At 46.6% G+C, this 66,631-nt stretch overlaps 4 protein-coding genes and 1 pseudogene across 4 annotated transcripts; all 5 read left to right on the top strand.

Moving 5' to 3' along the window:
• The first annotated feature begins 6,864 nt into the window (after positions 1-6,864).
• On the top strand, positions 6,865-14,819 carry LOC114688396 (serine protease inhibitor A3N-like). Its single transcript, XM_028862986.2, has 5 exons — positions 6,865-7,016; positions 8,889-9,542; positions 11,322-11,595; positions 12,771-12,921; positions 13,867-14,819. The coding sequence occupies exons 1-5, from the start codon at positions 6,992-6,994 to the stop codon at positions 14,065-14,067; spliced, it is 1,305 nt and encodes a 434-aa protein (XP_028718819.1). The 5' UTR covers positions 6,865-6,991; the 3' UTR covers positions 14,068-14,819.
• Positions 14,820-23,010: 8,191 nt separating this feature from the next.
• Positions 23,011-34,234, top strand: LOC114688404 (annotated as a pseudogene).
• Positions 25,533-26,970, top strand: LOC114688395 (serine protease inhibitor A3N-like). The gene is made up of 2 exons (XM_037210806.1): positions 25,533-25,878; positions 26,826-26,970. Exons 1-2 carry the CDS (start codon positions 25,688-25,690, stop codon positions 26,929-26,931), a joined length of 297 nt encoding a protein of 98 aa, XP_037066701.1. The 5' UTR covers positions 25,533-25,687; the 3' UTR covers positions 26,932-26,970.
• An 8,842-nt stretch (positions 34,235-43,076) lies between the features above and the next one.
• On the top strand, positions 43,077-48,135 carry LOC114688401 (serine protease inhibitor A3N-like). The gene is made up of 4 exons (XM_028862991.2): positions 43,077-43,692; positions 45,585-45,858; positions 46,769-46,919; positions 47,842-48,135. The coding sequence occupies exons 1-4, from the start codon at positions 43,086-43,088 to the stop codon at positions 48,034-48,036; spliced, it is 1,227 nt and encodes a 408-aa protein (XP_028718824.2). The 5' UTR covers positions 43,077-43,085; the 3' UTR covers positions 48,037-48,135.
• An 8,745-nt stretch (positions 48,136-56,880) lies between these two features.
• LOC114688399 (serine protease inhibitor A3N-like) lies at positions 56,881-64,769 on the top strand. The gene is made up of 5 exons (XM_028862990.2): positions 56,881-56,976; positions 59,381-59,999; positions 61,846-62,119; positions 63,029-63,179; positions 64,358-64,769. Exons 2-5 carry the CDS (start codon positions 59,393-59,395, stop codon positions 64,550-64,552), a joined length of 1,227 nt encoding a protein of 408 aa, XP_028718823.1. The 5' UTR covers positions 56,881-56,976; positions 59,381-59,392; the 3' UTR covers positions 64,553-64,769.
• Positions 64,770-66,631: the final 1,862 nt, after the last annotated feature.

The raw sequence follows: 66,631 nt of genomic DNA, 5'->3' as shown, positions 1-66,631 counted from the left end.
CAACTTTTCCCGAAACGGCTATGGGAATTCCCCCACTGATGTGTATATACCTTATGAATATGTTCCATTTACCTGGCTCATTTATATCTGTAGATTTTCAGGAAGATGATTTCTCCTTAATCTGTATTCTTTTGATGAATAAAAATATGTTTCTTTTGAGATTTGCTTTGTGACCAAGTATGTGGTCAATTTTAGAGTAGGTTTTGTGGGGTGCTGAGAAGGTATATTCTTTTGTGTTTGGGTGGAATGTTCTGCAGATGTCTATTAAGTCCATTTGAGTCATAACATCTGTTAGTTCCCTTATTTCTCTGTTAAGTTTCTGACTGGCAATCCTGTCCATTGGTGAGAGTGGGCTGTTGAGTCTCCCACTCTTTTTTTTTTTTTTTTTTTTTTTTTTTTTTTTTTTTGGTTTTTTGAGACAGGGTGCTGGGATTAAAGGCATGCACTACCACCGCCTGGCGAAGTCTCCCACTCTTAGTGTTTTGGGTTTGATGTGAAATTTAAGTTTTAGTAATGTTTCTTTTACATATGTGGATGCCCTTGTATTTGGGGCATAAATGTTCAGAATTGAGACTTCATCTTGAGGATTTTTCCTGTGATTAATATATAATTTCCTTCTCAATCTCTTTTGATTGATTTTAGTTTGAAGTCTATTTTGTTTTAGGATAGCTACACAAACGTGCTTCTTAAGTCCAGTTGACTGAAAAGTCTTTTCCCAACCCTTTACTCTGAGGTAGTGTCTGTCTTTGAAGTTCAGGTTTGTTTTCTTGTGTGCAGCAGAAGGAAGAATCCTTATTTCAAATGCATTCTGTTAGCCTGTGTCTTTTTATATGCAAATTAATTCCATTGATATTTAGGGATGTGGTGATATTTTGTCCTCCAATATATGGTGCACCTTAATAAACTTATCTGGGGTCAAAGACCAGAACATTCGATAAATAGACATAGAAGCCAGAAAATTGTGACACACACATCTTTAATCCTAGCATTCTGGAGTTAGAGATCCATCCGGATCTCTGTGAAACAGCTAGGAATGGTGACACACACCTTTAATCCCAGGAAGTGATGGCAGGAAGCAGAAAGGTATATAAGGCATGAGGACCAGGAACTAGAGCCTGGTTAAGCTTTTAGGCTTTTAGCAGCAGTTCAGCTGAGATTCATTCCAGATGAGGGCTCAGAGGCTTCCAGTTTGAGGAAACAGGATCAGCTGAGAAGTTGGTGAGGTGAGGTTAGCTGTGGCCTCTTCTGTCTCTCTGATCTTTCAGTGTACACCCCAATACCTGGCTCCAGGTTTGTTTTTATTAATAAGACCTTCTAACAATTTGTGCTACAAAGGGATATTAATGAACAGTGATTACTAATTCCTGTTATTTTTGGTGTTAGTCTATGTATGTTTCCCTTCTTTGGGATTCGTTGGTGTGGGATTATCTATTGCCTGTGTTTTCATGGATGAATCTTACTTCCTCAGGTTGGATTTTTCCTTCTAATGCTTTCTGTAGGGTTGGATTTCTGGATAGGTGTTTTTAAATATGTTGTTGCCATGCAATATTTGTTTACTCCATCTATGTTGATTGAGAACTTTGCTGGGTATAATATTCTGGGCTTGCTTCCATGATCTCTTACTGTCTGTCCAAGATTGTCTGGCTTTCAGAGTCTCCATTAAGAAGTCGCGTGTTATTCTGATGGGACTGCCTTTATATGCTACTTGGCGTTTTTCCTCTGCAGCTCTTAATATTCTTTCTTTATTCTCTATGTTTAGTGGTTTGATTATTATGTGGCAAGGGAACTTTTGGGGGCTGGGGGTCCAGTCTATTTGATGTTTTGTAAGCATCTTGTATCTTCATAGGCATTTCCTTCTTTAGGTTGGGAAAGTTTTCTTCTATTATTTCATTGAATACATTTTCTGTGCCTTTGAGTTGGTCTTCTTCTTCTTCTTCTTCTTCTTCTTCTTCTTCTTCTTCTTCTCCTCCTCCTTCTTCTTCTTGTTCTTCTTCTTCTCCTTCTTCTTCACCTATTATTTTTAGGTTTTATTTTTTTCATGGTATCTCAGATTTCCTAGATATTTTGTATTATGGCTTTGTTGCCTTTCATATTTTTTTTGACTGACAAATATATTTTCTCTATCATATCTTCAACTTCTTTTCCAACTCTTGCATTCTGTTGGATATGCTTGCATCTGTAGCTCCTGTTTGTTTACTCAGATTTTGCATTTTCAGCATCCCCTTGGTTTGTGTCTTCTTTATTGCCTCTATTTCAATTTTCAAGTCTTGAACTGTTTTTTTTTTATTTTATTTTACAATACAATTCAGTTCTACATATCCGCCATGATTCCCTTGTTCTCTCCCCTCCCACCCCCTCCTCTTCCCCCACACCCCCCATCCCACCCTCCAGGCAAAGCCTCCCGAGGTCTGAGATCAACCTGCTAGACTCAGTGCAGGCAGGTCCAGTCCCCTCCTCCCAGGCTGAGCCAAGCATCCCTGCATAAGCCCCAGGTTTCAAACAGCCAACTCATGCAATGAGCACAGGTCCCACTGCCTGGATGTCTCCCAAACAGATCAAGCCAATCAACTGTCTCACCTATTCAGAGGGCCTGATCCAGTTGGGGGCCCCTCAGCCATTGGTTCATAGTTCATGTGTTTCCATTCATTTGGCTATTTGTCCCTGTGCTTTATCCAACCTTGGTCTCAACAATTCAAGCTCATATAAACTCTCTTCTTTCTAGCTAATTGGACTCCCAGAACTCCACCCGGGGCGTAGCCATGGATCTGTGCATCCAGATCCCTCAGTCATTGGATGGGGTTTCTAGCATGACAATTAGGGTGTTTGGCCATTCCATCACCAGAGTAGGTCAGTTCGGGCTGTCTCTCAGCCATTGACAGCAGTCTATTGTGGGGGTATCTTTGTGGATTTCTGTGGGCCTCTCTAGCACTTTGCTTCTTCCTATTCTCATGTGGTCTTCATTTACCATGGTCTCTTATTCCTTGTTCTCCCTCTCTGTTCTTGATCCAGCTGGGATCTCCCACTCCCCCAAGCTCTCTTTCCCTTGACCCTTGCCCTTCATTACCCCCACTCATGTCCATACTGTTCATGTCTTCAGCTGTTTGATTGCTTTTTCTTGACTTTCTTTAAGGTATTTATTGATTTCTTCCAAGTTTGTGTTTGACTTTTCCTTGACTTCTTTAAGGAATTTTTCAATTTTCTCTTTAAAGGCCTCTATCATCTTCATAAACTCATTTTTAAGGTCGTTGTCTTCTGCTTCTTCTACGATAGGATGTTCAGGTCTTGCTGTTGTAGGACCACTAGGTTCTGGTACTGCCATATTGCTCTTTATGTTGTTGAATGTATTCTTACTCTGGTGGTGTTTGTGTCTCAGGGAGCTCTTGGTCCAATCATAGCTCTTGTTCCATTTAGAACTGGAAGAGTCTGTGTCTCAGGGAGTAGCTGCAGTCTTGTGGGATGGGTAGGTTTGGGGGATGGAGTGGGGATTGTAGATTTCTGAATCTGACAGAGAAGGGGTGGTGGTCAGACCTGTCAGCACTTACCTGCTGGCCTGCAACTGGGGCAGCAATGGGTGGGGGTTTGGGGACATGGGTTGTGCCCCTGGGCCTAAGGCTTAGAGGCTGGATGACTGGCTGGGAAAACAGTGACTCACCTCTTGGTCCATCGGAACTGGCCCTAACTTGAATATTATATTCACTGGTATTCTCTGAATTGATGCTACATTTCATGATAAAGAAATTGAGGAAATAAAACACCAATATATGTACAAATACATTCTTAACCAAAAAAAAAAAAAAAGACAAAACCACTCCTGTCAATCATAATCCTTATTTCTGGATCTGGTCACACAGCCTTCACTGATATTTATAACTATGTTCCTCTGTTGGCCATTCTGAATTTCCTGCATACTCAGCAAGGACCTCACCTGATCTTTGCTCTTTCCTGGAGAAGTGACCCACACCTTCATTCCCTTTGTCACCTCACCTGGACTAGATTCTTGTAGTTTCTCATGCCTTTAATCTCAGGACATGGTAACAGAAAAAGACTCCCTAAAGGATCCCCCTAACCTCCTGATATATTCTTTCTTCTCTCCACTGTGGAGAAGCAATCCAATTCTGCTTGGTAATCTGAACCAACCTCTCCACCTAACAGAATTATTCCACTCATAGACTGTTGGATAAAAGGAATCAGAAGCCCAAAGTGGCCAGGAAGAAGTCTGAGTTTTCAGTTCAGTGGAATGTTTGTTGGTCTCCTGGCAAGAGCAATCCGACCCCTAGAAACAAAACTTCTAGGCCAGCAGAATTTAGGTCATGGGAATAGGGAGAGTAACAAACTTCAATTAGATCACTAGGGGTGATAGTGAGTGGTCCCTTCCCTGTATCTCTTAACTCCTGAACCTGGGTGGATCCTGGCTGTGGGAGAACCATACCATATACAGGACAATGATTTGAAGCATGTATCACTTCTGGAGAATGCTGCCATAGCCCTCTGGACTGTTGCCACATTATTGACACTGTAACTGTATCTTCAAATGACCATCCCATCTCTCTATCAGGCCAGACACAGTACAGCAGAGGAGCTGAGACTTCTACATCTTGATCTGCAGACAGCAGAAGTGAACTGAGACACACTTCCTCCAACAATGCCACACCGAATAGTGCCACTCCCGGTGGGCCAAGCATTCAGACACATGAGTCTATTGGGGCCAACCACCATATCCAGTACAGACAAACCATTTTCTTATTCAAGAAGGAAGTGGTCCAATGTAGTTACCTTGCCACCTGGACCTTGGCTGGTTATCCAGGAAAAATGGTACCATATCTGGGACTCAGTGTTGGAGTACGTTGCTGGCAGATCTGACACTCAGTGGCAGATGTAGCCAGGTTAGCCTTGCTGACTGGTGGTCCACATTGTCAAACTTATGCATAACCCTCCTCTCTATCACCACGACCACTTTGTTCATGGGCACCAGGCTGGCTGGTCTTATGTCACCTGGCACATGCACAGAAAAAAAGGAGTTAAATTAACGAATGGAACTTTAATTTAGAATATGCTTCCGTAAGATCTGGCTCTGAGGAATTTTCTTAATTAGTTATTGATGAAGGAGGGCCCAGCCTTCTGTGGCTGGTGGCATTCCTGGCCTGGTGGTTCTGTAAGAAAGCAAACTGAGCAAGCCAGGGAAGCAAGTCAGTAAGCAGCATCCTTCCAGGACCTCTGATTTAGCTCCTGCATCCATGTTCTTTCCCTTTTGAGTTTCTCTCCTAACTTTCTTCAATGATGAACAACAATATGGAGGTAAAAGCCAAATATACCTTTTCCTCCCCAACTTGCTTTTTGGTCATAGTGTTTCATCACAGCATCAGAAAACCCTAAATGAGAAAGATGGTCCCAGTGTAGCAGGGTATTGCTGTGACCGATCTACTATATTTGGGGAAGGATTGTAGAAGGACTTTGGAACTTTGGGCTAGAAAAGCCATCGAGTGTTGGGAGCTGAGTGGGATGTTCTGTGGGAGCTTGGGAGACAAGAATGCTAAGAGCTGTGCAGAGGATGTACATGTGATGTCTCAAAAGGAAGTTTGAAGACTTTATGGAGCCCACGAAGGGACAAAATGACAGAAAAGCAAACAGATTTTATATGACAGCAGGTTAGAGATCTTTGAATGAATTCAGCCTGTCTGAATTGAAGGGGACGTGGGGGCCCTTGCCTGATGTAGCTGACATTTGTGGTATGATTTGGGTGGCTCCTGGTAAAGAGGAATGAACCATGGGTGATCTGGTTCTCTGGTACACAGAGACCTGCCTTTGGGCTTCTGTTTGCTCAACCAAAATCCTTCTTGTTTGCACCAGCACCTCTATTTTGGGAACAGCGGCTTTGGACCTAATACCTCCCTGTTGAGTCTCTAACCACACTGTTGACACAAACACCACAGCTCTCATCCTATGGGGAATAACAGACACTTTATAAGAGACATCTTGAGCTAAGAACACAGATTTAAGAACAATGAGCTAAGAACACAGATTTAAGTTACCCAAATATCATGTTCCAATATGGAAACAATTACCCAAAAACTTGATAGTTTAAGCAAAGTCCCAAATCAAGGCAAGTTTAAAATGCAGGGGTGGGAACCTCAGAGAGTCAGGTGCATCAATATGGAGGAGCTTCTCTACAGGCTCAAGATGTTATCTGCTGGTATTCTTAGCTTTTGGATTGAAGCTGGTTGTCTGCTAAGTGAATAGACTCTGTTGTCACAAGGGTTAGTTCTGACACAGAAGGAGGAAATCATGGCTGTTCCAGAGAGTAGCACTTAGCCCATGAGAAGGTCATTAGCCTCTGACCTGCAGTGTTCCCATCTCTCTACAGTGCTGAAATTCAGATCAGCCAGCCAGGCTCTGCAGACACAGATTCAGTTAGGAGTTTTCCTTCACTTCCAGACAAGGCAGCTTCTCTCCAGAAGTCTGAAAGCCAAAGAGGGGAGAGTGAGTCTCTACTTAGAATATGCCCATTGCTGCCCAACAGGATGGACACTGATGAAGACAGGGTTCTGTCAGCATCAAGGTGTGTGTTTATTACTGTGTGAATTTCCCTAAAGAAACCAGAAATCATGGGCATAAAATTGTTGTGTTCTTTTGGAAGTGATTAGAAAGTACAGGATAAATGTTAGCTGCAGCCCTATCTGGTGACAAGTGGGACAGGGATTGTGCACACTCTGTTTGCTTCTGACATGCCCAGAATATCGGGTAGTCTTTTTAGAATACTTTGGGCAATTTCTCGTCAGAAGGATCTGCTACCAGAAGCCTCTAAATGCAACATTACAGAAATCATTCTGTCTGCCATTTCCAGACTGAGCACAGAGAACAGCTTGTCTGTGCTAGCATTTCCTAAGAAGAGGGAGGAGTTACCAGTGGGGATAAATAAGCATTAGTGTGCTAGGGAGAACAACACACCAGGCAAGCAGCAACCCAGAACATCGGAACGGAGCTGTCATAGACGATGGCAGCAGGCATCAGCTCTGCAGGTAATACCCAGGATTCCTACCTTCTGGGGACAGAGTTAGAACTTTCCTAGGACTGTGAGGTACTGCAATGACCTAAAGTGTTGGTTTGAAGGAGGATGATGATTATTCCTGGGCACTGGTTGGAATCAGGGAATATTTCTGGGTGCGTATGAATCTCCTTTCCAATCTGGGTCTTCATGTGTATGAAGATGTGGGTGCCATGGGCTATGCTCCTGGAGAGTTAATGGAGCCTGTTCCTTCTGACCCTCCACGGGGAGGAAGTAATGAGACCTGGTCTAGCCTGGATGCTGCTATCATAGCTGGGGGGAGACGGGAGGGCTGCAGAGTCCGTCTGGAGGAGGTGGCAGCCCTGCCATGCTTACAGCTGGCAGGAGTTGTCTGGGGGTCAGGGACCCCACTTCCCTCATAGATCCATGGCTGAGCAGATCTGCCTCACTCTCAACTAGGGAAGCAAAGAAGGCAATAGCTCAGCCCCTGAGCCAGGTCTCCTGCTGCACACACCTTACAGCCCCTTTCCACTGGAAACTAACCTGGCACAAAACATTGCTCAGTGCTTTGCCAAAGAAATGCTTGCATCAGTCTGAAAGTAAATACAGCAGCCAACTTTCTGAGGTCCTTGGCTCCTCTGCAGGCATGTCACATCCCTGGGGACATGTGGCTCAGCTCCAGCACCTCCCTCCCCTGCTCCCTCCAGTCTCCTCCCATACTCTTCTGGTCTTCTCTCCCCTCTGCCTCCCCCTTGGCTCCTCCTCCTTTCTCTAGCTCTCCCTCCTCCCATCTACCCTGCCTCTCCACTTCCACTTTCTAGCTCCTTCTTGACCCCTCCAAGCTCCTGCTGTCCCCTTCCTCCTCTCTCTCCCACTCATTTACCATCCACTTTCACCTTTGGACACCTGAACAAATGTTCAAAGCTAGTTGTGGGTGCCTGTGTTTACCATGATCACAATCCCTCAACTGTAGTCCTTTAGGATGCTTGTGGCCCCCACTCCAGGGATCGATGGAAGAGATAGCCCTCTAGACATTCCCTACAACTAACCCCATTGATCCATAATAAGCTAGACACCAATAATGTAACCTGGGTCACTCACCAGGCTTTCCAGAGAGGTCCACCCATTTCCCTGCTACCACACAGCCATCCCAAGAGCCAACACAAAATCTGGTCCAGGGGTCAGAGACTGAGGTCACTCACCTTTCTTCCCACCAGGAGGCCTCCCAAGCCTGAGTTGCAAACCATCATGTGGTTCCCTGGCAGGACTGAAAGAACCTCACTCTGTTTGTCCTGCCATGACCTGTTCTGGGGGTGCAAGGCTCTGGCATGACACCAGATGTCTCTGGTGCTGCCTCTCAATTATTCCTCCCCAGGTCCAGCTTCATGCACCAGATTCTGTCAAGGGCCTTGAGATTTCTCAGACTTGTCATCAAGAGGCAAATTTAGGGCCTGTGCTAGCAACTACTCCAAGGACCCTAAGTTCTGCCTACAGGGTGGTAGCGGGGTGAGAGCAAAGGAAGAGGGTCTCCAGCCTTCTAATGAATCCTTCTGCAGGAAAGAATAAGAGGAGACAATCTGATCAGACAGGGCTTGCCCCATCCCTCCACTCCTCTTCTGGCTTCTCTGTGGACCTGGCGTGTCCATTCCCCTCTCTGGGTCTTGGTTCTCTGTGAGGAGACTGGGCTACGGCAATGCTTCCTCCAGTGCTGATAACAGGAGCACATACTGTGGGACTGCCATCTGAGTGGTCAGAGCACCTCCCATGCAAGGTCCCAGAGGCAGCAAGGGGCAGCAGAGCAGGGACACAGTGCAGCCCTGTGGGAGGACAAGGAGGTCAGGAAACCACCTGGCCCTCCCAGACTCAAAGGATCTTTGCTTTTCAGCCTGGAGAGCAGAGAAGATGGCCCTCCGTGTAGCTCTGGGACTCTTGATAGCGGGGATCTGCCCTGTTGTCCTCTGTCAATCAGATGGCACATTGAGAAGGGACACTGAAGTCCATGAAGACCTAAACAATGGGACACAAATGGACAGTCTGACATTGGCCTCCATCAACACTGACTTTGCCTTCAGTCTCTACAAAGAGTTGGCTTTGAAGAATCCAAATAAAAATCTTGTCTTCTCCCCACTCAGCATCTCAGCTGCCTTGGCCATCCTGTCCCTGGGAGCAAGAAGCAAAACCCTGGAAGAGATTCTAGGAGGTCTCAAGTTCAGTCTCACAGAGACCCCCGAGGCAGACATCCACAGGGGCTTTGGGCACCTCCTCCACATGCTCACCCAGCCAGGAGACCAGGTGAATATCAGCATAGGCAGCATGATGTTTGTTGAAAAGCGCCTGCAGATCCTGGCAGAGTTCAAGGAGAAGGCAAGGGCACTGTACCAGGCTGAGGCCTCCACAGCTGACTTCCAGCAGCCTCATGAGGCCATAAAGAACATCAATGACTATGTGAGCAAACAGACCCAGGGGAAGATCAAGGAACTGATCTCAGACCTGGATAGCCAGACAGTAATGGTGCTGGTGAACTACATCTACTTTAAAGGTGAGACTGTTCACTGTTTGGGGAGTAGAGAGAAAGAATGGTGACTGGGAACCTTGTTTCCTTATGCTGACCACTGGAAAGGTGGTGCTCACAGGCCTGGAGACATGGGTGCCTCCTTTCTTTCTACGCACAAGCCCCACTTCTCCCCTAGGATTTTTTGGATATAGTTGTGGTTCCTGGCACATACTGCACAGGACTCCTGAGCTCTCAGTCTAAGAGGCCTCCTTTTGGCTATGACTTAAACTTATAAACTAGCAGAATGCATAGGTTGCATGTCCAGTCCTACCTGAGTTGGGAGAAGCCAGGGCTGCTCCCTGCAGAGAGGAGGTCCCATCATCTGCCTTCTCCAGCATTTCTAATCTGCTCCTGTAGAAGGTGTCCATCCCTACTGGAGAACCTCTGCCTCTAGGAGACTTCATGTGGGCTGGAGACCTCTTGATCTAAGGAGCCTGCTTACCCATCTTATGGTGGAAGTAGCATGTCCCATACCTACTGAAGAGCCCTGTGGGCAATTCCTGTTCAGGACTCTCTCTTGAGCCATTCTGGTAATGAGCTGGGCCTGGACATGGAAAAGCAGGGAGGGATGCAGGAGCAGACACTAAAAAGAGGGAGGTCTCAGCCAGGCAGTGTTCTGTGTTTAGGGTATGGCTGCCTCATGGAATTTTGCTTTTGTAAAATTGCTCGCCCAAACATCCTGAAGGTTAGAATGCCCAAGACACGTTCCAGGGCCATGGAGTCTATTGAAAGTTGTATGCAAGAGAGTTGGGAGACTCAGTTGGAAATGCAATCGGTAAAGGTAGTAGGGGACTTCCAGAGCCCACACCCACAACACCCTGCTTGACAGAGACCAGGGAGTTAGGAGACAGCCCAGAACTTGGTATCTGAGAGAAGTCATGATGTAATCAGATCTGGGCTGAATTAAGGATGGTGCAGGGCAGAGGGAAGGCAGGCTCTGAGACCATGGGCAAAATCTCAAGGTGGCCATGGACAGAAAAAGAGTCTAAGAGGACAGAGGACAGGAGGACAGGAGGACAGGAGGACAGGATGGCTGCAGAGCTGCTGTGGGCTGGGAATGGCAGAAGCAGAGTGATGGCCTGAAGGATGCCTGGGCATGGCTCTCTAGCCTCAGGACAGAAGCTCCAATGCTGCTTGCCTGTGAGGTAGGGGTGCATGTTTAGGCTGCTAGATTCCAAGCCCAAGAAATTGTTTCAGTACCAAGTTCTGTAGAGATCTGGGATAAGTCTGAATGGGATATCTATGATTTGTAGAGGTAGCCATAGACCATGTGTGAGTTGAGGACTTGTTACTCACATTTTAGTCTGCAATCTATGGGACCATGAACTGCTCACAGTGTACGAGAATTTAGTCTCTCTTGTCTTGTTTCCTTTAAAGCCTGCTCGACAAGACATTGTTTTTTAAACATGGCTGCTCCTGAGGAAGAAGGGATCCTCAACTCTCCCCAGGCTCCAGTCTCCCCACTTTCACTCTCATTTCTCTCTAATACACCCCACCCTCAGATCCCAGATTGTTTCTCAGGTAGATTGAGTAGCCAGGCTTTGTTTTGAGTTTCTCCTTTCCAAACCAAGCTTGGAGTCTCTTTTCATCTCTGGGAGCCTATCTACCTACAAGTTTTTTTCCCCCCAATCCAGCATTTTTCCACCTCTGTCTTGTTGAAGTTGGATTGATTGCTGTCACATCACAGGGGCTGGACAGAAATGGGACAGAGGTGGGGTCCCTCAAGTGATGTTACTTACAAACTCATGACCTGTTCATCTTTAGGAAAATGGAAGACGTCCTTTGACCCTGAAGACACTTTTGAGTCTGAGTTCCACTTGGGCAATAACAGGTCTGTGGAGGTGCCCATGATGAACATTGAGGATCTGACCACACCCTACTTCCGGGATGAGGATCTGTCGTGCTCTGTGGTGGAGCTGAAGTACAGAGGCAATGCCAGCGCCCTGTTCATCCTCCCTGATGAAGGCAGGATGCAGCAGGTGGAAGCCAGCTTGCAACCAGAGACCCTGAGGAAGTGGGGGGACTCTCTGAGGCCCAGGTGCGTGTCCACAGGAACCAGAGCTGGTCTGGCTCCCCATCCTGCTGTTGGCCTGAGGCCCTGTGTCCCTGTGACTCAGAGGCTCCACAGTATGCTAGTAACCGTTGATGAGTTACCAGGGACAAGTGAAGTGGAGGTGACTTTCCTCTGCTGACTTGGTAGTTTGGAACCTGATTTTATTGTCATTTTGTTGTTCACAAGATGAGAACAGCTAGAGCAGGAGCTGAGGATTGTTCTGTGTCTAACAGGCTGTAATTACAGGGAATCTTGAATGGGTTTTGGAATGCAGAGGGGAGTGAGGTTGAGATGAGATCAGCTCTGAGAATCAGCTCTGCCCTGTGAAGCCATCTCATCCCCTCATCACTCATTCATTCACCATTAGTGCAATGAAGACTTGAATACTTACTATGTGCCAAGCTGTGATTTAGACCAAGAGGGGCTATCCAAGGCTCAAGCATATTATTTCTTATCATTGGGCAATCATAATATGACAATGGAAGAGAGAGTAAGAGCATGAAAATACAATGGAGTACTATATGATTAATTAAAAAATGGGGTGGATGCGCGGTAGTGGTGGTGCATGCCTTTAATCCCAGCATGCAGGGGACATATATCTGAGTTTGAGGCCACCCAGGTTTACAGAGCTTGCTCCAGGACAGCCAGAGTTACATAAAGAATCCTTGTCTTGAAGAAAAGCAGAAAAACAAATAAAAGGAACTAGAAAAGAAAGAAGGAAGGAAGGAAGGAAGGAAGGAAGGAAGGAAGGAAGGAAGGAAGGAAGGAGAGAGGAGTTGAGGTAAAGGAAGGGAAGGTTCTGGGACACAGAAAGCTTGAATCAGATGGAATGTGCAGATTTAACTAGAATGATCATTAGATGAAGTCTGAGGGTCCACATGACAGGGAGGAACTGCATTTTGTGTATCTGGGAGAAAAGCATTCTTGGCAGAGGAACAGCTGGTACCAAGCCTCTTTGTCTGGGCCCTGTTCACTCTCAGGCACTGATAGATAATTACTGCAATAAAAATTACTGCAACAATATAGTAATTACTGCAAAAGGAAGAACAAATCACATGGTCTAGGCATGGATGGAAAGAGGGCTGCTCTCCAGTGAGAGAAACAAGGTGGATTGATGGGGAATGGAGGCCAGTGATCTTATATGCCTTTGTTATTCTCAGGATGATTGATGATCTCTACATGCCCAAGTTCTCCATCTCCACTGACTACAGCCTGGAGAAAATTCTTCCACAGCTGGGCATCAGGGAAGTCTTCTCCGAAGAGGCTGACCTGTCTAGGATCACAGGGACCAAGGACCTGAGAGTCTCTCAGGTAAGCCAATTTACACTTAGTTGTTCACCTTGGTGCCTGAATGTGGATGGTGAAGGCCAAGTGGTGTGTGGGAAATGGTAAATGTGTGAGAAAGCCTGCATTTCTGAGATTCACTCATTCTGGAAAAACCGGATTACAGCCTAGATACTCCTGCTGGATACCATGCAGCCAATCCCTCCTGTACCCCATGAACATAACTTCACCTAGGAGTCCATGGTGGGCAAGAGCCTGTGCTTGGTCTTAGACCACCATCGGCACTGACCTGTGGTGTAGTACGGATGCCACCCACAATCTACTGCAGGGCAAATCATTTCCAACCTCAGTGTATTCACTGCAGAGCTGGTCCAGTAATTCTTCACTAGCACACAGAACAGAAGAAGTAAAGGAAATAACAAGGGGTGAATGGCAGTTGGGATGAAAAGCTTAAGAATATGGGAGAAAAAGCCTTAGGACCCCACATTACATTCCCAGATGCACAGCCTGGCAATGTCTAGCATTCTGTCCACTGCCCACTCAAAGACTTGGGCTCAGATCTGTACCAGCAGAGCATGGCAGTCTGGTATTGAGAAGCCATGCCCTGTGCATTGAGGTTGTATGTCCCAAGGAGGTTAGAGCAGGAGGCATGCTGTAGCCCACACTGGCTGCCAGCACCCTGGCTTTATCCCTGTGGGTCTTCTGAGAAGCTGCCTGTGGAGTAAGGTATTGCCTACACCCAACCTCCAGTTTGAGGATGGGTTTGAGGACAACACAGATTCCCAGAGACTGAGCAGACCCAGGGCATGCCTCATCTCATCCTCTGAGCAGAGACTTGGAAACACCAGGGGTGGAGCTCACTGTAGGAACAAACAACTTCACCAGCAGCCGAGGCCAGCAGTGGATGCTTGCTCCAGGGATCTCCTCTCCTGCCCTCCCTGATCTCCAGTGAGTGATGTCTTTCTCCTACAGGTGGTCCACAAGGCTGTGCTGGACGTGGCTGAGACAGGCACAGAAGCAGCTGCCGCCACAGGAGTCAAATTTATCCCTGACTCTGGAAAATTGTACCCAGTGATTGTCAATTTCAACAGGCCATTCCTGGTGATTGTCTCTGACACAAATACTCAGACTCTCATCTTTATGGCCAAAGTCACAAATCCCAAGGAAAACTAGAACTTTCCAAGTGGTGAAGCTTCATCCTGAGGGGCAGGGATTAAGCCTATATGTGGATCTCTATGTGCATTTTGGCCTCAATGCTCTAAATAGCTGTGCCATGCTTGGATTGGACAGTGACAGTGATGAGCTGTATGACTCTAACATGCACAGGGCACTTGAACAGTCAGTGTTAGCTTGACTCCCAGTCCTCCTGGCAGCACTAGTTCATGTTCCTAAGCCTGAACTCTGTCTTTGTGTTCCTCCCTGCTGCCTCTACTATATCTGCCTCTACTCAAAAGCCTGGGCCCTGTCAGGTAGTCTCAGTCCCTATCTAGGCTCTGGTTATGTCTGCCTTCAGCATCAGCAGGCTTGATTGAATTATGCAAACTTATAGGTCAGTCATGTGGACCTCAATCCCAGCACTGAGAAGGGAATCTGCTACCCTGAGTCTATTTCCAGCATCTGGGACCACTGAGTGCCCAGTTCTTGCCTCAAACTTTGCCTCTTCCAGGCTGTGCAACCCACTGTCCATTGCAGGGACTCCTGACCCTGCCCACATCTGGCACAGTGTTGGATCTCTCATACCTGCAGCTTATGAAGCTGGTTGGTCAGACCAGCTTCTTTCCCCCTAGGACACAAACCTAGGGCAATGGAGTCTTTTTCTAGGTTCCCACTGACCAACCTCACACAACAGATGGACACGTCCACCTTCCTTACCCAAAATGCAGTACTTCGAGCAAAGGATCAATAAACACATAACTGCAGAGAAAGTGTCCAGGCCGTGTTCACTCAGCTCCTGTTGGCAGGGGTGTGGCCTCTAGTGACCACAGGGTAGTAGAGATTGTCACTCACACTCTGATTCCTGTGATGGATCTCTGACCTACATGTTATTATTATCAGCCCTTTTTATGGATGAAGAAATTGAGGCACAGAGAAGCTTAGTCATTTCCCATGACATCACAGCTAGACATTATGACTGGCAGGATGTTTTTCAAGTGTCCTGATGTGAGAGAGACAGTTTTCACCAAGCAGGGGTTCTGTGCACAGGCATCACCATGGTGGTGTGCAGGTGGATCATAAAACAAGGCTCTGGGTGCTTCACAGAGAACTGCCAAAATAGTCTATGGATCATGTAACCTCTGTGCTAAAATCAGAGGAGGATGAGAAGGTGGTTAGATGACCAGAAAGAATGCTTTGGGCAGAGCAAAGAACAATGGAGGCATTTCTAAGAATCATGGGTGTTTAGGAAAAGAAAGAAACAGTCACCAGATGTCAGAGAGCTTGGCCCTGTGAGGATTCTCAAATGACTCAGAACTACAGGGAGCTTGGGAGGGAAGAATCACTGTTCCTGTCTTGGGAACCTCATAACTTTGTGTGGTTGTAAAGCAGAGAACTGCTCTAGACAAGTGTGGGGATTGTCACTAAGGGCTGTTTCAGGGAACATCAGGCCATACCTGGAGAGAAGAGTAAATGATTCACCTCAAGGATTAGCTGGTTTAGTACTCAGATGGAGGACAAGAAGAGGCCATGGTGGATTTGGGTTGGGGTTCTGGGTGTCCATGGAGAATCTGTGAGCCTGGAAACACTGTAGAAGCCTGCACAGAAAGAGAAGGTTGTTTCAGTTTGAGACATACTTGAGTCTCAAGGTTCCTAAGAGCAGACAATGAACAGGCGGACATGTTGTTACAAGAGAATTATTGCCTGGAGGCTCACACTTAGGATTTTCTTTCCCAGTGCACACTAAGGTACCACTCCATGAAGACCATGGAGTGATAAGAACAGGATCCAGGTATTGAAAACAGCCATGTCCAAACAAATATAATGTGTATAACAGTCATTCAAGGCCCTGAGATGCCATGTCATACACTCCATGATCACTGTCAGGCCGCAGTTGTATCTCTGCATCCTTTCTGGCTTCACATCAGGTATCTAAGGAGCCTGGTGTTGAGTACATCTCATGCTGCACAGGAGTTGGGTCCAGAACTTGTTGGCAAAGTCTGAGTTTACCTTTTAATGGAGTCTATGACACAGATGTTAGGGTTTCACTTTTCCCCATTCTATGAGGGTTCCTCCAGGACCTGACCACCAAATGTTGCCCTGGTGATGAACCTCCTACAGGGACCACCTTGGTATGCGAGAGAGGTAGCAGAGTGTGAAGCAGGAGAGATGGGCCTGCAAACAGTGCAGTCCCTGAGGTTGAATGTCTGGGTACTTTCTGAATGCCACAGTGATTTCTACACACCTAGAATCCATTTTATACAAATTTAACAGTGGAAAGTGGCTATGGGGTGCAGTTGGTTAAGGGTCTCAAAATCACTGTGGATCTTGTCCTTCCTTCCTGTCTCTGCCATATGGACTACCAGGTCTAATCATAGTCTGACATTCATCTTGAGCATATGGTTAAACTACCTGTCAAAGGTGATTGCCAAGGTCTCATGTCTACACATCAATGATCAGAAAAAACTATCATATAGTTCTGTGTGAGAGAGAAATTGCAATGACAATGGTTATAATAACTGCTAAAGGCCTGGCTGCCTCTTCCTCCCACCCCTTCAGCCACATCAGAAACCCACTCCAATATTCAAGCATGGGAAGAGCACTTGTCCCTCCAGGTGTTGTGTGGTTGGCACAGCCCAGGAGGGCACTGAAGCAGCTGACCCTAGGAATCAAGAGTGACCTCCCTGCAGAAGACAATGCTAGTCACTCTGTCCTCATAGTTCCATGCTCTCCCAGAATGGCAGCAACATCCTTCTTCAGAGAATAATCCTCAACTACGGGAAGGTTTGCTACAGTAACTTGCTAAGCAGACTGTAGGAGATGTGCATTACAGAGCATTCATTCCCAGCCTATACCTTACTACATGTACAAAATCGGCAGCATGCATACAGCAGTGAGTTCAGAGACCTGTGCTCCAAACTAAGGCCAGGACAGAGTATAAGGTAACCCCACCAGATGTCAGCATCTCAAGGGGGAACCACTGTGAACTGCATGATCTGCAGATCCTCACTGAGCTTTCTCCCCCTAAAACTGTCACAGCCAACGCCAGGGCCTTCTATGAGGAATCTGAGCTGCCACCCAGCTGACTGCCTCCATCTGTTTTCTGTTGTTATCACTGAGGCCACAGAGCAGACAGTAGACAGAGGGGTGTGTCAGTTAGGCTTATGTCTCTGGGACAGCACATCTGAGATAACCCACTGAGGGAAGCAAAGGTTTGGTTTGAACCACAGTTTCAGAGACTTCAGGCTGGGGTCTGCTGGCTTCTTTCCTTTGGGCCTGAGGGAGGGCAAGCTTTGTGCATCAAAAGACACTATCAAGAGGCTCATCCTGGGACATGGGCAGGTGGGTAAAGTGCTGGTCTCATATGCATGAGGATCTGAGTTATATTCCCTGATGCAGAAGTAAAACAGGTTAGTGTGGTAGCATGAACATGTGATCCCAGCTCTGGGGTGGATTCCTGGGACTTCCTGGCTAGTGAACCTTGACAATCAATGAATTCCAGGTCTATGCAGAGACCTTATCCTAAAACCAAGGTGGATGAGGAATGGCAGTTTAAGTTGACCTCTGACCTTCATATGGATGTGCACATGGATGCACACATACACATTCACAAACTCAGAGAACCACATAAAGTAAGTGTTCAAGGAGAAAGAGAAAAGGGCTGGGGAGCTAGCTTAGTGGTGGGATGCTGGCTTGGCTTATATATGTGAAGTTTAGTGTCCCCAGCACCGTGAGACTGAAGAGATAACCCCCAGGATGGTAGAAAATGTCTGCAGCTCAGTCATCTGTGCATGGAATTCTTATAAACTCAAACAGTTGGATAACAAAGCCATCCTTCACACCACCAGGAAGGCTGTATGGTTCCTCAGCTGTTATATCAGTGTGTCCTCACAGCCAGGCTGGGTATGGGTCAGCAGGGACCAAAGCTGTGGTGATGGAGAAGATGGACACCATCTAGCTGGACTGGATCACACTCCTGGATTGACTCAGCATTGACTAGTGTCTGGTCCTGGGATCCTTCACAGTTGGCAGTCAACACTGGGGCCCAACTCAGCAAGAACTGATGAGGATGCAACACGGTCTTAGGTATGAAGGACAGAGCAACAGTGGTGACCTTTGTGGTCTCTGTGGGGAAAGAGAAAGAAGGAAAAGAAGAGGGGCTTCTGCCTAGGGAAGAATCCACAGTGAGACACTGCTGTGGTGTTGAAATGATCCACATGACATAGTTATTAACAACACTAGTATTAAGCCAGTTAATGGTTTAAGTACTTTTATTAATGATCATACTAATGGTGATCTGATGACTCCAAAAGTCTGTAGGTGCCCAAGTTCAGGGATATAGCATTTTTAAAGGCAAAACCCACAAAGACCATAATTTACATACAAGTTAGATGAAGGTCAGATTAATTTAACATTTTCTTTCCTGGCAGAACAGAGTTACTATTTAAATCATAGCATGAATAATAATTTTGAGTTATAGCTTCTTTATTTATTGTGATTTCCTTTAGTTATTCTAGTCAATTCTGTGCACCATGGACATGTGCCTGGATTCTCAAGTACATGCGAAGGCAGACATGACTGTGGTGGGGAAAAAGAGAGAGATGAGAAATCTGTGAGGACACACAAGATGGAGTCAGAGCATGAAGGACTTACCTTGGTCATTTCAGTGAGAGCCTGCAGGTTGCCTTCTGACTTGTCTGTCCACACTCTCGCCCTTGGTCCTAAGGACTAAGAGGGAGACTGCTTTTGTCACACATCTGCTGATGCAGAATAAATTGCCCCCAAATAAATATACAGCTTGAAAGAATAAACATGGGATATCTTACAGTGTCAGGCACCCATGAGGAGCAGGCTGGATGATTCTTCCTCAGGGTCTCTCGTGAATCATTCAGTTTACTGAAGACTTGACACATGCTGGAGGTTCTGTGTCCAAGTTTGCTCTCATTACTTTCTTTTTCCTCTGGTGCTATAAACTGAACCAGGGTATTGTGTTTTCTGGGCAAACCCCTGACAACTGAGCTAACCCCCAGCGATCTCATGGCTTATAATGGAAAATCTCTCTGGGCCTACTCAGAGGGCTGCTCAGGTAGGCAGGAGCCTCAAGACAGGAGAGAATCTTCTCTACAGGCTCAAGATGTTATCTGCTGGCACTCTTAGCTTTTGGATTGAAGCTGGTTGTCTGCTAAGTTAATAGACTCTATTGTCACAAGGTTTAGTTCTGACACATGGGGAGGAAACATGGCTGTTCCAGAGAGCAGCACTTAGCCCATGAGAAGTTCATTAGCCTCTGACCTGCAGTGTTCCCATCTCTCTACAGTACTGAAATTCAGATCAGCCAGCCAGGCTCTGCAGACACAGATTCCTTTAGGAGTTTTCCTTCACTGCCAGACAAGGCAGCTTCCCTCCAGAAGTCTGAGAGCCAAAGAGGGGAGAGTGAGTCTCTGTTGATAATTTGCCCATTGCTGTCTGACAGGACGGTTACACAGATGCAGGTGGGGTTCTGTCAGCATCCAGGCATGTGTTTATTACTGTGTGAGTTTCTTTAAAGAAATCGGGGAGCATGGCCATAAAGTTGTTGTATTCTTGTTGAAGTAACATAGATAGTCTATGAAAACTATTATCTGCAGCCCTACCTGATGACAAGTAAGATTTATGTCCAGTGTTTTTAACTCTGACTTCTCCCTAGTTTCACATTTACCATTTACTTTTAGAGAAACAGAAAGCCACAATGGCAATCCAGTGGGCCTGTTGTTAGGAACAAAGTCGCCATGATGAGAAACAGATATTAAGATACTGGTAAGCCATGAGCCACGTGGTAACTTATAGATTAATAGAAATGGGTTAATTTAAGATATAAGAACAGTTAGCAAGAAGCCTGCCATGGCCATACAGTTTATAAGTAATGTAATTCTCTGTATGTTTACTTGGCAGACACGAGTGGGAGATATTTGTCCCAACAGCCGTTAGGCTGGGACACAGAAAAACTTCAGCTACACAGTGATATTTTGAAAAGAATATTTTTCAGCAATTGGGTCTCAACAATTGACTTTAAATATTGAATAAAATAACATTGTTAGCATATATCTATGAACAAAGTTAGGGGATTTCCCATCAGGATATGGTTCTGCCTCCTGAAGCTTCTAAATGCACATTACCAGAAATCATCCCATGTGTACATTTCCAAACTGAGCACAGAGCACAACTTGTCTGGGCCAGCGTTTCCTAAGAAGAGGGAGGAGTCCCTGGTGGGGATAAATATGCATCAATGTGCTTGGGGAGAACAACACACCAGGCAGGCAGCCACCCGAACATCAAAACTCAGCTATCACAGGCTCTGGCAGCGGGCATCAGCTCTTTAGGTAATGCCCAGGATTCTTTCTCTCTGGGGACAGGAAAGGTGCCTTTGCAGGACTATGTGCTACTGGTAATGACCTGAAGTTTTGTTTTGGAGGGGTGAGGAGTAGTTCTTGGGGCACTGGGTTAGAATCAGCAAACATTTCTGGGGTGCATATGAATCTTCTCTCCAGTCTGGGTCTTCATTTGTATGAAGATGTGGGTGCCATGATCTATTCTCGTGGACAGGGCATGGAGCCTGTTCCTTCTGACCCTCCACGGGGAGGAAGTATTGAGACCTTGACTATCCCAGGTGCAGCTGTAGGAACCAGAGGGAGAGAGGACAGTTACAGAGTCCTTGTGGGGGTGGTGACATCCCTGCAGTGCTTACAGCAGAGAGGACATGTCTTGGGGTAAGGGACCTCACTTCCACAACAGATCACATGGCTAAGAAGAGGGATCACACCCTCTCCTAATAAGGAAAAGAAGGTTACAGCTCAGCCACTGAGCCAGGTCTCCTCCACAAACAGACTAGCCTGTTTTCTGTGGAAATAATTTTGACATAATATATGGTTGAATGCTTTCCAAAGAAATAGATGCATACAGGTCCGGTGGCGGCCCACAGAGGTAGACAGGCACAGTGGTGGCTGGCAGAGACATACAGGCCCGGCGGGGACCTGCAGAGGTAGACAGGCACAGCAGTGGCGACAACCAGAGCCAGGTAGGCCAGTGGTGGCGGCCAGCAGGGGTAGACAGACCCGGCAGAAACAGGCAGGCCTGGCAGAGGCAGACAAGCCAAGTGGGGAGGCAGGTAGGCCCAGCAGGTGGCGGCTGAAACACAGTTGCAATAAAGACTACAAACTGAGCTATTGCCTACTGAAGAGCTAGTGAAAACAAGTTCTTAACCAAGAGCTTGGAACAGGAACGCCTTTAACCCCAACACCCAGAACCTGGAAACAACCTAGATGCCCGTCAACGGAAGAATAGATGAAAAAAATGTGGTACATACACAAGGGAGGACTACTCAGCAGAGAAAAACAATGAAAGCATGAAATTTGCAGGCAAATGGATGGAACTAGAAAAAATCATCCTGAGTGAGGTAACCCAAACCCAGAAAGACAGTCATGATATGTACTCACTCATAAGTGGATTCTAGATATAAAATAAAGAACAATCAGACCACAACTCATAGAACCATGGAGGCTATATATATATGGAAGTCCCTAGGACGACTGTGGCTTATAATAAATTTCGGTTTTACTCAATTACTGAGCAAGCCTCAATGAAACATCTCACTATTAAGATAAGAATACATACTTTATCAAGATGATAATAGAAAAATAAATTAATTAATTAATTTTAAACAAAAAATAAATAAAAAAGAAATAAATGCATTAGTCTGACAGTAAACAGAAGGCAAAGGCAGCTGAAATCCGTGGAATTCTGCAGGCATGTCACAGGCCTGGGGACATGTGGCATGGCTCCAACACCTGCCTCCCCTGCTCCTTCCATTCTTGTCCTACACTCTTCTGGTCTTCCCTCACTCCCATCTTCTACTTGACTCCTCATCTGATCCCCCTCCCTCCTTCTGACCTCCTTCGTCCTCTTCCTCCATTTTCTCACTCCAGCTTCTTTTCCCACCTGGTCCTCTCTCCTCTGTTCTTCCCCCTCACCTTCCTGTTCCTCTAGCATCTATGTTCTCCTCTGAACTCATCTACAGTGTGGACAGAGGCTAAGGTGGGTAGCAGTGTTTACCATGATCATCAGCCTTCAACTGTAGTTTTTATGATGCTCCAAGTCCAGGAATGTATGGAGGAGATGGCCCGCTGGACATTGCCTACAAATACCCACAATGCCCATAATAAGCCATACACTTTTACTAAGAGTGTAACCTTGGTCACTCAACAGCTGCCCAGACAGTTCTACCCATTTCTTTACCCCACACAGACATTGTAACAGTCAAAATGAAATCTGGTCCAGGTATCCACGACTGGAACACCAATCAAGTTCCTTCCCATCAGGAGGCCTTCCAAGTTGAGACACAAACCTCCATGTGCTATCCTGGCAGGGCTGAGAGCACCTACCCTATTGGTCCTCCTAATACCTGTTCTCACCAAGGCTTTGGCGCTGCACCAGTCATCTCCAGAACTGCCCTCAATTAACCCTTCACACTTCCAGAAACGTGTGCTAGGTTCAGCCCAGAGCTGTGAGATTTCTTGGTTGTGTCTGCTGCAGGTTGTGGTGGGCCCTGTGCTACATGACTGGTCTAAGGATCCTTCACTGAGTCCAGAATAGAGGCTTGTGATGGGCAGAGGACACAAGTGCAAAGGAGGAGACCCCCTGCTTTCTAATGAGTCCTTATGTCAATCCAGAAGAGGAGAGGAGATTATTCAGATTCCACAAGGCTTGAGCCCATCCCCAGATTTTTCTCTTCCTTACCCTGTGACCCTGGCAAATCCCTTCAATCCTCTGGGTCTTGGTTCTCTATTAGGAATACTGGTTACAGCAACAGCAATTCTTCCTGTGGTAAAAGGGAGCAGAGGCTGTGGTGCTACCATCTGAGTGGCCAAAGCACCTCCCATGCACAGTCACAGAAGCAGCAGAGCAGGGACACAGTGCAGACTACATAGGATGACAAGGAGATGGTCATGGCACCACGTGACCCTCCCTAACAAAGGATCTTTTCTTTTCAAGCAGGACAACAGAGTAATAGCTGAGAACTTCGCTGCTGTCCTCTGCCAACAAGATGGCACACTGGGAAGGGACACTGCTGTCCAGGAAACCCAGAACAACATGACAACAGTGGACAATCTAGCACTGACCTCCACCAACACTGACTTCGCCTTCAGCCTCTACAAGGAGCTGGCTTTGAATAATTTAGATAAAAATGTCATCTTCTTCCCACTCAGCATCTCAACAGACTTGGCTGTCCTGTCCCTGAGAGCAAGGAACAAAACCCTAGAAGAGATTCTAGAAGGTCTCAAGTACAGTCTCACAGAGACCCCTGAGGCAGACATCCACCAGGGCTTGGGCACCTCCTCCACATACTCAGCCAGCCAGGGGACAAGGTGAAGATCAGCACAGGCAGCATAATATTTGTTGAAAAGCACCTGCAGATCCTGGCAGAGTTCAAGGAGAAGACAAAGGCACTGTACCAGGTCGAGGCCTCTGTGACTGACTTCCAACAGCCCCACGAGGCCAGAAAACTCATTCATGACTATGTGAGAAAAAAGGCCAAGGGGAAGATCAAGGAACTGTTCTCAGACCTGGATGAGAGTACAGTAAGGTGCTGGTGAACTACATCTACTTAAAGGTAAAGATGGTCGATGTTTCAGGGTTATACAGAAAGGATGTTGGCTGGGCACCTTTTATCCTTACACTGACCACAGGGAATGAAGTACTCATGGACTTAGAGACATGTGTGCCTAACTTCTTATTACTAACAGGCCTTACTTCTCTTCTGTGGTATTCTGGATGGTGACTGAGGTTCCTGTTACTTACTCAACAGAACCCCTGAGCTCTCAGCCTAAGAGGACTCTTTTTGGCTGTGACTTAAGCTTATTGACTAGCAGAATGCATAGCTTGCTTGTCCAGTCCTCCCTCAGTAGGGAGAAGCCATGGCTTCTCCCTGCAGAGACAGATCCCTCAGTCTGCCCACACCAGAATTTCTAATCTGTTCTTGTAGAAGGTGTCCATCCCTGCTGGAGAGCCTCTGTCTCTAGGAGGGTCCAGGTGGTCTGGAAAGTTTTTACCTAAGGAGCCTGGATACAGAAACTTAAGGAAAAAGAGGCATAGGTAGTGAAGGACCATAGCAAGTGAAGAGCCCTCTTGTATTCCTATGCAGGACCTCTCCCCTGATCCTTTCTGCATCAAGCTGGACTGGGCATGGAAAAGCAGAGACTGGGGCAAAGCCATTAGTGAGAAGAAAGATCAGGCACACAATGTTCTGTGCTCAGTGTCTGGCTGCTTTGTGAATTTTGCTTTTGTAAAACTAATAGCCTGGCAGCCTGGAAGGTTGCAATGCACAACACACACTCCTGAGCCAGGGAATCTGGAGTTACAGAGCTAATGATTTGGGAAACTAGGCTGGAATTGCTTTGATAAGGGTTTTGGGAGAGACATCCAGAGCCTACACTCAGAAATCCTGCCTGATAGAGACCATGGATTGAGGCTATAGACCAGAAAATTGTGTCTGATGAAAATCTTGATGTGACTAGACCTGGGGTGGTTTGAAGCTGGACATTGGATAGTCTAGGATAGAGGAGAACATGCTCTGAGACTCTGGACAGAAGGTCAATTGACCATGGACAGAAGCAGATAGGAGGACAGAGGACAGGAGACCAGGATAACCCCAGAGTAGTTGTGCTCTGAAGAAAAGGGAAGCAGAGTGATGGCCTGAAGGATTAGACTGCAGACGTGGCTCTTTCTGCTGTGCCCAGATCACAAGCACCAAGACTGCTTGGCTGCGAGCTGGAGATATATGTTTATGCTGTTGGATCCTGAGCCCAAGAAATTGTCAAAGTACCATGTCCCCTAGGGTGTATTGCAGATGGTCACATGCACTTGGAATGTGCATAAAGTCTAAGTAGGATATCTTTGATTCATGGAGGTGAACATGGCCCGCAAGGGAGAAGTGGACTCATTACCAGTGTCTTAGTCAACCAAATATGGGATCCTGGTAATCCAACTCTGGGAAGTTCCAGGGCCCTGGAGCTTGACTGTAAGCCCAATTTGGCTCTGGACTCTGCCTTACATTAGGTGGTTCACATTGACGAGCAACATTGACAGGTCACCCACCATCTGGAGGTTTCAGACTCTTCCTGTTTCTCTGGTAACTTGTCCCACAAGCAACTGCCTTCTAGACAGTGTTCCTCCTAAGGAAGAAGGGATTCCCCAAATCTCCCCAGGCTCTGGTCTCACCACTTTTACTTTCACTTCTCTTTAAATCATCCATTCTCAGATTCTGGATTGTTTCCCAGGTTCCTCAAATAGCCAGGCTTTGGTTTTGAGTTCCCTTTTCAAACCAAGCCTGTGGATCACTTCTCATTCATAGTTCTGCATATATCAAGGTTTTTCCAATCCAGATTATGCAAGCACCTAGGGATACTACACTCTGTGTTGTTGAAGATGGATTGATTGCTCCTTGATTCCGAAGCTGGGCCGAAATGGGGTGGAGGTGGAGTCTCCCCTGTGCTGTTACATTCTGATGGCCTGCTCCACATTTAGGGAAATGGAAGACATCATTTAACCCTCGTGACACATTCAAGTCTGAGTTCAACTATACAAGAAGAGGTCTGTGAGGGTGTCCATGATGAACATTGAGGACCTGACCACACCCTACTTCCGGGATGAGGATCTGTCCTGCTCTGTGGTGGAGCTGAAGTACAGAGGCAATGCCAGTGATCTGTTCATCCTCCCTGATGAGGGCAGGATGCAGCAGGTGGAAGCCGGCTTGCAACCAGAGACCCTGAGGAAGTGGAAGGACTCTCTGAGGCCCAGGTGTGTGTCCAAAGGAACCAGAGCTGGTCTGGCTCCGCATCCTACAGCTGACTTGAGGTCCAGTGTCCCTGTCCCTCAGAGTCTCCCTTGGCATTCAGTGTATTACCTGGAGAGTCATCAGAGACAGGTGGAGTGGAGCTGACTTCCTTTCTGAACATGGTAGTTGAGGCAAACTGTAATGTCCTTTTTGTTGTTCACACAATGAGATCACCTAGAGCAGGAGCTGAGGATTGTTCTGTGACCAACAGTCTATAATTATAGGGAATCTTGAATGGGTTTGGGGATGCAGAGGAGAGTAAGGTTGAGGTGAGACCAGCTCTGAGAATCAGCTTTGCCCTGTGTAGCCACCTCATCTCCTCACCAATCATTATTCACTCACCATCCATAGATGATGACTTGAAGACCTATGAGCTGTGCTGGAATTTAGACCCTGAGAGGGTATCAGAAACTTAAGTACATAATTTCTTATCCTCACAGGCTCACCTTGAAATTGAAGAGGAGAGAGTAGGTGATTGAAAATACAATTAATCATTATTTGACTAGTTAAAAAGTGAGAAGTAGTAATGTTTAAAAAAGCGGTGGGTGGAATGTCTAAGGATAAGGAAAGCTGGAGTCAGAAGGAGTGAGCAATTTTAAACAGATTGATCATTAGATGAAGTCTGAGGGTCCACATGACAGCGAAGTACTGCATTTTGTGGATCTTGGAAAAAAGCATTCTTGGTAAGGTAACTGCTAGTACCAAGTCTCATCACCTGCCCTTGTATAAACTCTCAGTCATTGATGGTTAGTTAATGCATTAGGAAAGAAAAATCAAGTGGTCTAGGATGGATGGAAAGAGGGTTGCTCTCCTGTGAGAGGGCTGTCTGTGGAGAGGTGCCCTAGTGAAAAGGTGGGTTGGTGTGGTGATGGAGTCCAGTGACTCTTACATTTCTCTTTTTTATTCTCAGGATGATTGATGATCTCTACATGCCCAAGTTCTCCATCTCCACTGACTACAGCCTGGAGATAGACTTTCACAGCTGGGCATCAGGGAGTCTTCTTTACAATGGCTGACCTGTCTGAGATCACAGGGGCCAAGGACCTGAGAGTCTCTCAGGCAAGGCAAGAAACACTGGGTGGTTCTCACTGGGTGCCACAATACGTATGCTGAAAGCCAGGTGGCAAGAGGAGATTGTAAATGTGTGAGAAAGCCTGCATTGTGAAATTCCCTCATCTTGGGAGAGCTGGATTTCAACCTAGATACCCCTGCTGGAGACCATGCACCAATCCCTCCTCTCTCCCCTGAACATAACTTCACCCAGGAGCCCAGGGTGGGGAAAAAGCCTGTGCTTGATGTTAGACCACCATAGGCACTGACCTGTGCTGTAGTGCAGATACCACCCACAATCCACTGCAGGGCAAATCACAACCAGCCTCAGCTTCTTCACTGCAAAGCTGACTCAGTACTTCCTGATGAGCACACAGAACAGTAGCAGTAAGGAAATAACAAGGAATTAATGGCAGTTATGATGAAAAGCTTAAGAATAGGGGAGAAGATGCCTTAGGACCCCACACTACAGTCCCAGATGCACAGATCGGCAATGCCTTCTGTCTGTCCAGTGACCACTCTGACCCCTGGGTGCAAACCTGTACAAAAGGACATGGCAGTTTAATAAAGAGAAGCCATGCCCTGTGCATTGTAGTTGTATGTCCCAAGGAGGCTGGAGCAGGAGGGATACTGAAATCTGCTCTTGCTGCCAGCACACTGGCTGTTCACTGTGGGTCTCCTGAGAAGTTGCCTGTGGAGTAAGGACTGGCATTGCCTACACCCATACCCAGTTTGAGGACAACTCAGGTCCTCAGTGACTGAGCAGACTCAGGGGATGCCTCATCTCACGCCCTGAGCAGAGACTAGGAAATACCAGGTGTAGAGCTCACTGTAGAAACAAACAGCTTTACCAGCAGCTGAGGCCAGCAGTGGATGCTTGCTACAGGAATCTCCTCAACTGCCATCCCTGGTCTCCAGTGAGTGATGTCTTTCTTCTACAGGTGGTCCACAAGGCTGTGCCGGATGTGGCTGAGACAGGCACTAAGCAGTAGCTACCACAAGAGTCAAAGCTGTCCCTTGTAGTGCAAAATTTATATTGATGACATATCCATTTCAACAGGCCATTCCTGATGTTTGTCTCTGAAACAATTACTCAGATGACCCTATTTCTGGCCAAAATCTCCAACCCTAAGTGAGGCTAGAGCTTCCCAAGGTGAGAGGCTTCTGCCCAGGAGCCCAGGAGGAAGCCTGAATGTGGGTGTGTACATCTTGGACTCCATGCTCTGATTGGCTTTGTATACCTGGCTTGGACAGTGACCTTGACTAACGCCATGACTCCTACATGCACAGGAGCCTTGGACTGTGAGTGACAGGCTCTCGGGCCTCTTGGGAGCACCTAATTTTTTTTGAGCCTGGAATCTACCTATATGCCCTCTCCCTGCTCACTCACATGTATTGCCCTGTACCCCAAATGTGGGCACTGTGAGGTAGGCTCAGTCCCAGTATTGTCTCTAGGCATATTGGCCTTCAGCTTCCTTGGCCTTGATGGGATCATGCAAGCTTATAGGCCAATCCATGAGGACCAGGACCAGGACTGAGAAGGGAGATTGCTGCACTGAATCTCACTCCTGCATCTGGTACCTCCTGGTGACAAGTTCTTGCCTTGTGATTTCCCTCTCCAGTCCCTAGGCTCTGCCACCCACTGCCCTTTGCAGCAGATGCTGGCCTTGCACATATCTGGCCCACTGTTGGAGCCTTCACTCATCTTGAGGGGCCAATTGGTCAGACCAGCTCCTTTCCCCCAGCACTCCTACTTAGGGCACAGTACCCATTTTCTAGGTTGGCAACTGATGTACCTGAAATTATAGATAGACATCTCCAACTTCATCACCCAGGGTTTGGAGCAAAAGATCAATAAAGGTATAATTCACTCAGCTCCTATTGGCAGGGGTGTGCCCTCTAGTGACCACAGGGTAGTAGAAATTGTCACCCATGCCCTGTGATTCCTGTGATGGACCTCTGACCTACATGTTATTATCAATCCTTTTTATGGATCAGGAAACTGAGGCACAGAGAATCTTAGTCATTTCCCATTAACTCACAGCTAGACATTATGACTGGGTGAATGTTCTTCAAGTGTCCCTATGCCGGAGGAACAGTTTTCACCAAGTGGGGATCTGTGCACAGGCATCACCATGGTGGTATGCAGGTGGATCATAAAACAAGGCTTGAGATACTTCACAGAGAGCTCCCAAAAGCACATATGGATCATGTGACCTCTGTGTTGAAGTCAGAGGAGGGTGAGAATGTCATCACATGACCAGAAAGAATGTCTTGGGCAGGGTTCACAATAATGGAGGCATTTCTAAGGATCTGAGAGGAAGTGAGTCTTTGGGACAACACAGCAGAAGGGTGGTGGAGAGGAAGAGGCAATTACAGACACAAGATGGCAAAGAGCCTGGCTCTGGGAGGATTATGATTTTCCTCAGAGCTACAGTGAGCATAGAAGGGGTTAATTGGTGTTTGCTGTCTTATGTAGGGATATTTGAGCTAATTCAGTCTGTCTAGATTGAAGGGGAACTGGGTGATCTTGCCTAAGGTAGCTGACATTTGTGGGAAGATTTGGATGGCTCCTGGCAAACAGAAATGCACCATGGGTAATTTGCTTCTCTGTTACACAGAGACCTGCCTATAGGCTTCTGTTTACTGAGCCAAAAGCCTTCTTATTAGGACCATCACTGGGGGGACAGCAGCTTTGAACCTAATACCTGCCTGCTCAGTGCCTGCCTAACACCTCTCCATCCTTGACACAAACACCACAGCTCTCATCCTGAGGGGAATGACAGACACTTTATAAGAGCCATTTTGAGTGACAATGAGCTGAAAACAGATTTCTATCACCCAAATTCCATGTTCCAGTATGGAAACAGTTTCATGAAAACTTGATAGCTTAACCAAACAAAGTCACAAATCAAGGCAAGTTTAAAATGCAGAGGTAGGGACATCAGGGAGGCAGATGTATCATCAAGATCAGGGACCTTCTCCCCAGGTTCAAGATGTTATCTGCTGGCATTCTTAGCTTTTGGATCGAAGCTGTTTGTCTGCTAAGTGAATAGACTCTATTGTCACAAGGTTGAGTTCTGACACAGAGGGAGGAAACATGGCTGTTCCAGAGAGCAGCACTTAGGCCATGAGAAGGTCATTAGCCTCTGACCTGCAGTGTTCCCATCTCTCTACAGTGCTGAAATTCAGATCAGCCAGCCAGGCTCTGCAGACACAGATTCCTTTAGGAGTTTTCCTTCACTGCCAGACAAGGCAGCTTCCCTCCAGAAGTCTGATAGCTAGAGAAAGGAGAGCAAGTCTGTATTTGAACATGTCCCTTGCTGCTAGACAGGACAGTTGGTTACACAGATGCAGGTAGGGTTCTGTCAGTATCGAGGCAAGTTTTTGGTAATGTGTGTTTCCCTAAAGAAACCAGGGAGCATGAACATAGAGATGTGTTCTTTTCAAAGTGACTTAGAAAGTATAGGTTAGATGTTAGCTGCAAACCTATCCCATGATACGCAGGGCTTATGCCCTGTTTTTTTAACTCTAACTTCGTACCTGTTCCACACTGACCATTAAATGATTAGAGAAACAGAAAGCCACAAACGCAATCCAGTGGGTTTATTGTTTACAAACATTAGGAACTGGTTCTACCTCCTGGAGCTTCTTAATGCACATTACCAGAAATCATCCCATCTGCACACTTCCAGACTAACCACAGAGCACAACTTGTTCAGGACAGCATTTCCTAAGAAGAAGCAGGAGTCTCTGGCCATTTTTCAGATCTCTCATGTAGAGAAGCTTTGGTTTTGAGTTCCCCTTTCCAAACGAAGCCTGTGGATTACTTCTCATTTACAGTTCTACATTTGTCAATGTTTATTTCTAATCTAGACTGTGTAACCAGTAAGGGGCACTCTAGGTTATTGAAGATGGACTGATTTGTGTCAAGACTAAAAAACTGGGCAGAAATGAGGTGGAGGTGGAGTCTCTCTGCTAATGGAACAATTTGATGGCCTGCTTCACATTTAGGGAAATGGAAGAGAATCTTTGAGCCTCATTTCACATTTGAGTCTGACTTCTACTTGGACAAGAAGAGGTCTGTGGAGGTGCCCATGATGCACCTTAAGTCTCTCAAGACACCCTATTTCCAGGATGATGATCTGTCCGGCTCTGTGGTGGAGCTTAAGTACACAGGCAATGCCAGTGCCCTTTTCATCCTCCCTGATGAGGGCAGGATGCAGCAGGTGGAAGCCAGCTTACAACCAGAGACCCTGAGGAAGTGGGGGGGACTCTATGAGGCCCAGGCAGATGTGTACAGGAAGCAGCACTGGTCTGACTCCCCATCCTCCTGTTGGCCTGAGCCACAGTGTCCCTGTCCTCCAGAGTCTCTCTGTAGTGTAATGGTTCAAGAGTCCACAGAGACAGGTGGAGCAGAGGTGACTTTCCCTCTGCTGACTCCATAGTTCGGGGCCACACAGATGTAATTTTGTTGTCACATTTTGGTGTCATTTTGTTGTTCACAAGAAAAATCAGCTGGAGCAGGGGCTGAGTTTGATCTGTGTCTAACAGGCTGTAAGTACAGGAAATCTTGAATGGGTTTTGGAAGGCAGAGAGAGGTGAGCTTGAGATGAGATCAGCTCTGAGAATCAGCTCTGCCCTGTGTAGCCATCTCATCCTCTCATCACTTGTTCATCCACCATTCTTGGGATGGTGACCTGAAGACCCACTATGTGCCATGCTATGATTTAGATGCTTAGAGTAATCAGAGACTCAAGCACAAACTTTCTTACCCTTGAGGATTCTTCTTGGAATGAGGAAGAGAGAGTGGAGACATGAAAGTGCAAGTAATCATTATTTGATTAGTTAAAAGTTGAGGAGGGGTGAGATTGACAAGGGATTCAAGGATAAGGAAAGCTGGAGTCAGATGCAGTGTGAAATTTAAAATAGATTCATTAGGAGATGTCTGAGGGTCCAGAGGGCAGAGGAAGGGCTCCATTTTGTGGATCTGGAAGAAAAGCATTCTCCTCAGAGGAACAGGAAGTACCAAGCTATGTTGTCTGGCCCCTGTAAACACTCTCAGGCACTCACAGATAATTAATGCATTTGAAGAGCAAATCATGTGGTCTAGACATGGATGGAAAGCGGGCTTCTCTCCAGTGAGAGGGCTGTCTCTGGTTACCCAGCTATCAGGTGCATTGATGGAGCAACAGGGTCCATTGACTTTTGTATTTCTCTTTTTCATTCACAGGAAGATCGTTGATCTCTACATGCCCAAGTTCTACATTTCCACTGACTACAACCTGAAGAAAATCCTTCCACACCTGGGCATCAACAAAGTCTTCTCCTCACAGGCTGACCTGTCTGGGATCACTGAGGACAAGAACCTGAGAGTCTCTCAGGTAAGCCAAGACACACTGGGTAGTTCACTTTGGTGCCTGAATGTGGATGGTGAAGGACAAGTCACATATGGGGAACAGTAAATGTGTGAGAAAGCCTGCATTTCTGAGATTCCCTCATCCTGGAAGAGCTGGATTACAGCCCAAATACTCCTGCTTGGTATCATGCAGCCAGTCCTTCCTGTACCCCCTGAGCATAATCTCACCTAGGAGACTATGGTGGGAAAAGCCTGTGTTTGGTCTTAGACCACCTAGGCATGACCCTGTACTGCAGTGTGGATACCACCCACATTCTGCTGCAGTGCAAATCATTTCCAGTCTCAGCTTTTTCACTGCAGAGCTGGCCAGGATTTCTTGACTAGTACACAGAATGGTAGTAGTAAAGGAAATAATAATGAATGAATGGCAATTGAGATGAAAAGCTTAAGAACAGGTGAGAAGATGCCTTAGATCCCACATTACGTTTCTAGACACACAGCCTGGGAATGCCTAATGCTCTCTCCAGTGCCCACTGAGAGGCTTGAGCTCAGATTGTACGAGCAGGACATGCCATTCTGGGAATGAGAAGCCATGTCCTATGCATCACTGTTGTATTTACCAAGGAAGATGGAGTAGGAAGATGTGGAAACCTGCACTGGCTGCCAGCACCCTTGCTGTTCTCTGTGGATCTCCTGAAGCTGTCTTGGGAGTAATGACTGGTTCTACCTACACTCATCCTCCAGTTTGTAGGGTTTTTGAGGACAACACAGATTCTCAGAGATTGAGGAGACCCAGGCCATGCCTCATCTCACTCCCTGAGCAGACACTTGGAAACATCAGGGGTAGAGCTCACGGTAGAACAAACATCTTCATCAGCAACTGAAGCCAGCAGTGAATGCTTGCTCCAGGAATCTCTTCTCCTGCTCTCCCTGGTCTCCAGTGAGTGATGTCTTTCTCCTGCAGGTGGTCCACAAGAGTGTGCTGAACATGGCTGAGACAGGCACAGAAACAGCTGCCACCACGGGATGGAGTCCTGTGGGATCAGCTCTAATTTTGAACCCTTTGAGAATGTATTTCAACGGGCCATTCATGATGATTGTCTCTGACACAAATACTCAGACTCCACTCTTTATGGACAAAGTCACAAATCCCAAGGGAAACTAGAATTTCTCAAGTGGTGAGGCTTCTTCCTGCAGGCCAGGGATTGAGCCTGTATGTGGTCTCTATGTGCAATTTGGCCTCCATGCTCTGACTGGCTGTGGCATGCCGGTATTGGACAGTGACAGTGAATAACTGTATGACTCCCTCATGGACAGAATACTGGGGACAGTCAAATGTCAGGTTCCCTGTCCTCTGACAGCACTGGCTCACATTCCTGAGCCTGAACTCTGTCTTTGTGTTCCTCCCTGCTGCCTCTCATGTATCTGCTTCTACACAAAAGCCGGGGCCCTGGCAGGTAGGATCTGTTCCTATCGAGGCTCTGGTTATGTCTGCCTTCAGCTTCTGCAGGCTTGATGGGACTATGCAAACTTAGAGGCCAACCCCAGCCCCAGCACTGAGAAGGGAATCTGCCATCCTGTGTCTATTTCCAGCATCTGGGCCCACTGTGTGCCCAGTTCCTGCCTCACACTTTCCTTTTCCAGGCTCTGCCACCCACTGTCCCTCCCTTGCAGGGACTCCTGACCCTGCCCACATCTGGCACAGTTTTTGAATCTTTCATTCCTGCAGCTCATGGAGTCAGTTGGTCAGACCAGCTTCTTTCCCCTTAGGACACAAACCTAGGGCAGTGGAGTCCTTTTCTAGGTTCCCCACTGACCAACTTCACACAACAGATGGACACCTCTGCCTTCCTTACCCAAAATGCAGGGCTTGGAGCAAAGGATCAATAAACATATAACTGCTCAGAAAATGTCCAGGCCGTGTTCACTCAGCTCCTGTTGGCAGGGATGTATCCTCTAGTGACCATAGCATAGTAGAGATTATCACTCACAGTCTGTGATTCCTGTGATGGACCTCTGACCTACATGTTTTTATTAGTCCTTTTTAAGTATGAGGAATCTAAGGCACAGAGATTCTTAGTCCTTTGCCATGACCTCACAGCTAGACAATATGACGGCCAGGATGTGCTTCAAGTGTCCTGATGTCAGAGGAACAGTTTTCACAAGCAAGGGTTCTGTGCACATGCATCAACATGGTGGTGTGAAGGTGAATCATAAAACAAGGCTCTGGATGCTTCACAGAGAACTTCCTAAACATTTTATGGATCATGTGACCTATGTGCTGTGGGAGAGTAGGATGAGAAGGCAGTTGGGTGACCAGAAAGAATGCTTTGGGCAGGACAAGGAACTATGGAGGCATTTTAAGAATCATTGTGGGTTAAAGTAAAAGAAGAAACATTGGATTGCCAAGATTCTGGACTGTGAGAATTCTCAAATAACTCAAAACTACAGGGAACTTTGAAGGGCTGAGTCACTGTTCCTGCCTTGGGAAATATAACTCTGTGTGGCTCTAGAGCAGAGAACTGCTCTGGGTAAATATGGGGATTTTCACTGAAGGCAGTTTCATGGACCATCAGGCTGCTTAGGAGAAGAGAGTGGGTGATTTAGCTCAAGGATGAACTGGTTTGGTGTCTACACAGAGGATGAGAGGTGGTCACAGTGCATTTGGGTTGGGGTGCTGGGTGTCCATGGAGAATCTCTGAGCCTGGAAACACTGCTGGAAGCCTGCATAGACAGGGAAAGTTATTCATTCAATTTGAGACACACTTGAGTCTTGAGGCACCTAAGAACATACAATGAATAGGTGAAGTCGTGGTTACAGAGAATTACAGCCTGGAGGCTCACACACAGGATTCCCTTCTCCAGTGTGCACTTAGGTACCACTCCAACAGGACCATGGAGAGATAAGAACAGGACCCATGTATTGAAAACATCCATGTCCCAACACATCCAGTGTATCCAACAGTCAGTCAAGGCCCTAAGGTCAGCACCTCATGTACTCCCTGATCACTTATAGGCCTCAGCTGCAATCCTGCATCCTTCTTGGCTTCTGCACAGGTATCTAAATAGCCTGGTGCTGAGTACCTCTCATACTGCCTGTGAACTGTTTCCAGAAGTGTTGGCAAAGTCCACCTCTTAAGGGAATCTAGGACACAGGCATCAGGGTTTTACTTTTGCCCATTCTATGAGAGTTCTCCCAGGATTTGGCCACCAAATGGTGCCAAGGTGATGAACCCTCTAGAGGGACTGCTTCGGGGTGCAATAGAAGTAGCTGACTGTGAGGGAAAGAGGTTTACAGTAGTGATCTCAGACACCTGTGCACCGAACTCAAACCAGGACAAGGCATCTAAGGATAATCCCACCTAGATGTGAGGACCCCCAAGGGGTAGCCACTGTGAAGTGCCTGATGTGCAGATCATAGCATGATTCCAGAGCCTTCTGAGAGGATGCTGAGATGCCATCAAGCTGGCTGCCTCCATCTGTTTTCTGTTGTTCTTACTGAGGCCACAGAGCAGACAGTAGATAGAGGGGTGTGTTAATTAGCTTTATGTCTCTGGGACAGCACATCTGAGATAATCCATTGAGGGAAGCAAAGGTTTGCTTTGAATCACAGTTTCAGATAATTCAGGCCAGGGTCTTCTGGCTTCTTTGCTTTTGTCCTGAGGCAAGGAAATCTTAGTACATGTAAAGACACTATCAAGAGGATGAAGGATGGGGATATGGCCAGGTGGGTAGAGTGTTCCCACCCCACATACACACAATAAGGGCCAGATTTTTATGCTCTGAAACAAAAGTAAAAAAAGCCAAAGATCACATGAACTTGTGATCCCAGCTCTGAGGTGGTGAAGACAGGTGGATCCCTGGGGCTCCCTAGGGAGCCAACCTAGGCAATTCAGTGTCTTCCAGGCCTATAAAGAGACCCTGTCCTGAGCTTTTCTCCAATGACTGATGGAAGTAGATGCAGAGATCCATAGCCAGGCACCAGGCAGAGCTCCTGGTGTCCAGTTGGGGAGAGAAAAGAGGGATTCTATGAACAAGTGCATCAAGAACATGATGAGGAAACCTGCAGAGAAGACCAAACCATACTAGTGGGAACTCATAAAATTTGCATCAACAGATGTGGAGCCTGCATGGGACTGGGCTGTGCCTTCTGCATGGAAGACAGTTGTATAGCTTGACCTGCTTGGGGAGTCCCCTGGCGGTAGGATTAGAATCTATACCTGGTGCATGAGCATGCTTTTTAGAGGCCACTCCCTGTGATGGGACACCTCACACAGACTGGAGGAAGGTGGAGGGACTTAGAATTGCCTCTTCTGGATGTGCCTCCCCATAGGAGGCCTTGCCTTCTTGTAGGGGAGGGTGGGGGACCGTTTGGGACAGGGAATCTGGTGGGGGGAGAGGATCATTGATTGGTGTGTAAAATGAAAGAAAAAATATTTTAATAAAGAGAGAGAGAGAGAGAGTCCCCATCCTAAAACCAAGGTGAATGAAGAATGACTGCTGTGGATATTGCTCTATATAAATAAAACACTGATGGCCAGTGACCAGGCAGGAAGTAGATGACCAGGCAGGAAGTAGGTGGGACAAGGAGAGAGGAGAATTCTGGGAAGCGGTAGGCTGAGGAGAGGGACACTGCAGCCACCGCCAGGACAAGCAGCATGTAAAGACGCCGTAAGCCACCAGCCACGTGGCAAGGTATAGATTTATAGAAATAGGTTAATTTAAGGTAAAAGAACAGTTAGCAAGAAGCCTGCCACGGCCATACAGTTTATAAGTGATATAAGCGTCTGAGTGATTATTTTATAAGTGAATTGGGGACTGCGGGGCTTGGGGAACCTGGAGAGAAGCCCTCCAGCAACAAATGACAGTTGAGGTTGACCTCTGACCTTCATATAGACGTGAACATCGATGCACACATACACATTCACAAACATAGAGAACCACATAGAGTACATGTTCAAGGAGAAAGAGAATAGGGCTGGGGAGCTAGCTTAGTGGTCAAATGCTGGTGTGGATTATATATGTGAAGTTCAGATTCCCCAGTACTGTGAGAGTAAGGAGATAACCCCCAGGATGGTAGAAAATGTCTGCAGCTCAGCATCTGTACCTAGAATTCTGGTGAATTCAAACAGCTGGATAACAAAGCCATCCTTCACACCACCAGGACAGCTGTATGGTTCTTCATCTGTTACATCAATGTGTCCTCACAGCCAGGCTGGGTATGGGTCAGCAGGGACCAAAGCTGTGGTGATGGAGAGGATGGACACCAACTGGCTAGTCAGGATCACACTCCTGGCTTGGCTCAGCATTAACTGGTGTCTGTCCCGGATATCCTGCACAGTAGGAAGTCAAAACCAGGGCCCACCTCAGCAGGTGCTGTGAGGATGCAACAGGGTCTTAGGCACGAAGGACAGAGCAGCAGTGGTGACCTTTGTGGTCTCTGTGGGGAAAGAAAGAGAAGAGCAGGAAGAGGGGCTTCTGCCTAGGGAAGAATCCACAGTGAGACATTGCTGAGGTGTTGAAATGATCCACATGAGGTAGTTATTGACAAAAACACTATTAATCCAAAAATAATTTAAGTACTTTTATTAATGATCAGACCAAGAATGAGCTCATGTCTTTGAAAAGGTTATAGGAGCTCAAGCTCAGGGACACAGAATGTTTAAGGGCAAAACCACAAAGACCATAATTTATATACAAGTCAGATATAGGTCAGATTAAGTTGAAATGCTCTTTGTTGACAGAATTGAGTATTCATCTCAATCGCAATATGACAAAATAATTTTGAATTATAGCATCTTTATTTATTGTGGTTTCCTTACTTTCTCTGGTTGATTCTTCTGCACCACAGACATGTCCATAGAAATCTGAAATACATGTGAAGGCTGACATGACTGTGGTGGGGGAAAAGAGAGGTTGAGAACTGTGTGAGCAAACACACGATGGAGTGAGAGCATGGAGGACTTCCTTGGACATTTCAGTGTGAGCCTGCATGTTGCCTTCTGACTTGTCTGCCCTTACTCTCTCTCTCTTGGTCCAAAGGACTAAGAGGAAGACTGGTCTCCTCTCACGAATCTGATTATGCAGATTAAATTGCCCCAACATGCACAGCTTGAAACAATAGACATGGAATATCTCACAGTGTCAGGCACCCATGAGGAGCCAGGCTGGATGGTTCTTCCTCAGGGCCTCTCATGAGTCATTCAGTTGGCCTAAGACTCGACACATGCTGGAGGCTACATGTCCAAGTTTGCTCTCATGATTTTCTTTTTCCTCTGGTGCTATAAACTGAACCAGGGTATTGTGTTTTCTGGGCAAGCCCCAGACCAATGAACTAAAACCCAGCCCTCTCACGGCTTATAATGGAAAATCTCTCTCAGCCTACTCAAAGTGCTGCTCAGTTAAGTAGGTGCCTCAAGACAGGGTGGAAGCTTCTCCCCCCAGGCTCAAGATGCTGGCATTCTTAGCTTTTGGATTGAAGCTGGTGGTCTGCAAAGTGAATAGATTCTATTGTCACAAGGTTTAGTTCTAACACAGAGGGAGGAAACATGGCTGTTCCAGAGAGCAGCACTTAGCCCATGAGAAGGTCATTAGCCTCTGACCTGCAGTGTTCCAATCTCTCTACAGTACTGAAATTCAGATCAACCAGCCAGGCTCTGCAGACACAGATTCCTTTAAGAGGTTTTCTTCACTGCCAGACAAGGCAGCTACCCTTCAGAAGTCTGATAGCCAAAGAGGGGAGATGGAGTCTCTGTTGAGAACATGCCCATTGCTGACAGACAGGATGGTTATATAGATGCAGGCGGGGTTCTGTCAGGATGAAGGCATGTGTTTATTAATGTGTGAGTTTCCTTAAAGAAATCGGGAGCATGGACATAAAGTTGTTGTATTCTTTTTGAAGTTACTTAGAAAGTCTAGGACAAAGTGGATCAAAGACCTCAACATAAATCCAGTTATACTAAACTTAATAGAAGGGAAAGTAGGAAGTACTCTTGAACGCATTGGCACAGGAGATCACTTCCTAAATATAACACCAGCAGCACAGACCCTGAGCACAACAATTAATAAATGGGACCTCCTGAAACTGAGAAGCTTTTGTAGGGCAAAAGACATGGTCAATAAGACAAAAAGACAGCCTACAGAATGGGAAAAGACCTTCACCAACCCCACATCTGACAGAGGAATTATCTCCAAAGTATATGAAGAACTCAAGAAACTAGACATTAAAATACTGAAAAATCCAATTTAAAAAATGGGCTAAAGAGCTAAACAGAGAATTCTCAAAAGAAGAATCACAAATGGCTAAAAGACATTTAAAGAAATGCTCAACATCCTTAATCATTGGAGAAATGCAAATCAAAATGACTCTGAGATACCACCTTACACCTGCCAGAATGGCTAAGATCAAAAACACCAATGACAGTCAATGTTGGAGAGGATGCAGAGCAAAGAAAACACCCCTCCAATGTTGGTGGGAATGTAACCCGTACAACCACTGTGGAAATCAGTATGACGGTTTCTCGGAAAATTGGGAATCAATCTACCTCAAGACCCAGCCATACCACTCTTGGGCATATACCCATGGAATGCTCAATCATATCACAATGATACATGCTCACCTATGTTCATAGCAGCACTATTCATAATAGCCATCACGTGGAAACAACCTAGATGTCCGTCAACTGAAAAATGGATTAAGAAAATGTGTTACATATACACCGTGGAGTACTACTCAGCAGAGAAAAAGAATGACAGCATGAAATTTCTGGCAAATGGATGGAACTAGAAAATATCATCCTGTGTGAGGTAACCCAAACCCAGAAGACCAAACATGGTATGTACTCATTCATAAGTGGAATCTAGATAAAAACAAAGAACAATCAGACTACAACCCACAGAACCTGGGAGGCTATATACCGGGGAGACCCCATGATGACTGTGGCTTATAATATGTTTTGTGTTACTCAATTACTGGGCAAGCCTCAATGAAACATTTCACAATTAGGATAAGAATTTATACTGTATCAAGCTGATAACAGAAAAATAAATAAAATGGGAAAAATAAAAAAATGTGAAAAAAACAATTAATTTAAGGGGCTGGAGAGATGGCTCAGAGGTTAAGAACACTGGCTCCTATTTCAGAGAACCCGGGTTCAATTCCCAAGACCCACATGGCAGCTCACAACTGTCTTTAACTCCAATTCCAGGGGATCTGACACCTTCACACCAATGCACATAAAACAAAGTTAAATAAATTATTTAAAAAAGACTAATTTAAAATTAAAAAGGGGGGGCTGGAGAGATGGCTCAGAGGTTAAGAGCACTGGCTGTTCTTCCAGAGGTCCTGAGTTCAATTACCCAGCAACCACATGGTAGCTCACAACCATTTGTAATGAGATCTGGCACCCTCTTCCTGCAGGCATACATGCAGGCAGAACTCTGTATACCTAATAAATAAATAAATCTTTTAAAAAAATTATAAAAATTAACAAATAAAATAAAATTTAAAAAGAGAAAAGAAAAAAGAATGTCTACGACAACTATTATCTGCAGCCCTACCTGGTGGCAAGTACAGCTTGAGCCTTGTCTTTTTATCTCTGATTCTGCCCAGTTCCACACTGACCATTAAACAATTAGAGAAACAGATAGCCAGAATGGTAATCCAGTGGGCTTGCCTCCTGGAGCTTCTAATGCACATTACCAGGAATCATTCCATGTGTACATTTCCAAACTGAGCACAGAGCACAACTTGTCTGGGCTAGCATTTCCTAAGAAAAGGGAGGAGTCCCTGGTGGGGATAAATAGGCATCAGTGTGCTTGGGGAGAACAACACACCAGGCAGGCAGCCACCCGAACATCAGAACTCAGCTATCACAGACTCTGGCAGCAGGCTTCAGCTCTGCAGGTAATGTCCAGGATTCTTTCTCTCTGGGGACAGGAGAGGTGCCTTTACAGGACTGTGTGGTACTGGTAATGACCTGAGTCTTGGTTTGGAAGGGCAAGAAGTTGTTTCTGGGGCACTGATTTGAAATAAGGGGACATATCTGGGGTGCATATGAATTTTCTCTCCAGTTTGGGTCTTCATGTGTATGAAGATGCAGGAGCCATAGGCTATGCTCCTGGAAAGGGAACAGAGCCTGCTGCTTCTGACCCTCCACAGGGAGGAAGTATTGAGACCTTGACTATGCCAGGTGCAGCTGTAGGAACCAGAGGGAGACAGGACAGTGACAGAGTCCCTATGGGGGAAGAGACATCACTGTCATGCTTAGAGAGAAAGGAGATGTCTTAGGGTCAGGGACCCCACTTCCAAAACAGATCCCAGGCCAAGAAAAGGGACCACACCCTCTCCTAATAAGGAAAAGAAGGTTACAGCTCAGCCACTGAGCCAGGTCTCCTCCACAAACAGACTAGCCTGTTTTCTGTGGAAATAATTTTGACATAAAATATGGTTGCATGTTTTCCAAAGAAATGGTCGCATCAGTCTGATGGTAAACACAGGGTAAAGGCATCCAAAGTCCCTGGCCCCTCTGCAGGCACGGACCTGCATAGCCCTGGGCACACGTGGCTCAGCTCCAACACCTCCCTTCCCTGCTCCCTCCATTCTACTCTACTCTTCTAGTCTTTCCTCCCCTCCATCTTCCTCTCCCTCCCCCATCTGATCTTCCTCTCTTCTCCTGTCCTCCCTCCTCTTCCCCCCTTCTCACTCCAGCCTCTTTTCCCACCTGGTCCTCTCTCCTCTGTTCTTCCCCCTCACCTTCCTATTCCTCTAGCATCTATGTTCTCCTCTGAACTCATCCACAGTGTGAACAAGGCTAAGGAGAGTGGCACTGTTTACCATATCATAAGCCGTCAATTGTAGTTTTCAGGATGCTTGTGCCCCAGTCCAGGGATGTAAGAAGGAGATGGCCCTATGTACACACCCCACCAATACCCACAAAGCTCCTAATAAGCTATACACTTTTACTAAAAGTGTACCCTGGGTCACTTAACAAGCTGTCCAGAGAGGTCCACCCATTTGCTTGCTACCACCACACAGACATTGTGATAGCCAAAATGGAAAATGGTCCAGGTGTCAGAGACTCAGACATCATTCAATTTCCTTCCCACCAGGAGGTCTTCCAAGCTGAGATACAAACCTCCCCTATTGGTCCTTCTAATACCTGTGATCAGGGGTCCCAAGGCTTTGCCAATGCAACAGAGCCAACCTCAATTAACCCTTCACACTCCCAGAAACAGGCACTAGGTTCAGCCCATGGCTGTGGGATTTTTTAGACATGTCTGCAGGAGGTTGGGGTAGATGCTGTAATAAATAACTGGTCTAAGGTTCTTTCCCTAAGCCAGGACTAGAGGTTGATGATGGAGTAGAGGACACAAATGCAAAATAAGAGGTCCCCTGCTTTCTAATGAGTCCTTATGCCAATCCAGAAGAGGAGAGGAGACATTCAGATTACACCAGGCTTAAGCCCATCCTCAGGTTCTTCTCTTCCTTACCCTGTGACCCTGGCAAATCTCTTCATCCCTCTGGGTTTTGATTCACTATTAGGAATACTGGTTACTGCAACAGCACTTCTTCCTGTGGTAAAAGGGAGCAGAGGCTGTGGCACTCCCATCTGAGTGGTCAGAGAACCTCCCATGCACAGTCACATAGGCAGCAGAGCAGGACACAGTGCTGGCCACATGGGAGGACAAGAAGATGGTCATGGCACCATGTGACCCTCCCTGACAAAAGGATCTTTTCTTTTCAACCAGGAGAACAGAGTAATGGCTGAGATCTCCCCTGATGCCCTCTGCCAACCAGATGACATTTTGGAAAGGGACACTGCTGTCCAGGGAAATCTGAAAAACAGGACACCAGTGGACAATCTAGCACTGACCTCCACCAACACCGACTTCGCCTTCAGCCTCTACAAGGAACTGGCTTTGAAGAATCCAGATAGAAATGTCGTCTTCTCTCCATTCAGCATCTCAACAGCCTTGGCCGTCCTGTCACTGGGAGCAAGCAGCAACACCCTGAAAGAGATTCTAGGAGGTCTCAAGTTCAATCTCACAGAGACCACTGAGGCAGACATCCACCGGGGCTTTGGGCACCTCCTCCACATGCTCAGCCAGCCAGGGGACCAGGTGCAGATCAGAACAGGTAGTGCCATGTTTATTGAAAAGCACCTACAGATCCTAGCAGAGTTCAAGGAGAAGGCAAAGGCACTGTACCAGGCTGAGGCCTCCGTGATTGACTTCCAGCAGCCTCAGAAAGCCAAAAAGCTCATCAATGACTATGTGAACAAACAGACCCAGGGGAAGATCAAGGAACTGATCTCAGACATGGATGAGAGTTCATTAATGGTGCTGGTGAATTACATCTACTTTAAAGGTGAGAATGATTGCTTTTTCAGGGGTGGATGGAGAGGGTGTTGGCTGGGTACCTTGTGTCTGTACACTGACCACTGGAAAGGAGGTGCTCATGAACTTAGAGATATGGGTGCCTAACTTCTTATTATTAACAGGCATTACTTCTCTGTGGTATTGTGGATGATGGTTGAGGTTCCTGGTGCTTACTAAATAGAACCTCTGAGCCCTCAGCCTAAGTGGGCTCAATTCCACTGTGACTTAAACTTAGTGACTAACAGAATGCATAGCTTGTTGGTCCAGTCCTCCCTGAGTCACGAGAAGCCAGGGCTGCTCCTGTAGAGACTGAGGCCGATTCTCCCCACTCCAGCATTTCTAATCTGCTCCTGTAGAAGGTACCCATCCCTACTGGAAAGCCTCTATCTCTATGAGGGTTCAGGTGGGCTGGAGACTTTTTAGCTAAGGGGCCTTGCTACCCAATCTACATAAGGAGAATGTAGCATGTGCAATAGCTAGTGCAGAGCCCTTCATGAATTTCTATGCTAGCCTTCGCCCCTGAATCTTTCTGCATCAAGCTAGACCTGGGCATGAAAAAGCAGGGACTGGGGCAAAGACATTAATTTAAAGAAAGATCCGCCGTGCAATGTTCTATGTTTAATGTCTGGCTGCTTTTTGGAATTTTGCTTTTGTAAAACTACTTGCCTGGCAGCCTGGGAGGTCACAGTGCACAATACTCACTCCTGAGCCAGGGAATCTGGAGGTAGGGAGCTAGTGATTTGAGAAACTGGGCTGGAATTGCATTTGGTAAGGATTTTGGGGTGGGCATCCAGAGCCTACACTCCAAAACCCTGCCTGATAGAGACCAGGGATTGAGCCCATAAAACAATTCCTGATGAATATCCTGATGTGACCTGATATGGGGTGGACTTGAGGCTGGACACAGGATAGTCTACGACAGAGAAGGACAGATTCTGAGACTATAGACAGAAAACCAATTTGCCATGGACAGAAGAGGATAGAAGGACAGAGGACATCTGTTCAGGATGGAGCCAGAGCTGCTTTTCTCTGAAGAGAAGGGAAGCAGAGTAAAGGGCTGAAGTGTTACTGCAGGGCAAGGCTCTCTTGCTGGACCCAGAACCCAAGCTCCAGGGCTGCTTGACTGTGAGGATGAGTTGTATGTTTATGCAGCTGCATCCTGAGCCCAAGAAACTGTCAAAGTACCAAGTCCCCCAGGGTGTATTGTAGATGGTCACATGCACTTGGGATGTGCACAAAGCCTGGGCAGGATATTTGTGATTCATGGAGGGGAACATGGCCAATGTGAGAGAAGAGGACTCATTACTCGTCTTAGTCAACCAACTATGGGATCCTGGTAATCCAAATCTAGAAGTTACAAGTCCCCAGAACTTGAGTCTAAGCCCACCCACACTTGGCTCTGGACTCAACCTTCCATTAGTTGGTTCACACTGAGGAGCACTATCAACAGATCACTACCTGGAGGTTCAGTCTCTCGTTTTCCCTTGAAATCTGTCCCCCAAGCAACTGCCTTCTAGACAGGCTTCCTCCTGAGGAAGAAGGGATCCCCAAATATCCTCAACTCCATTCTCTCCACTTTCACTCACATTTCTCTGTAATATACCCCACCTCAGATTCTAGATTGATTTTCAAGTACCTTAAGTAGCTAAGCTTTGGATTTGAATTCCTCTTTCTAAACCAAGCCTGTGGATCACTTCTCATTCATAGTTCTGCATATATCAAGGTTTTTCCAATCCAGACTATGCAGCCACCAAGGGATACTACACTCTGTGTTGTTGAAAGTAGAATGATTGCTCTTTTGACTCAGAAACTATGCAGAAATGAGGAGGAGGTGGTGTCTCTCCTGTGCTGTTACATTCTGATGGCCTGCTCCACATTTAGGGAAATGGAACAGACCATTTGATCCTCATGACACATTCGAATCTGAGTTCCATTTGGACAAGAAGAGATCTGTGAGGGTGCCCATGATGAAAATTGAGGATCTGACCACACCCTACTTCCGGGATGAGGATCTGTCCTGTTCTGTGGTGGAGCTGAAGTACAAGGGAAATGCCAGTGCCCTGTTCATCCTCCCTGACATGGGCAAAATGCAGCAGGTGGAAGCCAGCTTGCAACCAGAGACCCTGAGGAAATGGAAGGACTCTCTGAGGCCCAGGTGCGTGTCCTCAGTACCCAGAGCTTGTCTGGCTCCCCATCCTCCTGTTAGCCCAGTGTGCCTGTCCCTCAGAGTGTCAGGGTCACCCAGTGTAACGGTTGGAGAGTCAGCAGGGCCAGGTGGATTCGAGGTGAGTTTCCCTCTGTTGACTCGGTAGTTTTTAGACAGATTTTATTGTCATTTTGTTGTTCACAAGATGACAGCAGCTAGAGCAGGAGCTGAGTATTCCTCTGTGTCTAACAGGCTGTAATTACAGGGAATCTTGAATGGGTTTTGGAAGTCAGAGGGAAGTGAGGCTGAGATGAGACCAGCTCTGAGAATCAGCTCTGCCCTGTGTAGCCATCTCATGCCCTCATCACTCATTCACTTACCATTCATGGAATAATAACTGTGCTCAAATTTAGACCCTGAGAGGGTATCAGAAACTCAAGCATATAATTTCTTATAATCACAGGCTCACCTTGAAATTGAAGAGGAGAGAGTAGGTGATTGAAAATATAATTAATCATTATTTGAAGAGTTAAAAATAACAAGTAGATGTTAAAAGGGGGATTGTCCGCGGGGAAGGAAAGCTGGAGTTGGAAGAAGTGTGCAGTTCCAAATAGAATTGTCATTAGATGAAGTCTGAGGGTTCACATGTCAGGGGAAGAAATGTATTTAGTGGGAGAAAAGCATTCTTAGTAAGGGAAACAACAGCTAGTTCCAAGCCTCATTGCCTGCCCCTGAATAAATTCTCAGGCATTGAGGTTAGTTGATGCATTAGGAAAAGCAAAATCAAGTGGTGTGGGATGGACGGAAAGAGGGCTGCACTCTTGTGTTAGGGCTGTCTGCGGAGAGTTGCCCTAGCAAAAAGGTGGGTTGATGTGGCAATGGAGTCCAGGGACTCTGAAATTTCTCTTTACATTCTCAGGATGATCGATGAGCTCTACATGCCCAAGTTCTCCATCTCCACTGACTACAGCCTGGAGAACATCCTTCCATCACTGGGCATCAGGGAAGTCTTCTCCAAACAGGCTGACCTGTCTAGGATCACAGGAGCCAAGGACCTAAGAGTCTCTCAGGTAGGTCAAGAACCACTGGGTGGTTCTCACTGGGTGCCAGAATATGTATGCTGAAAGCCAGGTGGCAAGGGGGCGTGGTAAATGTGTGAGAAAGCCCTCATTTCTGAGATTCCCTCATCCTGGGAGGGCTGGATTACAGCCCAGACACCCCTGCTGGAGACCATGACACCAATCCCTCCTCTACTCCAGAAGCCCAGAGTGGAAAAGCCTGTGCTTGGTCTTAGACCACCATAGTCACTGACCTGTGCTGCAGTGCAGATACCACCCACAATCCACTGCAGGGCAAAGCATTCCAGCCTCAGCTTATTCACTGCAGAACTGACCAGTACTTCCTGATGAGCACACAGAACAGTCGCAGTAATGAAATAACAAGGGATGAATGGCAGTTGTGATGAAAAGCTAAGAGTAGGGGAGAAGATGCCTTAGGACCCCACACTACAGTCCCAGATGCACAGATCGGCAAAGACTTTTGTCCATCAGTGCCCATTCTGACCCCTGGTGTAAGTCTCTACAAATAGGACATGATGGTTTGGTAAAGAGAAACCACACTCTGTGCATTGAGGTTGTATGTTCCAAGGAGGGCTGGAGCAAGAGGGATGCCAGAACCTGTACTGGCTGCCAGCACATTGGCTGTTCACTGTGGGTCTCCTTAGAAGCTGCCTGTGGAGGAAGGATGAGCGTTGCCTACACCCATCCTTCTGTTTGTAGTTGGTTTGAGAGAAACACAGATTCTCAGAGACTGAGCAGACCCAGGACATGTCTCATCTCATAACCTGGGCAGAGACTTGGAAACACCAGGGGTAGAGCTCCTGGTAGGAACAAACAACTTCACCAGCAGCTGAGGCCAGCAGTGGATGCTTGCTCCAGGGATCTCCTCTCCTGCCCTCCCCGGTCTCCAGTGAGTGATGCCTTTCTCTTACAGGTGGTCCACAAGGCTGTGCTGGATGTGGCTGAGACAGGCACAGAAGCAGCTGCTGCCACAGGATTCAAAATGGTCCTTTTTTGTGCAAAACATATATCAATGACAGTCTGTTTCAACAGGCCATTCCTGATGTTTATCTCTGAAACAGATACTCAGATGATCCTCTTTCTGGCCAAAATATACAACCCTAAATGAGGCTAGAGCTTCCCAAGTGGTAAGGCTTCGGCCCAGGAGCCCAGGAAGGAGCCTGCATGAGGGTGTGTACATTCTGCACTCCATGTTCTGATTGGCTTCCTATACCTGGCTTGGACATTGACCTTGACTAACTCCATGACTCCTACATACACAGGAGCCTTGGACTGTGAGTGACAGGCTCTCAGGTCTCTTGGGAGCACCTGCTTATGCTTCTGACCCTGGAATCTATCTTTATGCCCTCTCCCTGCCTACTCAGCTGTATTTTTCTGTACCCCAGATGTGGGCCCTATCATGTAGGCAGAGTCTCAGTATACTCTCTAGGCTCATCTGCCTTCAAAATCTATGGCCTTGATGGGATCATGCAAGCTTACCAGCCAATCCATGAGGACCAGGACCAGGACTGAGAAGGGAAGCTGCTGCACTGAATCTCACTCCTGCATCTGGTACCTGCTGGTGACAAGTTCTTGCCTTGTGATTTCCCTCTCCAGTCCCTAGGCTCTGCCACCCACCACCCTTTGCAGCAGATGATTGCCTTGCACATATCTGGCCCACTGTTGGAGCCTTCATTCATCTTGAATGGCCGTTTGGTCAGACCAGCTACTTTCCCCCAGCACTCCTACTTAGGGCACAATACCCATTTTCTAGGTTGGCAAATGACGAACCTGAAATGATAGATAGAGAACTCCAACTTCATCACCCAAAATGCATGGTTTGGAGCAAAGGATCAATAAATGTATAATTCACTCAGCTCCTATTGGCAGGGGTGTGCCCTCTAGTGACCACAGGGTAGTAGAAAATTGTCACTCATGCTCTGTGACTCCTATGATGGACCTCTGACCTACATGTTATTATCAATCCTTTTTATGGATCAGGAAACTGAGGCACAGAGGGTCTTAGTCATTTCCCATTAACTCACAGCTAGACATTATGACTGGGTGAATGTTCTTCAAGTGTCCCTATGCCAGAGGAACATTTTTCACCAAGTGGGGATCTGTGCACAGGCATCACCATGGTGGTGTGCAGGTGGATCATAAAACAAGGCTCTAGATACTTCACAGAGAGCTCCCAAAAGCACATATGGATATGTGATGTCTGTGTTGAAGTCAGAGGAGGATGAGAAGGTCATCACATGACCAGAAAGAATGTCTTGGGCAGGGTTCCCAGTAATGCAGGCATTTCTAAGAATCTGAGAGGAAGTGAGTATTTCGGACAACACAGCAGAAAGGTGGTGGACAGGAAGAAGTAATTACAGACACAAGATGGCAAAGAGCCTTGCTCTGGGAGGATTCTGAAATTCCTCAGAGCTGCAATAAGCATAGAAGTGGTTAATTGGTGTTTGCTGTCTTAGGTAAGTTATTTGTGTGGCTACAATGCAGAGAACTGAGTTATTCAGAGGTCAGGTTGTTATTGAGGGCTTTTTTAGGGAACAGCTGGAGAGGAGAGTTGATGATCCAGATCAATAGATGAGTTTCCTTAGTGTGTAGATGCAGAAGGAGAAGAGGAGGCCTACATTGGGTTGGGGCACCTGGTAATCATTGAGCATCCTCTGAGCCCGGAAACACAGCCAGCAGCCTGCACGGAGAGCGAAAGTTGAACATTCAGTTGGAGACTTACTTGTGTCTTAAAGATCCTAAGGAAACTCTTGACAGGTGGCTATGAGGTCAGCAGAGATGTGCAGCCTGGTGGGGCTCTCAAAGAACCCCCTTCCCCAATGAACACCGAGATACCATTCCCTGAAGGATGTGAAGTGAGAGAGAAAAGGGACCCATCTATTGAAAGCAAAAAAATGTCCCAACCATCTTTCCAACATATAGCAGGGCAGGATCCTGAGTCAGGGGTACCTAGCAGTACTCCATAGGCATTGACACGCCCCAGCTGTATCTCACCATTTTTCTGGATTCAGTGCAGGTATATAAGGAGCCTAGTGCTGAATGCATCTCAAGCTGACCAGACCTGTCAGTCTGGAACTTGTGGCCAAAGTCTGAGTCCACCTACTATGGGAGTCTAGGACCTAGATATCAGGGTTCAGTTTTCCTCACTCCCTGAGGGCTGAGGACTCTCTCACTTCTTAGCCATCAAATGTTGCCTTGATGACAAACTCCCTACAGGGACAGGCCCAGCTTTCATTGAAGGTAATGGAGTATGGAGGGGGAAGGGAGGGGCCTGTAAACTGCAGTTTACTAAGGTTGAAGGGCTGGGAACTCCATGCTGAGCTCAGGGGTTTCTACATGTTGAACAATCACCTTATAGACATGTAACAACAGTAAGAGGCTGTGTGGTGTGGTGGGGTTGCGTGGTGACCTGAAAAACACAATGTACAACATGCTTCCTTCTGTGCTTCTGCAACATGACCCCTCATGTCTAATAATATTCTGACATTCTGTAGGCTGTCATTTTTGTCTTATTGACTGTGTGTCCTTTGCCCTACAAAAGTTTCTCAGTTTCAGGAAGTCCCACTTATTAATTCTTGCTCTCAGTGTCAGTGCTACTGGTGTTATTTTTAGGAAGTGGTCTGTTGTGCCAATTCATTCAATATTACTTCCTACTTTCTCTTTTATGATGTTCAATGTAACTGGATTTATGTTGAGGTCTTTGATCCACTTGGACTTGAGTTTTGTGCATGGTGACAGATATGGATCTATTTGCAATCTTCTACATGTTTACATGCAGTTATGCCAGCACCATTTGTTGAAGATGCTTTCTTTTTTCCAAACAACTGCCTACAGAATGGGAAAAGATCTTCACCAACCCCACATCTGACAGAGTGCTGATCTCCAAAATATATAAACAACTCTAAAAGCTAGACATCAAAATATCAAACAATTCAATTAAAAAATGGGCTACAGAGCTCAACAGAGAATTCTCAACAGAAGAATCTCAAATGGCTGAAAGGCATTTAAGGAATTGCTCGATATCCTTAGTTATCAGGGAAATGCAAATCAAAACGACTCTGACCCATGTCAGAATGACTGTGATCAAAAACACTGAAGAAGGCTTATGTTGGAGAGGATGTGGAGCCAGAACCTGTAGACAACCTAGATGCCTCTCAACCAAAGAATGGATAGAGAAAATGCAACACATATACACAATGGAGTACAACTCAGCAGTAAAAAACAATATCATGAAATTTGCAGAAAAATGGATGGAACTAGAAAATATCATCCTGAGTCAGGTAACCAGACTCAGAAGGACAAACATGATATGTACTGACTCATAAGCAGATATTAGAAGTAAGGCAAAGGATAACCACACTACAACCCACAGCACCAGAGAAGCTAGCTAACAAGGAAGACCCTAAAAGGGACACATAAATGACCCAGTGCAAGAGAAATAAATAAGATCTACCTGAGCAAACTGGGGGGGCGGGGGTAATGGATGGCAAAGAATGAGGGATGAGAACATAAGGAAATGGGAGGTTCGAGCTGGAACAGGGACAGAGTAGGAGAACAAGAGATACCATGATAAATGAAGACATCATGGGAATAGGAAGAGGCACGGTGCCAGGGAAGTTCTCAGGTTCCACAAGGATGACGCCACCTTGGACTACTGGCAATGGAAAAGAGGGTTCCTGGACTGGTCTACTCTGGTGACTGGACTAGTGAATACCCTAACTGTCATCATAGAGACTTCATCCAGTGACTGATGGAAGCAGATGCAGAGATCCATGGCTTGGTGCCATGCTGAGCTCTGGGAATCCAATCAATGAGAGAGAGGAGGGATTCTGTGGGCAGGGGACATTGAGATCATGATGGGAAAATGTGCAGAGATGACCAGCCACACTAGTGGAAACCCATGAACTGTGGACCAATAGCTGTGGAGCCCCCATGGGACTAGACTAGGCTCTCTGACTACAGGAGACAGTTGTATAGCTTGAACTGTTTGGGGGCCCCCAGGCAGGGTGATCAGGATCCATCCCCGGTGCATGGGCAGGCTTTTGGAAACCCAGTGCCTGTGGTGTGACACCTTGCACAGCCTTGGTGCAGGGGGGAGGGGCTTGGACCTGCCTCAGCTGAGTGTGTCAGGCTCTGCTGACTCCCCATTGGAGACCTTGACTTGAGAAATGTGGGGATGAGGGGTAGGTTGGGGGAGAAGGCTGAGGGGTGGGAATAAGGAAGAGGGGGGATCTGTGGTTGGTATATAAAGTGAATGGGAAATTCTTAATAATAATAAAGTCTGACATATAATGATCATGGCCAAATTACTTGTCAGAGGTAGTTACCAAGGTCTCATGTCTACACAGCAATAATCAGAGAATATCAACCTTGAAGCACTATGGAAGAGATAAGAGTAGTAGTGGCAATGGTTACAATGACCATCAAGGTCCAGGCTGCCTCTTCCTCCCACCCCTTCAGCCACATCAGAAACCCACTCCAATATTTAAGCATGGGAAGAGCACTTATCCCTCCAGGTGTTGTGTGTGGTTGGCACAGCCCAGGAGGACACTGAGGCAGCTCCCACCAGGAATCAAGAGTGACCTCCCTGCAGAGAACAATGCCAGCCACTGTACATCATCAGAAACCATAGACTCCATGCTCACCCAGAATGGCTACAACATCTCTTTCAGAGAATGATCCTCACATCCAGGAAGGTTTGCAATAGGAACTTGCTAAGCAGACTGTAGGAGATGTGCACTACAGAGCATTCATTCCCAGCCTATACCTTACTACATGCACAAAATCTGCAGCATGCATACAGCAGTGAGTTCAGAGACCTGTGGTCCAAACTAAGGCCAGGACAGAGTATCTAAGGTAACCCTACTAGATGCCAGCATCCCAAGGGGGAACCACTGTGAACTGCATGATCTGCAGATCCTCCCTGAGCTTTCTCCCCCTAAAACTGTCACAGCCAACTCTAAGGCTTCCATCTGTTTTCTGTTGTTGTTACTGAGGCCACAGATCAGACAGTAGACAGAGGGGTGTGTCAGAGAGCCTTTTCTCTCTGGGACAGCACATCTGAAATAACCCAGTGAGGGAAGCAAATATTTGGTTTGAATCACAGTTTCAGAGACTTCAGGCCGGTGTCTGCTGGCTTCTCTGCTTTGGGCCTGAGGCAAGTCAAGCTTTGTGCATCTAAAGACACTATCAAGGGAATGAGGACTGAGGACACGGCCAGGTGGGTAAAGTGCTGGTCCCATATATATGAGGATCTGAGTTTATCCCTGAAGTAAAAAAGCCAACTATGATGACATGAATTTGTGATCCCAGCTCTGGGGTGGAGACAGGTGGGTCCCTGGGACTCCCTGGAGAGCCAACTTTGACAATACAGTGAATTCTAGGCCTATGGAGAGACCTTATCCTAAAACCAAGATGGAAGAGGAATGACAGTTGAAGTTGACCTCTGACCTTCATGTGGATGTGCACATGGATATACACATACACATTCACAAACACATGGAACCACATAAAGTAGACATTCAAGGAGAAAGAGAAGAGGGCTATGGAGTTAGCTTAGTGGTGGAATGCTGGATTGAATTATATGTGTGAAGTTTTGGTTCCCCAGTTCTGTGAGTGTGAGGAGACAACCCCCAGGATGGGAAGAAATGTCTGTAGCTCAGGTGTCTGTGCGTGGAATTCTTATAATAACTCAAACAGTTGGATATGCAAAGCCATCCTTCACACCACCAGGAAGGTTGTATGATTCTTCAGCTGTTACATCAGTGTGTCCTCACAGCCAGGCTGGGTATGGGTCATTAGGGACCAAAGCTATGGTGATGGAGAGGATGGACACCATCCAGCTCGTCAGGATCACACTCCTGGATTGACTCAGCTTCGACTAGTGTCTGGTCCTGGGATCCTTCACAGTAGGCAGTCAACAATGGGGCTCACCTCAGCAGGTGCTGTGAGGATGCAACAGGGTCTTAGGCATGAAGGACAGAGCAAGAGTGATGGCCATCATTGTCTCTGTGAGGAGAGAGAAAGAGGAGCAGAAAGAATGACTTCTGCCTAGGGAAGAATCCTCTGTGAGACACTGCTGTGATGTGGAAATGATCCACATGAGGTAGTTATGGAAAACAATCATATGTGGCCAATTCATGGTTTAAGTACTGTTATTAATGATGAGACCAAAAACAAGCTTATGCCTCCAAAACGTCTGTAGGTGCCCAAGCTCAGGGACACAGCATGTGTAAAGGAAAAAAACCACAAAGACCATAATTTACAAATAAGTTAGGTGTAAGTCAGATTAATTTGAATTGTTCCTTCCTGACAGAGTAAAGTTACTATTTCAATCATAATTTTGGTTTGTAGCTTCTTTATTCATTGTGATTTCCTTTATTTGGTCTATTCTGTGCACCATGGACATGTCCCTGTAACTCTCAAATACATGTTTAGGCAGACATGACTGTGGTGAGGGAAAAGAGAGGACTGAGAAATCTGTGAGGAAACAAAGATGGAGTCAGAACATGAAGGACTTACATTGGTTTTTTCAGTGAGAGCCTGCGGGTTGTCTTCTGACTTGTCTGTCCATACTCTCTGCCTTGGTCATAAGGACTAAGAGGGGTATGAATAGTCTTGTCTCATGTCTGGTGATGCAGAATTAATTGCCTTCAAATAAATGCAAAACTTGGAAAAACATGAAATATCTCATAATGTAAGGTCCCATGAGGAGCCAGGCGGGATGATTCTTCCTCAGGGCCTCTCGTGAGTCATTATGTTGGATGAAGACTTGACACATGTTGGAGGCTCCATGTCCAAGTTTGCTGTCATGACTTTCTTTTTCCTCTGGTGCTATAAACTGAACCAAGGTCTAGTGTTTTCTAGGCAATCCCCCCGACCACTGAGCTAACACCCAGTCCTCTCACAGCTTATAATGGGAAAACTCTCTGGGCCTACTCAAAGAGCTGCTCAGGAAGGCAGGTGCATCAATTGGAGGAAGTTCTCCACAGGCTCAAGATGTTATCTACTGGTATTCTTAGTTTTTTAATTGAAGTTACTTGTCTGCTAAGTTAAAAGACTTCATTGTCACAAGGTTTCTAATTGAAACATATCTTTGTATACCTAGAAAACCTAATATGGCTATAAATTTGACTATTTAGATGACTATTAATCTGGCTTTTATAATTATATATTACATATTTAAATGAGCTGCATAAACATAATAACATCAAATAGAGTAAACATATACATAGAGTGTGAAAAATTGACTTTAAATTTGTATCAATAACCTAAATTCCATACCAATGTAAAATATTTGAGATTAACAGTTGTTTTTTGCCTAAAGTGGATGCAGTAATCTATCTTTTCTTTTCATCATAATAATCTACCCTTTTCCCACCATTAATATATCAGATCCCCTTTTCTTCTTTGGAAAGTGATTGACTATAACCAACAAAACACTGGGTGCCAGATATTGCAGGACAGAATTCTGGGTTCAAATCAGGTTTATTAACATGTGAAATCAATAAGGTACACTCATGACACAGACCAAAGCTGAGACATGGCCACTGATTCAGCTGCTGAGGTCCTGCCATTCTGCCCAAGTGCGATGGGAACCAAACTGCAAGCCATGCTTTTCTGACCTCTCACTATCTACTCCAACCAGCCCAAGAGAGGGCAGGACCATTTCCCCACAGTTCTTAAGGGGTCACACATCTTGAGTAAAGACAAGACCTATTGGACCAAAAAAACACGCTCCATACAATTGGTCATTGGACAGAATGGCAGAATTCCCACAACAGTAGCCCCCACTGATGGAGGCATTTTCTCAATCGAGGGTCCCTCCTCTCAGAGGGCTATAGAGGGTGTCAAGTTGACGTAAGTCTAGCCAATGGGGAAGAGAAAGAGCTGGAAATGCAGACTCTAAAATTTAGACTTGAACTAGGGGGGAGGGGAAGGGAGTGGCAAGAACCAGCAGAAGCAAGTGATTGACACACAGGAGTGTCAAAACATAGACACTTTAGTTCACTTAGTGTGGATAGGGCCCTTTCAAAGGTGCTCAGTTTCATGAAAACTTGATTGCTTAACCAAACAAAGTCACAAATCAAGGCAAGTTTAAAATGCAGAGGTGGGAACCTCAGGGAGGCAGATGCTTCATCAAGATGGGGGAGCTTCTCCACAGGCTCAAATGTTTCCCTGCTGGCATTCTTAGCTTTTGGATTGAAGCTGGTTGTCTGCTAAGTTCATAGACTCTATTGTCACAAGGGTTAGTTCTGACACAGAGGGAGGAAACATGGCTGTTCCAGAGAGCAGCACTTAGCCCATGAGAAGGTCATTAGCCTCTGACCTGCAGTGTTCCCATCTGTCTACAGTACTGAAATTCAGATCAGCCAGCCAGGCTCTGCAGACACAAAGTTTTCTTTCACTGCCAGACAAGGCAGCATCCCTTCAGAGCTCTGAGAGCCAAAGAGGGAACAGCAAGTCTCTGCTGAGTATATTCCCATTGCTGCCAGACAGGACAGTTACACTGATCCAAGTGAGGTTCTGTCAGCATTGAGGCTTGTGTTTATTACTGTGTGAGTTCACTTAAGGAAATTGGGGGTATGGTCATAAAGTTGTTGTATTCTTTTTGAAGTGACTTAGAAATCTAGGACAACTGTTATCTGCAGCCCTACCCGGTGACAAGTTCAGCTGGTGCCCTGTCTTTTTAACTCTGACTTCTCCCCTGTTACACACTGACCATTAAACAATTAGAGAAACAGTCAGAATGGCAATCCACTGGGCTTGTGATTTAGAACAAAGTTAGGGGATTTCCCATCAGGATGTGGTTCTGCTTCCTGGAGTTCTAAATGCACATTACAAGAAATCAGCCCATGTGTATGTATGTTTCCAAACTCAGCACAGAGCACAATTTATTTATGCCAGCATTTCCTAAGAAGAGGGAGGAGTCCCTGGTGGGGATAAATAGGCATCAGTGTGCTAGGGAGAAAGACATACCAGGCAGGCAGCCACCCGAACATCAGAACTCAGCTGTCACAGACTCTGGCAGCGGGCTTCAGCTCTGCAGGTAATGCCCAGGATTCTTTCTCTCTGAAGACAGGAAAGGTGCCTTTGCAGGACTGTGTGGTACTGGTTATGACCTGAGTCTAGGTTTGGAGGTATGAGAAGTTGTTCCTGGGGCACTGGGTTGAAATCAGGGGACATTTCTGGGGTGCATATGAATCTTCTCTCCAGTCTTGGTCTTCATGTGTATGAAGATGCATGTGCCGTGGGCTATGCTCCTGGAGAGGGAACAGAGCCTGATGCTTCTGACCCTCCATGGGGAGGAAGTATTGAGACCTTGACTATGCCAGATGCAGCTATAGGAGACAGGACAGTGACAGAGTCTTGGTTGTTGGGGTTGACAACCCTCAGTGCTTACAGCAGAGAGAACACGTCTTGGGATCAGGGACCTCACTTCCACAACAGATCACATGGCCAAGAAAAGGGACCACACCCTTTTTTTAATAAGGAAAAGAAGGTTACAGCTCAGCCACTGAGCCAGGTCTCCTCCACAACCAGACTAGCCTGTTTTCTGTGGAAATAATTTTGACATAAAATATGGTTGAATGCTTTCCAAAGAAATGGTTGTAGCATGAATCTTAGAGGGTCTTATTAATAAAATCAAACCTGAGCCAGGTATTGGGGTGAATGCTGGAAGATCAGAGAGAGAGAACAGGCCACAGCCACCTTACCTTGCCAGTTTCTCAGCTGATCCTGCTTCCTCAGGCTGAAAGCTTCTGTGTCCTCATCCATAATGAATCTCAGCTGAACTGCTTCTCAAAAGCCTGAAAGCTTAACCAGCAAAATGCTTCTAGTTTCTGGTCTTCACGCCTTATATTTCTTTCTGTTTTTGCCATCACTCCCTGGGATTAAAGGCTCACTTCTTGGGATTAAAGCCATGCCTGGCTGTTTCCAATGTGGCCTTGAATTCACAGAGATCCGGAGGGATTTCTACCTCTGGAATGCTAGGATTAAAGGTGTGAGTGTCACCATTTTCCATCCTTTGTATATTGTGACTGTTCTGTCTCTGACCCAGATAAGTTTATTAGGGTGCACAATATTTGGGGAACACAATACCACCACAAATGGTTGCATCAGTCTGACAGTAAACAGAGGGTAAAGGCAGCCAAAATCCCTGGCCCCTCTGCAGTCATGGGCCTGTATCACCCTGGGCACATGGGTCTCAACTCCAACACCTCCCTTCCCTGCTCCCTCCATTCTACTCCTACACTCTCTAGTCTTCCCTTCCCTCCATCTTCCCCTTGGATCCCTCATCTGATCCCCCTCCCTCATCCAGTCCTCCCTCCTCTTCACTCCATTTTCTCACTCCAGCTTCTTTTCCCATCTGGTCCTCTCTCCTCTGTTCTTCTTCCTCACCTTCCTATTCCTCTAGCATCTACATTCTCCTCTAAACTCTTCTACAGTGTGGACAGAGGCTAAAGGAGGCTGGCAGTGTTTACCATGATCACAAACCTTCAACTGTAGTTTTTAATGATGCCTGTGCTCCAGTACAGAGGTGTATGGAGGAGATGACCCTCTGGACATTCCCCACAAATACACACAGTGTTCCTAATAAGCCATTGATTTTGACAAATAGTGTACCCTAGGTCACTCAACATGCTGTCCATAGAGGTCCACCTATTATTTTGCCCCACACAGACATCCTAACATTCAAAATGAAATATGGTCCATATATCAGTGATACAAACACCACTCAAGTTCCTTCCCATCAGGAGGCCTTTGAAGCAGAGATACAAACCTCCATGTGCTCTCCTGGCAGTGCTGAGAGCACCTTCTCCTATTGGTCCTACAAATATTTGTGGTCAGGGGTACCAAGGCTTTGGTGCTGTACCAGTTGTCTCCAGAACTGCCCTCAGTTAACCCTTCACACTCCCAGAAACAGGCACTTGGTATAGTCCATGGATGTGGGATTACTTGGATATATCTGCTGCAGGTTGGGGTGGGTCCTGTGCTAAATAACTGGTCTAAGGATCTTTCCCTGAGTCCCAAACAGAAATTGATGATGGGGTAGAAGACATAAATGCAAAGAAGGAGATGCTCTGCTTTCTGATGAATCCTTATGCCAATTTAGAAGAGGAGAAAAGACATTCAGATCACACAAGGCTTGAGCCCATCCCCAAGTTCTTCTCTTCCTTACCATGTGACCCTGGCAAATCTCTTCATCCTTCTGGGTATTGTTTCTCTATTACGAATATTGGTTGCTGCAATAGCAATTCTTCCTGGAGTAAAGGGAGCAGAGGCTGTGGTACAACTATCTGAGTGTCCAGAGAACCTCCCATGCACAGTCACAAGGGCATCAAGGGGGCAGCAGAGCAGGCACACAGTGCAGGAACACAGTGGGAGGACAAGGAGGTAGTAAGGGAAACACATGACCCTCCCTAACAAAAGGATCTTTTCTTTTCAACCAGGAGAACGGAGTAATGGCTGAGATCTCCCCTGATGTCCTCTGCCAACCAGATGACACACTGGGAAGGGACACTGCTGTCCAGGAAAACCAAAACAACAGGACACCAGTGGACAATCTAGCACTGACCTCCACCAACACTGACTTCGCCTTCAGCCTCTACAAGGAGTTGGCTTTAAATAATCCAGATAAAAATGTCGTCTTTTCTCCATTCAGCATCTCAACAGCCTTGGCCATCCTGTCACTTGGAGCAAGGAACAAAACCCTGGAAGAGATTCTGGAAGGTCTCAAGTTCAGTCTCACAGAGACCCCTGAGGCAGCCATCCACCAGGGTTTTGGGCATCTACTCCACATGCTCAGCCAGCCAGGTGACCAGGTGCAGATCAGAACAGGTAGTGCCATGTTTATTGAAAAGCGCCTACAGATCCTGGCAGAGTTCAAGGAGAAGGCAAGGGCACTGTACCAGGCTGAGGCCTCCATGATTGACTTTCAGCAGCCTCATAAAGCCAAACAACTCATCAATGATTATGTAAGGAAAGAGACCCAGGGGAAAATCAAGGAACTGATCTCGGACCTGGATGAGAAAACAATAATGGTGCTGGTGAATTACATCTACTTTAAAGGTGAGGATGGTTCCAGTTTCAGGAGGAGATGGAGAGGGTTTTGGCTGGGCACCTTGTGTCCTTACACTGACCACTGGGAAGGAGGTACACACAGACTTAGAGACATGGCTGCCGAACTTACTACTAATAGGCCTTACCTTTCCTCTGTGGTATTCTGGATGATGGTTGAGGTTTCTGTTAATTACTCAACAGAACCTCAGAGCTCTCAGCCTATGAGGGCTCAATTTTTTGTGAGTTTAACTTACTGACTGGCAAATGCATAACCTGCATTTCCAATCCTACCTGAGTGGGGAGAAGTCAGGGCTGCTCCCTGCAAAGACAGAGTCCCTCCGTGTGCCCACATCAGCATTTCTAACCTGCTCCTTTAGAAGGTATCCATCCCTGCAGGAGAGCCTATGTCTCTAGGAGTGTCAGGGTGGGTTAGAGACTTTTTGCCTAAGGGTCTTGGCTACCTAATCTTAAGGAGAATGTAGCAAGTGCCATAGCTAGTGAAGAGCCCTTCATGCATTCCTATGCAGGACCTCTCCCCTGATCCTTTCTGCATCAAGCTGGACCTGGCCATGGAAAAGCAGAGACTGGGGCAAAGCCACTAGTGAGAAGAAAGATCAGTCATGCTGTGTTCTCTGTTCAATGTCTGGCTGCTTTATGGAATTTTGGTTTTGTAAAACTAATAGCCTGGCAGCCTGGGAGGTCACAGTACACAACATTCACTCCTGAGCCAGGGATTCTAGAGGTAGGGAGCTAGTGATTTGGAAACAGGGCTGGAATTGTTTGGGTAAGGGTTTTGGAGTGATAGCCCACAAAACAATGCCTGATGAATATCTTGATGTGGCTAGACCTGGAGTACACTGAAGGCTGGACATGGGATAGTCCAGGGTACAGGAGGACAAGCTCTGAGACTGTAGACAAAAAAATTGACCATGAACAGAAGTGGATAGGAGGACAGAGGACGAGAGTCCAGGATGGCTGCATTGCTGCTGAGCTCTGAAGGAAAGGGAAGCAGAGTGATGGCCTGAAAGATTAGACTGCAGGGCTTGGCTCTTTCTGTTGGGCCCAGTTCTCAAGCACCAAGACAGCTTGGCTGTGAGGTGGGCTGTGTGTTTATGCTGCTGCATTCTGAACCCAAGTAATTTTAAAAGTACCCAGGCCACAAGGGTGTATTGCAGATGGTCTCATGCATTTGGAATATGCACAAAGTCTGGACAGGATATGTGTGATTCATGGAGGTGAACATAGCCAATATTCATAATGAGAAGAGGACTCATTACCCATGTCTTAGTCAACCAACTATGGGATCCTGATAATCCAACTCTGGGAAGTTCCAGGGCCCTGGATCTTGACTCTAAGCCCACACTTGGCTCTGGGCTTAACCTTCCATTACTTGGTTCACACTGAGGAGCACTATCAACAGATCACTTCCTGGAGATTCAGTCTGTTTGTATTGCCCTGGAAACCTGTCCCACAAGCAACTGCCTTCTAGACAGGGTTCCTCCTGAGGAAGAAGGGATCCCCAAACCTCCCCAGGCTCCTGTCTTGCCACTTTCACTTTCATTTCTTTCTAAATCACCCCAATCTCAGATTCCATATTGTTTCTCAGGTACCTCAAGTATCCAGGCTTTGGTTTTGTATTTTCCTTTCCATACCAAGTCTGCGGATCACTTCTCATTCATAGTTCTGTATCTTTCAAGTTTTTTTCCAGTCCAGACTATGCAAGCTCCAAGGGATATTACAATCTGTGTTGTTGAAGTTGGATTGATTGCTCCCTGATTCAGAAGATAGGCAGAAATGGGGTGGAGGTGGAGTCTCTCCTGTGCTGTTACATTCTGATGGCCTGCTTGACATTTAGGGAAATGGAACAGACCATTTGATCCTCGTAACACATTTGAGTCTGAATTCTACTTGGACAAGAAGAGATCTGTGAAGGTGCCCATGATGCACCATACATTTCTGACCACACCCTACTTCCGGGATGAGGATCTGAACTGCTCTGTGGTGGAGCTGAAGTACACAGGCAATGCCAGTGCCCTGTTCATCCTCCCTGATGAGGGCAGGATGCAGCAGTTGGAAGCCAGCTTGCAACCAGAGACCCTGAAGAAGTGGAAGGACTCCCTGAGTCCCAGGTGTGTGTGCACAGGAACCAGAGCTGGTCTGGCTCCACACCATGCTGTCAGCCCAGTGTCACTGTCCCTCAGAGTCTCACTAATACTCTTTGAAGTGGTTGGAGAGTCAGAGGGGCAGGTGAAATGGAGGTGATTTTCCCTCTGGGAATGGTAGTTGAGGCAAATTTTAATGTCATTTTTGTTGTTCACATGATAACATCAACTAGAACAGGAGCTAACAGTCTGTAATTACAGGGAATCTTGAATGGGTTTTGGAAGGCTGAAAGGAGTGAGGTTGAGATGAGACCAGCTCTGAGAATCAGCTGTGCCCTCTGTAGCCACCTCATCCTCTCATCACTCACTCATTCACCATCATGGAGTGATGACTTGAAGACCTTATATGTGCTCTGCTCTGATTCAGACCTTGATAGGGTATCAGAGATGATAGCATAAAATTTCTTATCCTCACAGGCTTACCGTGAAATTGATGTGGAGAGACTAGGTGATTGAAAATACAATTAATCATTATTTGAATAGTTAAAAAGTGAGATGCAGTGAAGTTAAAAGGGAGAGTGTCCAAGCGTAACGAAAGGTGAAGTTGGATGGAACGCTCAATTTTAAATAGAAGAATCATTCGATGAAGTCTGAGGGTCCACATGACAGGGAAGGACTGCATTTTGTGGATCGGGGAGTAAAGTATTCTCGGTAAAGGACTGACTAGTACCTAGCCTCATCATCTCCCCTGTAGAAACTCATAGGCATTGATGGTTAGATAATGCATTAGGAAAGGAAAATCAAGTGGTCTAAAATGGATGGAAAGATGACTGCTCTCCTGTGAGAGGGCTGTCTGTGGAGAGTTGCCTTAGCAACAAGGTGGGATGGTGGGGCAATGGAGTCCAAGGACTCTTACATTTCTCTTTACATTCTCAGGATGATCGATGATCTCTACATGCCCAAGTTCTCTATCTCCACTGACTACAGCCTGGAGAACATCCTTCCACAGTTGGGCATCAGGGAAGTCTTCTCCATGCTGGCTGACCTGTCTGGGATCACAGGAGCCAAGGAGCTGAGAGTCTCTCAGGTAAGTCAAGACACACTGGGTGGTTCTCACTGGGTGCCAGAGTATGTATGCTGAAGGCCAAGTGGCAGAGGGAATGGTAAATGTGTGAGAAAGCCTGCATTTCTGAGATTCCCTCATCCTGTTGTATTACAACCTAGATATTCTTGCTGGAGAGCATGCAGCCAGTGCTTTATCTACCCCCTGAACAAATCTCACCCAGGAGTAGTACAGTTGGGGAAGAGTCCATGCTTGATGTTAGGCCACCATAGACACCACCCTATGCTGCATTACTGATGCCACCCACAATCCACTGCAGGACAAAACATTTCCAGCCTCAGCTTCTTCACTGCACAGCTGACCCAGTACTTCTTGACTAGCACACAGAACAGTAGCAATAAAAAAGTAACAAGGGATGAGTGGCAGTTGGGATGAAAAGCTTAAGAATGAGGGAGATGAGCAGGGCGGTGGAGGCGGCGGCGGCGGCGGCGGCGGCGGCGGCGGCGGCGGCGGCGGCGGCGGCACACGCCTTTAATCCTAGCACTCGGGAGGCAGAGCCAGGTGGATCTCTGTGTGTTCGAGGCCAGCCTGGTCTACAGAGCGAGATCCAGGAAAGGCACAAAGCTACACAGAGAAACCCTGTCTCGAAAAACCAAAAAAAAAAAAAAAAAAAAAAAAAAAAAAATGAGGGAGAAGATGCATTAGGACTCCACACTACATTTCCAGATGCACAGTCAGGCAATGTCTTTTTGCTGTCCAATGCCCACTCTGACTCTGCGGCACAAATCTGTACAAGTAGGACATGGCAGTTTGGTAAAGAGAAGCCATGCCCTGTTCATTGCTGTTGTATTTCCCAAGGAGTCTGGAGCAGGAGGGATGCCGAAACCTGCATTGGCTGCCACCACACTGGCTGTTCACTGTGGGAACACTGAGAAGCTGCCTGTGGAGTAAGGAATAGGGATTCCTACACCCATATTCCAGTTCGCAGATGTGTTTTAGGGCAACACAGATTGTTAGAAACTTAGTAGACCCAGGGCAGGCCTCATCTTACACCTTGAGCAAAGACTCAGAAAACCAGGGGTAGAGCTCATGGTAGGAACAAACAACTTTACCAGGCGCTGAGGCCAGCAGTGGATGCTTGCTCCAGGAATCTCCTCTCCTGCTCTCCCTGGTCTCCAGTGAGTGATGTCTTTCTTCTACAGGTGGTCCACAAGGCTGTGCTGGACGTGGCTGAGACAGGCACAGAAGCAGCTGCTGCCACAGAAATCGAAGAGGTCTATTTAAGTTCAAGATTTAAATCTATCACAGTACGATTCAACAGGCCATTCCTGATGTTTGTCTCTGAAACAAATACTCAGACAACCCTCTTTCTGGCCAAAATCTCCAACCCCAAGTAAGGCTAGAGCTTCCCAAGTGGAGAGGCTTCTGCCCAGGAGCCCAGGAGGGAGCCTGCATGTGGGTGTGTACATCCTGCACTCCGTGCTCTGATTGGCTTTGTATACCTGGCTTGGACAGTGACCTTGACTAACTCTATGACTCCTATGCTGTGGGATGTTCTGTATGGCAAATGTGTTGCTCTGATTGGTCAATAAAGAAAATACTGATTGGCCAGTGGCTAGGCAGGAAGTATAGGTGGGACTAACAGAGAAGAGAAAAGAAAGAACAGGAAGGCAGAAGGAGTCCCTGCCAGCCACCGCCAGGACAAGCAGAATGTGAAAATGCCAGTAATCCATGAGCCACGTGGCAAGGTAGGGATTTATAGAAATGGGTTAATTTAAGATATAAGAACAGTTAGCAAGAAGCCTGCCATGGCCATACAGTTTGGAAGCAATATAAGTCTCTGTGTTTACTTGGTTGGCTCTGAGTGGCTGTGGGACAGGCGGATGAGAGAGATTTTTCCTGGCTGTGGGCAAGGCAGGAAAACTCTAGCTACACTCCTACATACACAGGAGCCTTGAACTGTGAGTGACAGGCTCTCAGGCCTCTTGGGAGCACCTGCTTATGCTTCTGAGTCTGGAATCTATCTTTATGCCCTTTCCATGCTCACTCACCTGTATTGACCTATACCCCAAATGTGGGCACTATCAGGTAGGCTCAGTCTCAGCATACTCTCTAGGCACATCCACCTTCAGCTTCCATGGCCTTGATGGGATCATGAAAGCTTACAGGCCAATCCATGAGGACCAGGACCAGGACCAGGACTGAGAAGGGAAGCTGCTGCACTGATTCTCACTCCTGCATCTGGTACCTCCTGGTCACAAGTTCTTGCCTTGTGCTTTCCCTCTCCAGTCCCTAGGCTCTGCCACCCACTGCCCTTTGCAGCAGATGCTGGCCATGCACATACATGGCCCACTGTGGGAGCCTTCACTCATGTTGAGCAGCCTATTGGTCTGACCAGCTCCTTTCCCCCAGCACTCCTACTTAGGGCCCAGTACCCATTTTCTAGATTGGCATATGACCAGCCTGACCCAACAAATGGACATGTCCAACTTTATCACCCAAAATGCAGTGCTTTTAACAAAGGCTCAAAAAAGGTATAACTGCACAGAAAGTGGCCAGGCAGTGTTCACTCAGTTCCTGTTGGCAGGGGTGTGTCCTCTAGTGACCACAAGATAGGAGAGATTCTCACTCACACTCTGTGACTCCTGTGATGGACCTCTGACCTACATGTTATTATCAGTCCTTTTTATGGATGAGGAAACTGAAGCAGAGAGAAGCTTAGTCATTTTCATGACTTCATACCTAGACATTATGACTGGCAGGATGTTCTTCAAGTGTCCTGATGCCAGAGAAACAGTTTTCACCAAGCCATGGTTCTGTGCCCACGGCATCACCATGGTGGTGTACAGGTGGTTCATAAATCAAGGCCCTGGATACTTCACAGAGAACTCCCAAAAGAGCACACGGATTATGTGACCTTTGTGCTGAGTTCAGAGGAGGGCTTGAAGGTGGTCAAATGACCGGAAAGAATGCTTTGGGCAAGGCACACAGTAATGAAGGCATATATAAGAATCAGAGATGAGGTGGATCTTTAGAACGACAGAACATAAAGGTGGTGGAAAGGAAGAAACAATTACAGACACAGGATGGCAAAGAGCCTGGCTCTGGAAGGATTCTGAAATTCCTCAGGGCCACAGGGAGCATGGGGGGTGTTGATCAGTGTTTCTTGTCTTAGGAAAGTGATTCTGTGTGGTTACAATGCAGAGAACTGAGTTGTGCAAAGATAGGGATTGTCATTTAGGGCTTTTCCGGGGGACAGCTGGAGAGGAAAGTTGATGATTGAGCTCAGGAGATGAGCTTTCTTGGTGTGTAGATGGAGGAGGAGATGAGGCCTAGATGTATTTGGCATGGGGCACCTGTATTCATTGATGATCCTCTGAGCCTGGAAACACAGCCAGAGAAGGAAAGTTGAAGAACATTCAGTTTGAGACTTGCTTGTGTCTTAAAGATCCTAAGGACACTCTTGACAGGTGGAT

The sequence above is a fragment of the Peromyscus leucopus genome, chromosome 14 (assembly GCF_004664715.2).
Source record: "Peromyscus leucopus breed LL Stock chromosome 14, UCI_PerLeu_2.1, whole genome shotgun sequence".
NCBI classification, from domain to species: domain Eukaryota; kingdom Metazoa; phylum Chordata; class Mammalia; order Rodentia; family Cricetidae; genus Peromyscus; species Peromyscus leucopus.
Note: the sequence above shows the minus strand (reverse complement) of the source record. Positions and strands in the feature narration are given on the sequence as shown.

Excerpts from the sequence above, each read along its gene's own strand:
- LOC114688401 (XM_028862991.2), top strand. The coding sequence starts at position 43,086 with ATGGCTGAGATCTCCCCTGATGCCCTCTGCCAACCAGATGACATTTTG. Across the intron at positions 43,693-45,584 it reads GAATTACATCTACTTTAAAG|GGAAATGGAACAGACCATTT; the intron begins GTGAGAATGATT and ends CTCCACATTTAG. Across the intron at positions 45,859-46,768 it reads AAGGACTCTCTGAGGCCCAG|GATGATCGATGAGCTCTACA; the intron begins GTGCGTGTCCTC and ends TTACATTCTCAG.
- LOC114688396 (XM_028862986.2), top strand. The coding sequence starts at position 6,992 with ATGGCAGCAGGCATCAGCTCTGCAG. Across the intron at positions 7,017-8,888 it reads AGCAGGCATCAGCTCTGCAG|CCTGGAGAGCAGAGAAGATG; the intron begins GTAATACCCAGG and ends TTTGCTTTTCAG. Across the intron at positions 12,922-13,866 it reads AGGACCTGAGAGTCTCTCAG|GTGGTCCACAAGGCTGTGCT; the intron begins GTAAGCCAATTT and ends TTTCTCCTACAG.
- LOC114688395 (XM_037210806.1), top strand. The coding sequence starts at position 25,688 with ATGATGAACATTGAGGACCTGACCACACCCTACTTCCGGGATGAGGAT. Across the intron at positions 25,879-26,825 it reads AAGGACTCTCTGAGGCCCAG|GATGATTGATGATCTCTACA; the intron begins GTGTGTGTCCAA and ends TTTTATTCTCAG.
- LOC114688399 (XM_028862990.2), top strand. The coding sequence starts at position 59,393 with ATGGCTGAGATCTCCCCTGATGTCCTCTGCCAACCAGATGACACACTG. Across the intron at positions 60,000-61,845 it reads GAATTACATCTACTTTAAAG|GGAAATGGAACAGACCATTT; the intron begins GTGAGGATGGTT and ends CTTGACATTTAG. Across the intron at positions 63,180-64,357 it reads AGGAGCTGAGAGTCTCTCAG|GTGGTCCACAAGGCTGTGCT; the intron begins GTAAGTCAAGAC and ends TTTCTTCTACAG.